The sequence below is a fragment of the Scardinius erythrophthalmus genome (assembly GCF_964197995.2).
Source record: "Scardinius erythrophthalmus genome assembly, chromosome: 25".
Lineage (NCBI taxonomy): Eukaryota > Metazoa > Chordata > Actinopteri > Cypriniformes > Leuciscidae > Scardinius > Scardinius erythrophthalmus.
In genome coordinates, this window is record NC_138245.1 from 25,329,371 (window position 1) to 25,401,459 (window position 72,089).

Consider the following 72,089-nt stretch of genomic DNA (forward strand, 5'->3'; position numbering starts at 1 on the left):
TAAAAAAATAAAAGAAATAAAGCCCAATTCCAAAAGGATATATTAGTGCTTGCTCCACACTCTAGTTGAGGTGGGACGAATAATTGATAAAACTGTCTGTTCTCTAAGCGCTCTCGTGGTACTTTGATGTCACACACCGACCGGTCTGTGCAGCGCTGCTTTAAGTCGGAAAAAAACAGTGATCAACTTGAAGTGGGCATAAGTGGGTATAACTTGAAGGGGCGTAACTTGAAGTCTTTCAGGCTGCAGACAGATTCTGCAATATTTTCAATTAAAATTCAACTCAAATTTAGGGAGTGAATTGGAATTTTAAAGGCATTCTAAATTAGATTTTCAATGGTGCACAAAATGGTGTTTAGGAATCAAAGGAGCCGCTTAGGAGCTTACATGGTGTCTAAGAACATAGGCACACGATGTACCTGCCTGAAGCATGCCAAGGTGCTCTTACTTGCTTATTCTACTGAGAATGCACATTAGATGGCTAAGCATGGCTGCTGGTCTTTGAACTATGCTTTGGAAAAAGGCCTTCTTAATTAGGCATCGTTCCATATGGGCCTCACAGGTTAAAGAGTCTGGCTTGCAGCAGCTTTGCTGCAAAAACTACATTGCTGGTATGAGAGCTTTAAATCTTCTACAAGGTTACAAAGCTCAAAGTCCACTCCTAAGGGAGATCTTTTATTTAACAGAATCCACTTTCCAAGAACTGCAACGAGTGGTTCGTTTGGACAACAGTGCGTATCTCTAAGGGCTTTGTGAAGTCATAAGGTTACTCATTTAAATAATCCCCGCCCACAGAATACACAAAAATGGGGACAAGGCCTGGTTGAGCTGATGCTATGTCAGAGACGCTGTTTTTTCCGCCCCTTTTCCAAAATTCATTTGTTTGACCTTCCTAAGGCTGATGAGAGTGGTTAAAACTGATTCGAAGTATACGTTTTATGTAGTTGCTAAGATGCAAACTAAGGGCAAAGCTTTACCTCCGCTCTCCTGCTAACTAACATTACAGTATTGATGTTTACTTTAGCTTTTGTAAGGCTGTTCACCGCCCCTTAGGAAAATTAACCATGTTTTTGTGATTGATTAGTGTTTGTATTACCATAATTTTCTGACAAATAGCATAATTAAATGGTGTATATCCATATAAAATGTATAAGGAAATGACAAAAAAAAAAAAAAAAAACAATAAAAACATAACACTCTGAAACGTCCTGTGAAATTCGTGCTTGCAGAGTGCGCGCATGAAATCGATTCTGGACGATCCTATTGTTTGTTAACATTCTTGAATTGGTTTGAAATTGACACCATCCTTCATATTTACACCTGGGCAGATGAAACTCACAGTTATGGAGGGGCGGGCGGTTTTCCAGAACAAATGCTAAGTGGTGCCAATCACAACACACTGGGCCAGTTAACCAATCACAGCACATTTCGTATTTCGGAAGAAGGGGCTTCATCGAAACAGGAACTAATGTCACATTCGAGCCAGATAGGGGAGAGAGGAGTAATGTAAAATAAGTAAAAAAATGTTTGTTGTTTTTGTTTTTTTTTGTTTTTTTTTTTAAGTTACCGCTGCTGTGAGCGGCTATAGGAGTGACGGTAAAAATGACATCTTTCTCTAGTTCTGACTGCCGTTCTCAATCTCTCTCTATTTTTTTTCCTTATTTTTGAAAAAATTGTTTTTAATGTAATCTCTCATTCACCGCTATAAAAGTTTACCCAACTATAACGACTTCCGCTTCTGAGAAACACGGGAATGTGAAAAGGGTCAATAGGACCCCTATCATAAATTGCATAAATCACTCATGCACTTCCTGTGAAAGCGCATATGAAGTGCTTTCTTTCCAGACAATGTACATGCAGAAGGTGGGTTTGCTCAAAATGCATTTGTGTGTGGGTACATGGCTCTGGGGAGGCTCTGTGTGTTTGTATGTATGTGTGTATGTGTGTGTGTGTGTGTGTATGTATGTGTTTGAGTGAGTGAATGAGCAAACACAAGCGAGAACAACACAATTAATTCAAGCTAACGGTAAACAGAACTCTCACAAAGCCACACAAACACACACGCACACACATTTCTATGTATACCCATTATTCAATTCTCATCTGTCTGAAAATATCTGGACACTCCAAACATTTTCTTTGGAAATTAAGTGTTCAGGAACAAATCGAAAAATGAGCAGAACAAAGCAAGGAGACTTTTTTTCCAACAAATAAAACTCCATATTTGTAATTGAAACATGATGTGTTTGTTACTTTAATTCCTTCACTTGATTCATTCATTCATCAATGAAGCTATAATTGCTGTAAAAAAGACTAATAAAACAAAAAGTGTAAAATTATTTTTTGAAACTGTAAATAAGAATAAAATAAGGTTATTTACAAGAAAGTACAATTTCTTTCTACTTCAAAATGTCATGTTTAATTCAATGGTACTTGGCATTTATTTATTTGTGAAATTTACTAACAATTTTTGAGTAAATTTTCTAAACAATTTACTTACAATTTTTTCTCTGGGAGTTTTCCAAACTCCCTGAAAACTGCAGTTGTCAAGCCCCTCCTGAAAAAGAGCAATCTGGATAAGACCATATTAAGCAACTAAAGGCCGATCTCAAATCTTCCTTTCATAGGCAAGATCATTGGAAAAGTTGTCTTCAATCAGCTGAATAAATTCTTATGCTCGAATGGATACTCTGACAATTTTCAATCTGGTTTCCGACCGCATCACAGCAAAGAGACAGCGCCCATAAAGATAATAGACGATATTCGTTTAAATACTGGTACAGGCAAAACATCAATTCTGGTACTACTCGTTCTCAGTGCTGCATTTGACACTGTCGATCATAACATACTTCTTGATGGGCTGGAAAACAAGGTGGGGCTTTCTGGGATAGTCCTAAAATGGTTCAGGTCATACTTAGGAGGGAGAGGTTATTATGTGAGTATAAGTCTGAATGGACATCCATGACATGCGGAGTCCCTAAAGGCTCAATCCTTGTGCCACTCCTGTTCAACCTGTATATGCTCCCAATGAGCCAAATAATGAGAAAGAACCAAATTGCTTACCACAGCTCTGCAGACGACACACAGCTCTACTTAGCCCTATCGCCTAACGATTACAGCCCCATTGACTCCCTGTGCCAATGCATTGATGAAGTCAACAGTTGGATGTGCCAACACTTTCTTCAGTTAAACAAAGACAAAACTGAAGTCATTGCGTTTGGAAACAAAGATGAAGTTCTCAAGCTGAACGCATACCTTCACTCTAGGGGTCAAACAACTAAACATCAAGTCAGGAATCTCGGTGTGACACTTGAGTCAGACCTTAGTTTCTGTAGTCATGTCAAAGCAATAACTAAGTCAGCATACTATCATCTGAAACATATTGCAAGAATTAGATGCTTTGTTTCCAGACAAGACTTCATCACCAGCAGGGTGGATTACTGTAATGGACTCCTCACTGGCCTTCCCCAAAGCACCATGAGACAGTTGCAGCTCATACAGAACGCTGAGCAGAACCAGAACATATGAACACATCACACCAGTCCTCAGGTCTTTACACTGGCTCCCAATTACATTTAGGATTGATTTTAAAGTATTATTACTGGTATATAAATCATTCAGTGACCTAGGACCTCAATATATTGCAGATATGCTCACTGAATATAAACCAGATCACTCAGATCATTAGGATCATATCAGCTAGAAATACCGAGGGTTCACTCTAAGCATGGCGAGTCCGCTTTTAGCTATTATGCCAGCCGCAGCTGGAACCAGCTTCCAGAGGAGATCAGAAGTGCTCCTACAGTAGTCACATACAAATCCAGACTCAAAACACATCTGTCTAGCTGTGCATTTACTGAATGAGCACTGTGCCACTGTTCGTCCGACTGTTTGTACTGTACTGTATTTTATTTTTCTAAACTGTTTTAATTATTCTTATTTCTTTTTATTATTTAAATGTATTCTTAAGCAATTTGAATTGCCATTGTGTATGAAATGTGCTATATAAATAAACTTGCCTTGCCTTGAATATTGTTTCTACTCAAAATTACCAATTTAAGTACAGCCGCCTGTTTATGTGCGTGTATCTGTGTGTGTGTGTGGGGTGATAATCGCTACCTATAGTGTCTTTCTATCTTTAGACATCATTACTCTCTGCTGTTTCAGGTATTTCAAACTACCATCCCAGTGACTGGAGCATCTGCCAGCATCAAGGTGTGTGCGTGCGCTGCTTTGAACAAAGTCTGTAGATGAACTGCTTTCATTTTGTGCTCAGGCAGAATGGGATGTGTTAGGTTGTTGTGAACGATGTGCAACAGCAGCGTAACAGACAAGGAATTTCCACCTCATGATTTTGGTGATGGGGTAATGTTTGTTTTTCACGCTGGTTTAAGCACACACTCACACTCAGCACTCTAAACTCAGGATTAGAAGCTTAGACCCAATCATCTCCTAATTGGATCATGGCAGCTCTGTAGAACACCTTAAGATGGGCCACTGTCCTCTCCCTCTTTCTTCTCTCTCATCCCTACTCCTAACCTGAGCAGACGGATTGATGTGGACAGAAATAAACAATACACTTTGTCTCCGAGTCATGTCAAACAGATAATGCATACAACCACATCTTACTGGGTCAAAGTCATTTTTCAAAATCAAATGAAATAGAGGAGAAGCCTGTTTTAGGACAGCTTCTATGAAATTTACAGCTATGTCATTATGTATTACTCAGTTTGTAAAGCAGGCATGCAACAGGGAAAAAATATCTTAATTTGAGACTGTAAAAATGATATACAGTAAAAAAAAAAAAAAACTCTTCATTGGTTAACTGTAAGTTCCCTTACTTTACGGTGAAAAATTATAATAGGTCTAATAATAATAATAGATGTAAAGGAACATTTCATGTAATGTGTAGAACGAGTCATCTTATAATACAGAGCAAAAGATTTAAATCTGCATGACATTTGATGTTTTTTAATTGGAATTGTATGTGTCTTAGTTTTTTCCCTAATCAGTTCACTGTAAAAAAAAATAAATAAATCTGATCAATAAGTTATGTTTTTCCAGTGCCTTAACTCATCATCAAAAAAAAAAAAAAGTTAAGCAATTTTCAACTTCTTTACGTTATAAGATTGACTAATTTTTGAAGTCAGTTTAATGCAATTTAAGTTTAAATGACTTAAACATCCAAGTTGATTGTACTTAAAAATTTAAGTCAGCATGTTATTTTTTTTTTTTAAATACAGTGTTACTGTATTTAATTGTGTTTTGGGGTATGTGGGCTGTTTTGTTTTTACAATCCTTCAGGTCTACATATAATGCAATCTGTCCTCTGGTTGACATCATCGAGTAAGCGCACTTCACATCATAAGCGTCTGTTGATGTGTGAGATGTGTGAGAAATTACAGTGGTATCTGCCATGACATACATAGGTGCTAACATTACGCTTTTCCTCAGACCCTGCACAGTTTGTTTGTTTCCAACAACTTCCTTTCGTTCCTCTGATTAAAAGGTCCATCAGTCATCATAACAAACGACTTCTCAACCAGGGAGATAATGAGTAACGATAATAAGGCTACTCCTGGGGGAGATATCAACCGCCGTTTGACAAGGTCGCGGCGACAGAGAAATGCTGATTCGCGTGGTGTTTGATTGACAGGTCTCACCCCAGTGAGCTCGGGATCGCGCAAGTCCCAATAGACACTCGCGTTAAAATTCGCCAGTGTCAGTGTCTATGCATTATGCAGTATAATGTCCGTCTGAATCCGGCAGGTGTATTTGCATACCGAAACATGAGACAATGCCATATGAAGTAGGACAAAACCTTACGTTTTAACTTGGATCCATATAATGTTTTTTAAAGAACAGTAAAATTTGATTAGAATGACAAAAACGAGGAAAGTCATAGTAACATCAAGCTAAATAGAATGTGTCGGGACATGCTTTTGTGTCTATGGCTGAGGTTTGCAGCTTCTTTATTTATTTATTTATTTGGCTCAAGCTTACTGGCAAACGCAATAGCCTTTAAAATGTCAACGCGATCAATTTCAAATTAAAGTCAGGAACAACAAAACAACGAGCCTCCGTTTGGGGAGCTTTAAGAAATACGCCAGTTTCACTTCTTTATCTTTATTCTTTCCACACACACACACACACACACGCACACAACTGTCTGGGTAGTTTTGGTGAGCCTTTCACACAAGATGTCCCAGCATGTGTGTTCATTTCATTCTTTCCTCTGTCATCTTTTAACCCAGCGGGGGAACTGTCACAGCGCTGCCGCACGCCGCCATACGCGCGCTCTCTGGCCGGTTTTGCGCGCTCAATGGGATCCGTCACGTCACTCAAGGAGTGTGAAACGCGCATCCTTCGCGCGTCACCGTTTCAACGGACATCACTGCAGGACTTCTTGTGCGCGACTCAGTTTGCTATGGTAACAGACGTGTTTTATCTGGGTGTCTGACATGAGCTAAACTTGCTTTTTACTCTTACATTCACTGCATAAAACTGTAAACTAACTTGTAAGTTCCATTTTCAGCCTCAGTATAAGGGGACATTCACATAGGAAGTGTTCTTGCAACAGCTATGCACAGAGTAGACCTTTGACAAATTGTCTGGTAAACTTTAAAAAAAAACATTCTCTAGTTTTGAGTGTCAAAAACATTGTCAACAAATGGAAAATTAAATGCTCTAATAATGTTTTTCTGACATTCTGCAGTGACCCAGATGCTTGAAAGCATCCATAGGCAATTTGTTTAATCAATTTCGCAAACTTTTCTTCCTGTTGACAGTGTTAATTTAGAAATAAAATAAATAAATTGTGTTGTTGACAACATTTCCATAAGTGCATTCTAAGTAACAACAGCACAGTCCTCAGAGGCTGAACTGCTAAATAGCCTGAAGCTTGTTAAAACTGCATCAACACGTTATCTCCTTTCTGTGCAGTTAACAATGCTCATTTATAAATAAAATATCCTTTTGTTGAGAACATGTTGGTGCTTAGTAAACATGTATTCAATATAGCACTATAGCCCTATCCTTAGACTGATAATAGACTGAATCATTTGTACATTTTAAATCGTCTCAAACCTATATTAATACACTGAAGTTATTGCTGTTGCAGTATCCATGCCCAAGATGGCTTTCAAAAAAGATCTGACATGTTTCGAATTCACTATTTAAAATAAAAAATCTTACACGACGACACATTTAGATGAACTTTTTTAAATGTTTTAAGGTAAATTAATAATGTTGAAAGAAAGGGAAAAGCGTACATGTATTTAAAAAAAAAAATAGTTAAAATTATATAATATTTTTATAGCCTAATAGTTACTTTGTTTTGTTATTTGTCTACTTAATGGGGCAACATACAGTATGTGGAATTCAAAAACCCTTGTTATTAGCGACACCGGTGGCCGTTCAGTGAACTGCATCTGGCCACTTATTGCTCGTGCTCACACTCATGCACATTTAACGTACAAGGGACTGAACATGATTCCCTGATATACCAACGCTATCTCACAACCAATTCGTACGAATTCATACAATTTGTCTGATGGGTAGGTTTAGGGGTGGGGTCAAGGGTATGTCAGTCGTACGAATGAACACGATTTGGGCAACTCGTAAAAAATATGTATGATTAAGCAAAAATCATACAAAATCGTACGGGTGAGGTTGTATGAATTGGTACGATTTAGCCACCTCGTAAAATACGTACGAATTGTCTTGATGTCAGGATATACTCAAGGCGAAGTTGTTTTTTGTTCGTGGCTTAGAAATAAAAAGAAGTTGAAAATACCATTGCAACAGTAGCCTATACTTTTAATGAACATCTCGACAACGTCCACGCTGCTGAGAACGACAATTAGATGAATATGTAAATATGTGCTGCGCGCTTTCCTCTCATTAACAAACAAACAAACAAACACACACACACACACACACACACACACACACACACACACACACACACACACACACACACACACACACACACACACACACACACACACACACACACACACACACACACACACACACACACACAAACAATGACAGCAGTGAGAAAACAGCAATTAAGAAATCATCTGATCATAACAATGAGGATATGTTTGCACAAGTACTGCAATTCACCGGCATCATGTCGACAGATGATGAGGTAGGCTAAATAAAATTACACTGTTGTGATAGTTTGATTCTAAAGTATACTTGAGACTAAAGATCTGGCTATGTTTAAATGAATCCCCTTTCTTTGTATGACACATTGACATTACAGTACACAATGGTTCTTTCATTATCATGAACATTGTATAAGCATTTATTTCATGTATCATTGAACAAAAGAGTTTTTTTTTTTGGTCTTGTTTTGTTACAAGCTGATCAAACATAGGCAATAAAAAAAGCAGTTAAATTATAAAATGCATTGCATATAGCCCACTTAAACTCGGGAAATTAGTAAATAAAAATAAATGAATAAATACCCGTGAATGGGAAAAAGATTAATACTATCACTCAATATTATTTAATAAAATGTTCATGGTATTGGGACTGAAAAGACAGGGGACATATGAGACTATATGAGAACGATTCATCAAACAACAGTGAGCAGTTAATAACTGCTCGGGATTGTGGGTAAATCAGGCCTTATCTTGAATCAGATGGTATGTTGACTGTAGAATCGTACAGTATCTGAAACTATGGCTGAGGGGGATTAATCTAATTCATTTATGAACTATATTGATTCCGTTGTCAAGATTTCTATTTGTTGTAATTCCCATAGCTAATGCATTACACTTGTCAACTCATGTAAAATCAAACGTAATGAGATTCAAGCCGACGTTTTTTTCTCAGAACACGCATGCATACGGTACATGCACCTCCAGGACACGCATTCTCACCGCAGTTCATTTGAAAACACAGCGACAACTTTCCTGGAAAACAAAATTCCATCTCCATAAACAATGAGATTATTACAACGAGATCAAAGCCATGGCAGACAGTGTCAGTGGATCAACAGCAAAGCATTTTCTCACACCGCCCTGTTATAGGCCCAATTCCGGACAGGTGGGGGATAAAAACGCCTGTGGCAATCTCATCGCTCCAAGGTCAATTTGGAATTCTGCTCAGGCCGGTTGCATGCAAGTTGCATGGCTGTTGCTGTGGGAGCTTTAGAACAATCCGTAGCAACAGCATCCATCAAGACCTTACCGAAGTAAGCCACAGATCCCAGATTGGATCTCAGATTTGTGATTAACCGACAATCTTGGCCTAGAACATTGAAAAAATGACTTAAAAACTTTATCCTGGATTATACCTCGTCTCACACACTCTCCAGGGAAAAGCCATGGTTGACAGCATCTTGAAAAAGTTGAAAAAATAGTCAAACAGGGATTTGAGATGGCATTCAAAAAGATAAATAATGAAATGAAATGTTCAGGGTTTAAAAATAAATCAACAATCAGTTGTTTATGACCCGTTTGACATTGAAATGAGTCATAATCAGCGCAAATCTGATTGAACCTATGACCGGATTTACAGTATATGCCGATGGAGGGATCATTAAATAATTATTCCAGTTCTTCTAATGAGATTTTTAATTAGTTAAAACATCAATGTGAGCATGATGGGATATTTGTGTTTGCACACAAAGCATGAGAAGTTTTGATAATCACAAAATGAGCACCATCTGCCTACACCATGTCTCTTTGAAATGATAGAGAAACACTATTGCTATTATTTTACGTTTAAATATTACAATCGTCCAACAATCAAAGCCTTTTTTTGGCTACGAATGGATACAGAACGGATTGCCAATATGCTTCTGGAACTACTGGATTGCTAAAGCGCTTTATTCTCAGTTTTAAAGCCATTGTGGAGATGAATAAAGTACTTCTTGTGCTTTAATGAGAGCAAAACTTTTGCTTTTTTGTGTCACCTGAATACTTATTATGATGCCGGCTGTGCCTTATTGCTAGCAGTGACCTATTTTTTTGTACTGAATAGGAAGGTTATGACCTTTTGGCAACTAAGTACACTTCCTGCGTTTCCATTTTGAGCAGATTAGCGCCTTGCTAGCGGAACTCTTGACCCTAATGCTTGACCTTGAGTTGAACAAAACACATTTGTCCCTCTACTGTACTGTATGTATGCATGCGTTCAGACACTTGTAAAATACTCACACAGACAAAAAAACAACAGCATGAAAAGAACAACAACATAACTGATCTGTATGAATTATGAGATGATGTTTACAAGATGCAACCTGTCATATTGACAATGGACATATGAATACAACTGTAAATCCGATAGGTTCTGTTATTACACTAAAAGTTATTCAATTAAACATAAGAGTATAAAAGGGATTTGGAGGGAACACAGGTTTGGTTTGCCACCTGTAATTTAGGAGTTTGAGTCAGAAAAATCTTCCAAAAAAATTACTATGGTACAGTCATGGTATCAGATGGTGATCCCACAGTTGATCCCAATTTGATATAAAAAAATTATACTATATTATGTCCAAAAACATTAGCCTAGAAATCTAGACGCACCCTAGCGGCAACAAATTGTATTTTGCAGCCAGTGTCGTCTAGCAACTCTCCATTGGCTTGCAAGCTGGAAAAAACAAACTCTAGTCAGGCCAATCACATTGTGTATAGAGTCGGTGGGCGGGCTTAACATAATGACGGCAGAGTTGTGACGGTTTCGTTACTTCCCTACTACTTGAAAACAAAGAAGAGCTGCTGCTGCCGAACAGCGGTCTTTCAAATTGGCTTTGGCCACGACTCTGGAAGACTTGGAGTTAAGCTTTTCTTTGAGAAAAGAACAACGAACGGCACTGAAGTCATTCTTAAAAAAGGAAGATGTGTTCTGAGTTTTGCTGACCGGATATGGCAAAAGTTTAATCTAAAACGCTCTGATTGGTTGTAGCGCTATCCTATTGCGTGCAGAGGGAATTTGAAAGACAACCGTTTATCGGATTGAGCCCTGCCAATGGTGTGTTCCCAGACCCAACATCTTGATGTGGGTCTGGCTTGTCAGGCTACAAAAACATGGTGTTACCATAGTATAGTATCATGTCAAATGGGGTAATTTTAGTTTTGTTTATATGCTTTTTTTAATATTTATTATTATTTCAAACTAGTTGAATCAAGATTTAGTATCATGGCAAATCTGAGCATTGTTTGGTGACATTGTTGAGATTTCTCCTGAAACCTTTTTTTTTAATTAGAATCTTTTCTCAGGAAACTAAACTTTAGCAAGAGACTCTGCTTTTTATCCTGTTCTCTTATAGAACTGAAATATTATAAACATTCAGGTGAAAAACTGGGAGTGGGCAGATTGATCTGAAGTATTGATACTCAATTCTCACATAAATTATGGATTTTAAAGGGACAGACCATCATTTAAGATCATAATCATAATTAAAAATCACAGTTTACTCACCCTCACATCATTCCAAAACAGCATGACAAAAATCAACATATCAAATATGATATAAGGTGAAAAATGACCTGTGTTAGTAATACTTGTGGAGTATTATCTAAAAATGCACAGAAATGCAGAACGTTTGTTCAAGAATAATTGAATTCAAAGCGTGAATGTGAATTATTAGGTGGTGATTGTTTGACTGAAGCTTAAATGATACTAATAAAGACGTTGAAATTGAAGTAATTAAACAAAAACAAAAACATAAGTCTGATAAATTACACTGCCTTTAAAAAAAGATGCCTTTCAAAGATAATATAAATGGCTATAATTACTCATTTTGCTTTTAGAAATAAAAGAAAAAAGAAGTTTGATAGAGGAATGGCATTGATAGCAGCAGTACTTGTCTTGATAATATCGATATCGAATTGAAAAGAATACAACAGGAAAAATTGTTTGGACAAGCTCCACTCAATTTTGGTGGGAATGTATTAATTTATGCAGTGACCTAAAATGTCACAGGCGCCGACATTTTACACTCTCAGCATGACACAATGTTAATCAAAACAGCAGAAGACGAGACCTTTTCTTTGTTAAAATAAGTTATAACATAATTAGAAAAAGCCAGTTGGGGGCAGGTTGGAGCGAGATTACAGATGATTTTATGGAAACACACACATACACACACCGAGAAAAAGAGAGACCTTTAAATACCCTGTTTATCCTCCATCAGTAATTTGGAGGGGAGCTCTCTGTTCCTAATTGAATTGTTCTGTTTCACAGAAAAATGGCCACGCCTGGGCAGGCTTACACAGTGCTTTTCAGATTGTGTTTGTATATGCACGCCTGTGGGACTCAATAGTGGAGCTGACCATCTGGAAAAAGAAAAGCTCTTTCAGTGGCGATATGGCTAGAGTTTATGGACTGGCAGGCTGCAAATGAACATTATCTGTGAGCACATCCCCGTCCAGAGAAGGACTTCTAATAGACAATGTGTTTACCAACATCGTTCACTTCGAGCACTCATCTGAAACAAGGACACACACTCGCACACTTCCACTGACCTTTTTTTGCACCGCTACTCCAATGGAGGTTGGTGGGATTTACAGCCGTTCACACACATTAAGCTGTTGCACTAAACAAATTAAGATTTAAATTTAAGGTAATGTGCAGTCACAAGTAAAATACACACTCGCACGCTTGCCGTCCTTCCTGCGCTTGTGTTTTAATGAGGTGATGTGATTAATGGATCCTGACTCTGTAACACACACACACAGCGGGCATCGGAGCATGGCTACCTCTGCATTATTCCATGAGCTGAATCCCAATCTTTCTTCAAGTCTATTCTGAATAGACCTCTCGTTATTTATTCAAAATAATTATGACTGTGCATTTCAAGAAGCCGTAACCTGGCAACCGTTACTTCAAGAGGAAAAAAACACCAGTACTGAGAACAAAAGAGAGAGAAAGATGGAGATTATTAGCGAGCAATGCTAACACTACTGCTCATAATGTAGTTAAGGACAGGGATTTTGAATTGTGCTATTATTTTCAGAGTGATCAGATTTTTTCGCCTCAGACACTAAAATATGTGGAAAAGGAATGGACCACAGACATGCTTTTTTGTTTTCACATATAAACATTGATCAGTGAAAATAAACAGAAGCTCAACCGAACATGCTTGACGCACGAGAACAAACGTCATTGGTTCTTGCGGAAGCTCAAACGTGCTGCGGAACAAAAGAATGAAACTCATTGGTTCTTGCGGAAGCTCAAACGTGCTGCGTAACATGAGAATGATCCTCATTGGTTCTCGCACATCAAGTGAACATGCTTGAGCTTCCATTTACCACAACTGATGTGAGTTGATGAATGATTATACGTGAATAAAAGCCTAAATTCAATCTGTTCATGATATAAAGTGATCGAGTCACTTCAGAAAATTTGGACTAAACCACTCAATTCATGTGGATTAGTTTTACGATTTCATTGTAAAGCCTCAAAGTGGTAGTTGCGTAGCTGTCAATGGAGGAGAAAGCTCTCAGATTTCATCAAAAAGATCTTCATTTGTCTTTTTTACCCAGGACACGTTAGCAACCGCGTAACAACATGCTAACAGCCATTAATCTGAATTTCTGATTGGCCAATTGGACGGTTGCTGTGTTTCAGTAGTTCATAGGAGACAAGTCAGTCACTTTCTTCCCAACAGACACCTCTCGTCCACTCTGACCGCATACACAGACTAAACCAGGACGACAGAGGCCTCGGGCCTTCTCACTATTTTTCCCTGACTGTTCTTCACTGTCCTTATACAGTAGTCACTGTTTCTCGTCACAATGTCAGTACATCCTTTAAACAACTCAAGTCTCCAAATGGACTCTTACTCCTTGTCCTTCTTTTGGTCCTCTGAAATAAACTTCCCCTTCCTCAGTTTCAAAATGTCATTTGTGCATCTCCATGTCCCAGCAAGCCTATATATATATATAGGATTTTGTAGTTGTTGTTGTTGTCATTGGCCACATTTTGCTATGGTATACCATTACCATTTCTATTCTACTACTGTATGTCTACCAGAGAACAAATGTTAGAGTTAATATGGGCATTAACATGATGACAACATTAACGACACAGATGATAACCAAATGTTTTTTTTCACAGCATTTTGATATTTGCCCATCATAATTATGGCCATTCGGTGCAAAGGGCCCCAGCATCTGGCTGTACTGTGAAAAGGGCAATGAGCTATTCCTTTACACTCGCTGCTGCATTATTACACATTAAAAACTCATGAAGCCAGGCCAATATGGCCAAGCACATAAATATATATCGCACAGATGCATTGCAAGTATTCATACACGGACACACACACATACACACAGAGCGTTCAATCGCCACCTGACGTAAACGGCTCCAGCCTCAACCGGAAAGCGATGGGAACGTTTAAAAGAGATTCAAGGGCCCACTTGGGCAGTAATGGCAGTGACATTATCGAGAAGTCATTTTAAGAGTCCAGCAAGACCACAGGAACACAGTAAAATATGAGCAATAAGCCTATTGGGATCATCTAGAAGTGATGTACACACATATCACACATACATATTTTATGTGTATGTGTGTGTGCATGTTGTTTTGTATGTGCGAATAGTGCTAGGTATTGGCACAGAGAGTAATTTGTTGGCCAGTGCTAGTAGCTGTACTCAAGGGATTGACAAAAGATACATGTATGTAGGATTGGAAATAATCCAAGATATTTGAAATGGACAAAGACATTTGCTTTACTGTTTTCCACCCCCTCTTTCCCCAATGACCATTTGGAGTTCCTAAAGGCACAAGAGGGGGTGATAGTGATCAAGGCCTGTAGGCCTCTCTCTGGTAACATTTTACATATATGCTAGGTACAATTAATTGTATAAGTTATTATCATCTCATACACTATTTTGTAACTACTTTAAGTGTAACCTATATAACTATATAAAGTGTAACATTAAACCCTTTCAATTACAAATAATGTGCTAACTAGTTTTGATTTGCTATTGACTTTGAAGTGCTACCTATTGCAATACAATATCACTCTCTATAGCAACGCTCTCCCACATATTAAGCTATTGTAACTGTGCTTATTTCCATCGTTGGTATAAGTAGCAGTGGGTGGTAATAGACAAGAAATGTACAGTTTTCTACCATCTTGCTGACAACGTTTCTTTAGTCATTCGGAAGTCTTGCAGCCTGAACCCCTGCAGGAAATCCACCCTTACATGTACATGGTTAAATTACAGTAAACACACACACACACACACACACACACACACACACACACACACACACACACAGCACGCACGCACGCACGCACGCACGCACGCACACACACACACAGACACACACACACACACACACACACACACACACACACACACACACACACACACACACACACACACACACACACACAAACACACACACACTGATGTTCATTTTTATATTTTTCATTAAGACATAGTATAGTACGTTTATTAAGCCGTTTGGGACATTTGGCCCCCACAACCTGCCCACACATGGCCACAATCATAGTCTGAACTTTAATGAAAGAACTATGTATGTGTTCAAATACATTTAACCATTAACATATTACTCGTGGCATTTCATAAGAATTAATGTGCTTGACAGTGAGTCATTCACTTCTTAATTTTCTCTCTCCTTATATTGCTGGATGACCAAATGTGTTTGGGTGACCTTTCATACGGTCCATTTACAAAGCATAAGTCCTATTTAAGGACCCCTTTCCATTTTCACATTATTCTTGTCCTTTGTACATCATCTGTTGTAATGTCAAGTATTTTACCTCTTCTTTCCACTTTATCATTTATTTGACTAACAAGACTTGAGGTTACGCTGGCTGGTTTGTTCGATGTGCCATAATTATTATGAATTTAAGATTATTTTGAATGCCCATTCCTAAATTAAAACCATTAGGCTTTAAGTAAGCCGTAAACCAGTGCCACCTTTAACATGAATGATTTAAAATGTTTTAGCAATGTAAAAAAGAAGTTCCAGTCTATCTATCTATCTATCTATCTATCTATCTATCTATCTATCTATCTATCTATCTATCTATCTATCTATCTATCTATCTATCTATCTATCTATCTATCTATCTATCTATCTATCTATCTATCTATCTATCTATCTATCTATCTATCTATCTATCTATCTACAGTATCTATATATCCATCGAACTGTCTATCCATCTATGTTTCAAACTGTCTATCCATCTATGTTTCAAACTGTCTATCCATCTATTCTCCTGTTAATCCAACTTTCCATTCATTCATCTATCCATCCTATCTATGGGCTCTGATATATTTTTCCTATTGAACTTCCTATTATACCTATCTATGGGCTCTGATATCTTGACCATTGACTGAACTGTCTATTCTTATTTCTACTCTAACAATCCATCCATCCATCCATCCATCCATCCATCTACCTTTCAAACTGTCTAGCCGTCTACCAATCGAGTGAACTGTCTATCTCTCTATCTACTGTATCCATCCATCCATCCATCCATCCATCCATCCATCCATCCATCCATCCATCCATCCATCCATCCATCCATCCATCAAACTAACATCTACCTTTCAAACTATCTATCCATACCTATCGATTGAACTGTCTATTCTTCTACCTTCTGTATCCATCCATCCATCCATCCATCCAACCACCCATCCATCAGTACTGAGTGTCCATTAGTAAGTACTAAGTACTAATGAACATATACTTAGTATGCACTTGTAATTGTTTTGTAAACACATTGACATTTTGATAGTTATTGTTTTTATTAAAGGGGTGGTTTACTGCTTTTTTTCTTTGCATGATTGTGTTTATGGGGTGCAATATAACATGTCTTCGGGGTTTTTTTTTTTTGTTTAAGTCTTATTTTTCATAAATTTCACCTTTATTGTAAGCCGCTTTCTCCTCTGTCATTTGAACGACCGGTTGACTTCCTGATTCTATGAAAACACTCCCTCGGAAACAGGCAATGGGCTCAGATTGGTTAGTTGGGCCTGTGTGTTGTAATTGGCTAAACTGCGTAGTGCATGTTGTCCGGAAACTTTACGCCCATTACCTTTACGGGCGAAAGTTGCATGTGCTCCGGTCAAATGTAAATATCAGACCCAGAAAGCGGCAATGAAGAGAGTCAAGCAACCTCCGCAAAAACGGCTCTTACAAAACGTTTCTGAATGGTACATTTTTTATTATTATTATTCTATTCTAATCTACTATTATTATATATGTATTTCGATATGCTGTTACTTGAAAATGCTACTGCTGCTTGTTAGCTTTTGAGATACGGTTTTCTCCTGATTAAACATTTAATATAACTGAATAAATGACTGAGTAATACCGTTTTTTAAAGTTATTGTTTTAACTTCAGCAGTTTGAAGTTTGCTGCTGCGATTAGGCTACATATATATTTTTTTAACTTTATACACGTTTGTCTTATACACACAAAATAGCATCGAACTAATTGGCTATAAACAAACAGCGTTGGCATTGGTTTACGTTCTTGATCAAATCGATCGTCATAAAATATACATGGAAAATACATTTACAAAATTAGTGCATAATTACAAATTCAGGTTCAAAATGTTTGTACGCGTTTGTACGTGTAAGTGGCTACTAAAGCCAGCGCTGGCATTTGTTTACGTCCTTGATAAAACTAAAACATTACGTCTGTAATTATACATGCAAATACATTTCAAATTATTAAGTCTTACTTACAGGTTGTGGCCCAACAACTGCTGTCTCTGGTTGTAAAGTTGGAACTGCTTCATGTTTTAGTAACAGTTTCTTGTTGAATCCGGCATTGAATTCGTGGAGATTCTGGATTCTGTAAAATGCGCAGCACAGAGAGCTATTACGATTGAAATTTTCAGGAACATAATCAAACATAAATTTTAGCCATTGTTGACGAACTACAGCGTCCGTATGAAGCCCGAACACAGAAGACCTGGCAGCTGGGTGAAAATAACACACTTTCGACAGCATGGCTACAGCTCTCCACTATAACTCCTCCTCTTCGACAAAGCCGCAGAAATATGGCCATGCCCCCTTTTTTGCATGGGTTAGTTACGTATAAAACCCGGGAAGTACCTCGTTGTAGTCCCATTCGAGTCGTTTTTGTAGGCATTAAACTTCCTGATTTTTAAAAGTCGATATCTCTGCTTACATTGAACTTTCAGCGCAGCAACTTTGCAGATAATGTTCATGCACCAACAGCAACATTACACACTATTTAAAATGAAAAAAGTGAAATCACAATCAACCACCCCTTTAAGTAGATGAACATGTAATATGTGTACCATGGGCACTGCGATGCAAAGTGTTAGCATTTTCACCAACCATACCGACATGACAGCAGACAGGAAGCCTGGCTGATACTGAAGCGATAACCAGTGTAGACTAGAGTGATTTGCCCAGGCATCAGTGATAAACTTTACATAAGCTGCTTTCTCTTTTGACTTGGAAGTGATTATAGCGTCATCGTGCCACTCCTGTGGTGTAAACAAAGGCAGACGATTAAAGCGCTAATGCTTTTATGAAGAAGCCAGGCTGGTGTTTTATTGTGTGATTTCCCACTCCACTCAGTTTAAACCTATGAAACCTGAAGAGATTAGGGAGGTAAAGACATATTAATACTTTGATCTTCTAAAAGATTTAATCAAAATCATTGCAACGATGGAGAGAAATATTTTTTTTTGAGGTAAGGATTGTTGGAGACCACAGATGCACAAGCCCAGGTTATGACTTCATTGCAGCCTTCTTAAAGGAACAGTTCACACCAAAATGAAAATTATCATTATTTACTCACTTAGTGAAAAATTTGCTTTGATTCTGATAAAACATGTTATCATAATCTTTCATCAGCTGTTACCTTAACATTTTTTTAATACCATTTCACGTCACAAGAGCATTTTTTGGCTTTTAGATCCGACAGTCCCATTTAGTATGAAAGCAATAATAAATATCAATGTTTACATTCGACTGAATGTGTGATCAGGTGTACAGGCGTGTTTCTGAGGGTACACAGGCTCTAATATCCAGTGTTTCTGAATGTGTGCACAGCTGGCTTTAAGCCTTGGTTTGGGCTATTCACACCCCTGTTGCGTTTGTCATTACTCCCCCAGATAAGACACTATTCAGCCCCACACTCCTCACCCACTCTGCAAATTGTTTTTATTTACTGATTGCCCTCGAAACGTTCTTAATATTGTCTTCAAATTCAACCAGAACCTTCTTCTATCCCTAGACCCCCACGATCAAATCTGCACTGATCCTCCTTATTGCTCACTGATGGTGCCAAAATATCCGAAAGTTGTATTTAAATCCTAAAACGATTTAAATCCTGAGGCGATTTTCCAAAGATAATCCTGTCAGTTGTTTGAAACAGTTTGCAGCAATGGTGTTATATTTCATTAGGCAACGCTACACCTGTCCAAAATGGCACAAGCACAATCTGCCAGATGGCAAAAAGAAAGTCCATTGTTGCATTTTTAGAAACAAGAGTGAAAATGTAGTTAAAAGGCTTGCATTTTTTAATAATTTGATTAAAAAAAATTCCATTACAAATTATATAATCAGCATTACAATTTAAGTGAAAATCTGAATAACAAGAACAATATCTCAGAATCCCTAGGACATTGTGAAGGAAAAAAAAAATAAATGGGAGGAAAAATTATATGTCAATGCTTTTGTGTTCTCTCACAAATATTTGAGTTCTGTGCAAGCACACGCAAAGTTTCTTTGGGGAACGCAAAGATTTTGCGAGGGAACACAAAGGTTTTGCTAGCGAACGTAATAGCATTGAAATATGTTTTTTCCACCCATCTCATATTTTTACCATCACCATGTCCCTTTAGGGGCTCCGTAGCAGGCTTGTGCACAATTCAGAATTGAATTGAGAATGACTCCTTAATTCCAATTAAATTCTTGAATTTGAATTGAATTTGAATTGATGTCAAAAACAGGATCTAGAATTACAATTCGAATTTGAATTAAAGGAAGCAGAATTGCAATTCAATAAAAATTCAAAGAAATTCATATACATATTTGTATATTTAGATATGATTGCATTATAATATGTGGGGTGGCAGTGGCTCAGTGGTTCATGTAGGTTGTCTACAAACCGAAAGGTTGGTGGTTCAATCCCCGGTTCCACTTGACCAAGTGTCGAGGTTTTCCATGAGCAAGACACCTAACCCCAGACGAGCTGGTTGGCGCCTTGCATGGCTGACGCCGTTGGTGTATGAATGAATGAATGTGAGGCTATGGCGCTTTGGCGGCCATAGGTCTGTGAAAGCGCTATATAAATGCAGTCCATTTACCATTTAGTCACAGAACAAATAATTAAGTTTGATTTATTGTAATTGTAATTTTTTGGAACATGATGGAACATGACTCCATTTCCCAGAATGCTTTACTTTAACCAAGTATTTAAAATGGTTGCTAAACAATTTGAGGTGGACATTTGTTTGAAAGCACAATTTGATGGCCAACACTTACAACTTCACTCTGCACCTGTTGAGAGAATCTTTAGTGTTGCAGGAAAGATATTCAGACCAGAACTGTGCAGACTCAATGAAAAGGAGTTGAGGAGCTATTGAGAATTAGATGCAACAGTGTTGCTCAGTAATTTTTTGCATTGGAATAAATGATAACTTCATTTACAACAACTTTGTGTTTGTGTGATTACTTTGAAATGAAAATTACATTGGAACAAAACTAATTAAACAACACTGAGGGGGTAATTTATTTCAAGAATTTGATCAATATATATTTTAGAACAAAATGTACGCAGGGTTGAGGAGTAAATAGTTATGTGAAATGAAATTTCTGTTATTAAATTAAAAAATTAAAGTAATTGTATTTAGTTGTATTACTGAGGTAAAATGTTTAATTCAACTAGTTACTAATCAACTTAAAACGAAATTGCTTTGCTTTGATAAAGTTATCCAAATAAAGTAATCCAAACCACATTTATAATGGGTAACTAATAACAGTAAGCAATAACATTTACAAAGTAACCTTCCTAACACTGAATGCATGCGAGACTCAACACATTCTTTCTGTTGTGTGACTGTGTGGAATTTCTTTGAATTGCCATGAATTTAATTCCACTTTCTGTCATTCCAATTCAAATTCAATTCAATGTCCTGTGGGGCGGAGTAAATTCAATTCAAATTCCAATTCATGAATTGAATGGAGGCCAATTCTGAAATTCTGAATTTTGCACAAGCCTGCTCCGTAGATCTATACCTCAAATTTATTTATTTTATTTTATTACATTTTTTGCATTAGTGATCTAAAATAGAGCAAAATCTTACATATTTCTAAATGAACTTGTTTAAAATTATTCAAAATAAATACAAAGTTTTGTCACTCTAGATAGCGCAGGCTAATAGGTCCTTCACTCAACCTGCTTGAAACACACATTATTCTCTATAGGGCACAGCTGATTGGTTCCTGCTCAGCATTTGCAGCTGCTAGAGTTCTTACCAGATCAAGAAAATATGATCATTTAATACCAATTCTATCATCTCTACACTGGTTACCTATTAAGTTCCGTGTCGATTACAAAGTATTGCAACTGACCTATAAGGCCCTAAATGGTTTAGCTCCTGTGTATTTAACCGATCTTCTATCGCCCTACTATCCATCACATTCTTTAAAGGAAGAATTCACTTAAAAATGAAAATTCTGTCATCATTCACGCAGCCTCAAGATGTTTCAAAACTGTATGAATTTCTTTCTTCTGCTGAACACAAAGAAAGATATTTTGAAAAATGTCGGTAACCAGACAGTTGATGGACCCCATTGACTTCCATAGTGGGAAAAATCAACTGTTTGGTTACCAGCATTCTTCAAAATATCTTCTTTTGTGTTCAGCAGAAGAACGAAATTCATACAGGTTTAAAACAACGTGAGGGTGAGTAAATGATAACAGAATTTGCAATTTTAAGTGAACTATTCTTTTAAGGTCACAAAACTCTGGAATAGACTTTCTGAATGTTCGGGGCTCAGACTCACTCTCCCAGTTTAAATCTAGATTAAGGACGCATCTCTTTAGCCAAGTATTAACATAATTGGAAGTGGCAAGTCCCGTACTTGCTCTGAAGCAGCAGCAGCGTAGCAGATCTATTAAGCCAAGACCAAATATATCAACATTGTCATACACATTGCCATGCCAAACATTCTAAATAGTCAAGACAGAAATAAAACCATTTCAAGCTTTAAATTGGACTTTAAATCCCAGAATTTCCATGCAAACTTTATATGCATCAAATTGTGCTGTTAAATACATATATTGGTATTTCATTTCTTGATGCACAATTTTAGTTATTGATTGAAACTACAATAACGCACACTACAGAAGGTATAATAAGATAACTGTACAAATTTCCAAATGATTCCTCGCTCTGTGTTATTTTAGGTCAAGACGAAATTCTAAAAATTGTTTTGCAATCTAAAATCCTTGATTTTATTATAAAATGCCTAAAAGGCACAGAAAATAAATGCTTTTGAAATGTTACTTGAACCTTGAGAGTTGCCTTGAACTTTCTCTTCCACAGCAGCAAACAGAAGTATGTGTTTTATGGCTTCGGTTTGTAGAATTCGCTCTCAACAGATCTTGATAAAGAGTCAAATGACAGTCCGCGGGGGTCAACGGATAATCATTCGTCCTCATCTATATAAACTGCCCTCTGAATGAAATAAAAATACACAGTGCTTAACAACAGGTTTTTGAAGAAAATGATTTAAATATGATTACAATAATTTGAGGCACGAGACAAATCCGGCTCCGGAGCACATGCTTCGTTTTACAGGAAACACAAATGGCTTTGTTTCATAGCTCATTTGAAAAAGCAGTGAATGAGGCTCGATTGAAACATATTGCCTCAGGAGCTAATTAAAAGAGACGGGCGATGCTGTGTCTTGGTTATAGATGCCTGTTGACAGATGTGGTGGTTTTTCCGTATCACTCACTTCTCTTTCCATCTCTCTCTCTTTCTTTCTTTCTCAGTGTTATAAAGCACACAAATAGCACCTAAGGCAGCGGTTTCCAATTTGCTTACCAAACGAATCTCATTTGCGATAGGTGGAGTGTTGCCTAACATATTTGGAAGTGCCAGAGAGCTGAAGATGTTATATTAGCATAACAAATAGCCGACATCCCTCCAGATACGACGGCAGCCGATCAGAGCCGAGCGATGTGAACAAGAGCGACGGTTCGTTCATTAAACTCGTTCATTTGGCACCAAGCAATCCCTGAACGCGGGCAAAAGACTGGCGTGTCTGTTTTTAGATCCCTGACCTGCTTCTGAGGAAATAGAGCTGTAATCTGTCAGACAGGAGCTCGGTCTACCCGCAGATTAATTGAATTCTCTTAAATACATGGTAACCCAGTCAGGTCAATTAAATCATTCAGTGTAATCACAAAACTGTTGTTCACTAATAGGAAAAAGTGGGTGTATGTGTGTGAGAAGGATACACTGAGAGAGAGAGAGAGAGAGAGAGAGAGAGAGAGAGAGAGAGAGAGAGAGAGAACGTCCTTACATTTTCGCTCTCACATGTTGATAATTTCGGATCTGTGGTCACTATGACATCCAAAATGAGGCTGTTTATTATAAGTCGCTAAGTGCATTTACTTAATGAAGAGGATCCAGAAAGGGACACATCGATCCATTAGCATCAGCATATGAATCAGTCCTTCACTGGTCCTTGATGGAGTTCACCTGTGGAAGAAGCATGCAGAGGACACAAGACACGTGACATTTGGTGTCATGAACCTCCAACCTAATGCAACATGTCTATTGCCTACACAATATCAGCCCGATTTTGGCACAATCTGTCTGACGTATGCTGTCGTGGTGATTTGTAAACGACAATGGTCTTAGGGACGCAAGAATCAATCGTATCATCTCATACAGTGTGCTATAGTGGATGACAAACAATGGTGCGTCTGCGACACTTCACAATGCAACAATAGAAAGACTTGCATGTTTAATCTAGTGCTCTTCGCGTGTCGGTCAAAAATTAATTTCAATGAAATGAATGTACTATATTAGTTCGATAACATTTTTTATTTAATATTTTGTATTTTTAGGGGATTTTATAGTACACAATTATATTTACGTTACGTCTATTTATAATCCATTTATTCACTTTTTGGACATAGAACTTAAACATAGAACTTCTTCTTTTCAAAGATGACACTAGGCAGATTATTGCTGAAGTGTAAACAGTTTTAAAAAGTGAACTTAAAGGGATAGTTCACTTTGAAATTAAATTTTGGTATGTTTTAGCTTACTTCAAGGGCATCCAAGATGTAGGTGTCTTTTTTTCCGCAGTAGTTTCAATTTTGATATTTTTAGGTCAAACCGTTCTTGTCTGACAGTCATATCATGCAGGTCTATGGTCACCACCTCAAAGAGCAAGCACAGAGTCCAAATTGAAACAATTCCCCATCGTAAGTACACATTGATGGCCTAAGACACGAAACGAGCGGTTTGTGTGAGAAAACGAACAGTATTTATATCGTTTTTACCTCTTGTAACACAGCCACGTCCAAGTGATCTGAGGGCGCGGGCGCTTCCTGCTGTGTGACGTGTGCGCAGACTGGTGCATAGATATATATACACTAGATGTCACATTAAAGACATTCATTCCAATGAACTGCCGTAGCCAAGGCGACATCTAGTGTATATATATCTATGCACCAGTCTGCGCACACGTCACACAGAAGGAAGTGCTCACGCCCTCAGATCACTTGGACGTGGCTGTGTTACAAGAGGTAAAAACGATATAAATACTGTTCGTTTTCTCACACAAACCGCTCGTTTCGTGTCTTAGGCCATCAATGTGTACTTACGATGGGGAATTGTTTAATTTGGATGATGGGGAATTATTTTAATTTGGACTCTGTGCATGCTCTTTGAGGGGGTGATAGACCTGCATGATATGACTGAAAGACAAGAACGGTTTGACCTAAAAATATCAAAATTGAAACTACTGCGGAAAAAAAGACACCTACATCTTGGATGCCCTTGAGGTAAGCTAAAACATACCAAAATTGTATTTCAAAGTGAACTATCCCTTTAAAGTTACAGAAGTTTTTGTTTTGTTATGAAAAATGTGCAAAAAAACTATTTTCATTTTTTTTTAATGAAATATATATTTCCAAAACATTTTTTACTCTAAAACTGTGAGCAAATCAAAGCCATAAATCTAAACAAGTTGTGTGCAAAATTTGAGCTATATATATATATATATATATATATATATATATATGAACTTTCAGTAAGATTTTGTTTGGACGGCAATTGTACCAAAAGTTTTCACTAGATGAAATTCGTCTCCCATTCATTTCCAATGCGGCCATTTTTAGACCGCATTGAGCACAAGTGTGACTATTTTTTTCAGGACCATTTAACCTGTTCGAATCATGTCCATTATTTGTGTGTGTGTGTGTGTGTGTGTGTGTGTGTGTGTGTGTGTGTGTGTGTGTGTGTGTGTGTGTGTTCACATAGCAAGTGCCAAAACCTTTACAAAGTTTTGTACCATTCCAATGAAGAAAAAAAAAATATTCGGTCAAGATTGACCGAAGAGCAACAGAGGGTTAAAAAAAAAACCAGTAGTCCGCAACAGGCTTCGTCACATCTGTGGAGTTGACCAATAGGAGCACAGAAGCTCTTCCGTACACAGCTTTCAAATATGGCGAAACAAAAGAAAGACAATGATATTGGTGCTGGTAGGTGGAATTATGCAATGGAGGAAAAGTTTTGTGGAACTATGGCAAGAATACTTCAGCCTTTCCTCGAAGGACGTATACCACGACAGAGTGAAAAAAGACAAATGCTGGCAAACGATAGCAGTGGCGCTTCAGCATTAAGCTAACATGGCGCTTCAGACGCTGTTTGTTTCCGGAAGTCGGTCGCTAGTTCCACCTTCTCGATGACGTCACACACATCGTAAAAAGCGGCAAGCGATGATTGGCTGGGAAGCAAAGTGTAGTGTGACATGTTTCTTGTCCACGACACAACAAGAATTTAGGAGTCAAAATCACATAATCTGACCAAAACAGACAAAAATATTGTGTAATCTGAACACGGCATAAAGGTGCCTAATTTGATTAGAAAACAACGATGGAGGAGAGGATTGTCCTTTTTAGAGCTTGACAGCTGTGGTCAGTATGGACAGATGTTATGGATGAAGATTCTTTGTGTTTGACAGAGAAAAAAAATAACAGCATATGTTGTTATTGTTAACTAAAACTATTAAAAAAAAAACATTTAAGTTAATTGAAAAAGTCGAAATAAAAATATAAATTTATATTTTTAAGGAAATGAGACATGGTGACTTGGCAACTGACATAAAATAAGTACTAAAATTAGTCAAACTAAAACTGAAGTTAAAATAAATCTAAATAGATTTTTTATATATAAAAGAAAATAACAATTATTAAAACATAAATTAAAATTACAAAAATCACAAGAGGGTTAGTAAATTAATTTAAATGAATTTTCTTTTTCTTTTTTTTTTGGGGGGGGGGGCTGTTTCTTATAATAACCTTAAAAAGAGTTTCTTTCTTTCTTTCTTTCTTTCTTTCTTTCTTTCTTTCTTTCTTTCTTTCTTTCTTTCTTTCTTTCTTTCTTTCTTTCTTTCTTTCTTTCTTTCTTTCAGCGGTGTCCAAAAAAACTCCATAATTGGATAGCCAAATGTTACACTGGTTGATTAATGAAATAAATAAGATAAATAATTCACATCTATTAATTAAGCTGATAAAAATGAGACAAAAACAGGACCATACAATATTAATTAAAAGTTTTTTTAATTGCTGTGAAAACATCCATTTCTGTTTTTTAAATTAATGCATAATGAAAAAACTTGATCTTTCTGACTTTTTGCAATAGCCATTTTTTATTCTGTTATTTTCAATGTATTTTCTCTGTAACAAATAATTAAAAACCAGAACAAAACATTAATAATACATAAATAGCCTTATAACATCCCAATAGAAATGAATAAATAAGTGATACTGCTTTAAAGGTGCAAAACAACAGGAAAAGTTAAGTCCAAAGATGAGAGATCTCAATAATGTCACATGCCAAACATTCTCAATCGATCTCAAACATTTCTTATCCAATACTTCCAGACCAGATTATGCAATGTTATTTTATAGCTCGACAACAGACTGTATCACTGAGCATTTGTAAAGGTTAATAAAGGTTCTCTATTGGCATTTATGGTTCCATAAAGAACCTTTAACATACAAGGAACCGCTTTATTGCACAAAAGATTCTTTATAGTGGAAAAAGGTACTTTAGCGTATTCAAATGTTCTCAACAATAAGAAAAATGGCTCTTTTAAGAACTGATCACTGAAAGGTTCTTTAGGGAACCCAGAATGGTTCTTCTCTGGCACCACTGTGAAAGCCCACTTTTGGAACTTTTATTTTTAAGAGTGTAAGATACTTTCAAAAAAACATCTACGCCCAAGTTGATACAGTACATGAAACATATATCTAAGAACTTATTCTCCTCAAAACCTCCTGAGCTTTGAAAGAACAGCTAAAATCTTCTGAACATCCAACAGTAGAATAAAAGTCACAGTGAAAAGAAGAAACTTGACTTTAGTTTATGAGACTAAGCTTATATAGTATTCCAGGTATGGGTTGTCCTTTCCCTGTTCATAAATCCCCCTCAAAACGTTTCTCGTTCTCCACCTTCGATTCCCTCTCTCCCCGTCTCTCCTGCCTCTGTTGTCCATTCCTGCAACGTTTTAATCCCTATTGCTCGGGCCTGTCGCACAGACAGTGCAGCATCTTGATACCGAGTGTCCTTCACTGTCACCTATCGTCTCCATTCAAGAGGGACTTCTTATATCACCTGGACCCTTCGGCTGCCAGATTTATTGCCTTGGAGTGGGTTTAGGTGCTTGCGCCTTTCACTGATGATGTATTCACACTGATACACTGACAATCCGGGCACCTGAGAGCAGAGATGAGCTCCGGCCATCAATAAAGCCCATGAGGATTGGCAGAGGGGGGCGTTTGGAAATGCTTTTTTTGTTGTGAGGAGGAGCCTGGGGGGTAAATTATTATGGTGGGCCAAGCTGGGAAAAATGAGTGTTATTTAAGAGCGACCTTGAGCTTTTTTGGAGACGCTATAGGCCATGGAAAGCGCACAGAGGATGCGTGTTATAAATTATGGGGTGCGGCAGGAGGTTGTTGGCAGCGTTGCAGTGGGTTTACCGTAACGCACGGCCCATGCAGGCATGCAAATGAACATATTGTGATGTAAAACCAATAGCGTTCGAAATAAATGATGATAGGCCTGAATATTTATCGGCAGATCGGAATCAAACAGCAGGCCCATGGGAGTGAAAGAGTGTGTGAGCATACATGCATGTCAATGGGTATATAAGCTGTGTGGTGTGTGTGTGTGTGTAATTAAGGGCCAGCTGGTTGAGGGTATGGGGTCTGAATGATGACTGTCTATGACAGAACCTCCTTGAGGGACTGGGGCATAAATAAAGGGACTACAAAAACTGCCTTAGACTGGCTTAAGTTTTTAAGGTTTTTTTCACAACAGGGTGATTTAAGTGGCATTGTAGCCAACTTAAAAGCATCCCTAGTTGAAACACATTGGCAATTAGGTGTGCCAATGACGGTCTTAATCTCCCTGATGACTGCCTCAGAGGTTCAATGTGTATATTTTCAGGAGAAGAGAAAACTAGAATCGTCACGCCTGCCAAAATCTTACAGTCAGCTAGCAAGTCAAGCTGGCAAAGTTGAAGGGAGATCAGCTGGTCAACCATCTAAACCAGCTCAGTCAGTTTAGATCAACCACTTCAGGCAAGTTTCAGATATTCCCTTCTGCGAAATCCAGATTAAAGTGGTAGACAGTTTCTAATTCAAAAAGTCCTATTCATCCCCATCCCCCCATATTCCTATTGAGTTAATTTTCCAGCTAAAATATCTCAAGCCTTCATTTGTATTTTTGTCTTACTGCAAAAAATAAATAAATAAATAATAATAATTCTGCCAATGCAGTAAGATAAAATACATTTATATCACTGGTTATACCCAGTAGATCACATTTATCAACTAGCATGTTCCAAAAATCAGCTCGACCGCCTTATTATCAGGGTTTCCCTTCAGGGCTGAATTCACATAAAAGCTGCATAAATCATCCGTTATCTATAAAACCCGCTCATTTGTCTGCGTTATGGACGTAAAGCCTTGAATTAGGGAAATGATTGCACATCTCGATACATTGCCATATTCTTAGGGTGATGTGCTGTTTACTGCTGAAGAGACAGAAAGCAGTGTGTCAGCCTCTGCGCCTTTGCGATAATATCCCTCCATCATTGTGTTTGAGATGTTTGTCTTGGCACGGTTCATCTGTGTGCCCACATACTGCCTTGGTATGCTAAACACGTGCACATACACATTACGTTGTGTCTAATAAAGATTACGTTTGATAAATACCAAGCATGTCAAAACCTATGAAACATGATGCATGATAGAGGGAGATTAAACAAGTCAGGCAAGTGCTTCATACTTCTACATCTCTGCTCTTCCTTATCTTGCTAAATACGGAAAACATAAGTGGTTAGCTTTTAAGAAAATGGGGATTCAAGAATAAATTACAGTTGTTGATAACGCTTTTATTTGCATACACTGTCTGTATTGTTTAGCACACAATCCACTAAAGAAATTATGCAAATCGAGTAACGACACAAATGCTTTCACCATCATTTGATGAATTTCGGCTGCCAGTATGAATAGAAAATGTACATCATTTTTTTTTTTTTTTTTACTGGCATGAAACAACAACAACAACAATAAAAATCACCCAATAATCTAAATGCATGTTATTTAGCTTATTTTGAACGATTCATCCAACAATGTTTTTTGGACACTGTCATTTTTAATCAAAACGTCATTATCTTCCAGTCAAACGACAGACTTCTCTCTGCTAATGTATGGTGGACTTCTGCAATCATTTAGTCCACTTATAAAGCACAATAACTAGTGAGCCTCATTCACATAGAAAATAATTTGCGCTAAAAAGAATGAAGATTTAACTTGAATAGAAATAATCTTTATTTTCAGTGAATTTAGTCAAGGATTAAACCAAATTGTGAGTGGCTAGTAGGGCTGCACGATAAATTGAAATAAAAACGAAATTGTGATATTGAAAGTGCAATTATCGCAAAGGTTGAATTAAATAAACATATGTCCTGGATGTTTCAGAGTGAAGCGTGGCACTGCGTTCTTACACATGAGCAGCTCATTATTCACTGATGTTTGTCTATTATTATTGTTTTATAGCCATATTGACATATAATCACACATTTTTGGACAGATAGTGTAGCCGTACAAACAACCAGCATACCTGGATTTTTTTTTAAATGGCATTTTAAAATCCTAAAAAGTCTCCTTTTTTAATCTTTTCCCAAAACATTCAGCCTAGTCAAAAAGACACAGGTTTTGTGTGTGAAATACTGTAAGAAAAAGTGTTAAATTCTTTAGTGAATTCAGTCCACAGTGTACCACGGTTTTATCTTGTACTGGGTTTCCTACCAGACCTCTCTTTGGGGTGACCTAGTCTACTTGATTTTAGGGAAAATAATGATTTCATGTATAACTGAAATAAAAAATCCTTCAACAGAGATATCTTTCCTCTCTGAGAGGAAATAACTAATAACTACTGTAATATCGCTCCATGCTCACTGGAGAGAGAAACCCCAGTCCAAGCAATCATGGAGCGAGAGAGAACACTCCCAAAGCACATCTTGACCAATCAGATTAAAGGACCTGAATTGTTGAATAAAGGCTCATTCACACTGCACTGACAGACGCAGAACAACGCGACTTCTCAGGCATTCCACAACCCGACAACCATCCAATCACAGCGGAGGAGGGGCGGGACTAATACCACACCGACCAACCGCCACATTCTGTTTGTACAACGTCAACAGATGACAACAACAAGCATAATAACGGAACAAAATCATTTAAAACAAGAGCTAGAGAAAATACGTTATCGACATTTTAATATAGAATCAACACGGAAACAAAATATGTGTAAAATGAGATACTAGTAACACTTTCGCGGATCATAACAAGCAAAGTGTCTCAACTGAAAAAAAACGCTGCGCTCGTGCGCTGCCAAAATGCTCTCGAGCGCACATAGCTAGGCGTTTTCAGCTGGCTAAAAACGCTTTGGTGGATACACGGCCTTAAAGGGTTTTCCTGAGAAAAAAGGCTGAGGAGCACTGCTCTTGAAGACATGACCGAAATAATGGTTTTAAAGACTTCAGTACAATCTCAAATATGTCCGCGGCGCGATGCCTCTGAAGTTTCTTTTGACTGGATTTCCCTTAAAAGCAGAACGCAACACTGAGCAGGACAGGCACAAAATGATCGATCAATGCCGAGGAGGAAACAATAATTGGCCATGGCACTCATTATTACAGTTTCTTTGTTCTCTTTCAAGCCTCATTCCTCCCCTTTGTCATCTCCGTCTCTGTGTCTGTCTCTACCTACTTCCTCGCTCCTAAGTTGTCTTTTCTTGTCCATTCCTCTACGATAACTACATGTCCTTCCATTCTCTTGCTCTGGCTATTGTGATCAATAGAGGTCATTGTAAGCAAGTGTGTAAGTGTGATTGAAATGCCTGCTCATATCAATGTGTGGGTGGAACAGAAGTGTTGACCCACAACCTGCCCTTCCTCCCTCCCGTTTTCATAAAACTTTTTTGTCAAAATGAGCCAATTTGTTCACATAGAGACATGATGAAAAAGGAATTGGTGCTGCCCCAGGGCCAAACTCTGAAAGCCAAACAAAGGCTGCACAGTTCAGTCATAAACCGTCTGATACTTGTGCTTATCGCTTCTAGATTATTCATTTAGCTGCCCTCGCTTTTGATCGCAGAAGGACACAGTTTTTATTCAGCTGTATTCACCAAATGTAATAAAGTAACATACAACACGGTCATAGTCGTTGCGCTTTCCAGAGTGTGTTGGTGGAAGTGTGACAAGGATCCCCAGGGAAAACTTTTATTGCTCAGAAGTTGCTCTTTCATAGCTTGGGGGACTTAATGGAGTTCGCAGTCATTGTTCATTTATGTATCAACTTTGTCGCAGATGGTTGTCTTAAAATAATTTAGGAGAAATGAGGAGAACTTAGACAAAATGAGTCAATTGTTCACATGCAGTAAGAGTATAAATTAACATTCGAAAGCTTTTCTCAGATCATTTGGTCTTGGAAGAATTGTATGAGAAAATTTTGAGTTCATATTGAAAATTCTGACCTTTGATTCCAGACCTTGGATCTTGGCAAAGGTGATGTTGAGATCTTTTCTGGAACTATACAGAACACACTTGTGAGATTAATAGGAAAAACACAACATAAAAGTACAACACAAAAGAGCGAGTCACTAATCTGTGACTAAATCGTTCAGTTTTGTGAACTGAATCATCTGTTTTATTGAAGTGTTGTTTTTGCTTACTAAAACATTAATAATTGAAATAAAAATTAGATTGAAAACTTAAACTTAAAAAACTTGTTGAAAAAGAAATGTTGCCTTAGCAAGTAAATTAAATAAATAAGTTAAAGCTAGATAGAATTTTAGATTTAGAATTTTTGATTTGTTCCTTATAAACGCCCATTTAGCTTCAAAACACTTAGTGCAAAAGTGATACATAATACCACTTTTATTATACTTTTATGGTATTTCTTTGCCATTTTGGAGATTGAAAGCCTTAGTCCTCAAACACTTTCATTACACTGAAATGATAAGGATAGGACAGGATATTTTTATAACATTTATCTTTTGTGTTCAATGGAATAATTAAAGGTTTTAAACAACATGAGGGTGAGTAAGATACAACTTTATTTTTAGGGGTGAACTGTCAGTTTAAGCCAAATTAATAGTTGACTCTGTCCACTCTCCATTTGATTCAACTGGAGAAACTACTGAGATATTAGAAAGATCTTCTTGCGATTTGTCATTCCTGTGGGATATTGTGTCCTCTATAGATGAACATTTGACTAAAATCATTTTCACGCTCGCTGTTGATGCAGCTATGTTGTGCCACTCTCTATAATAATTACGACATGATAAGCTTTAAGGAGTTTATGCTAATCTTCTTAATGTAATTATCTTTAGTAATGCTATTTACCGAGTTAAATCACAGTTTAACTTGACGTATCCTAGAAAGGAACGTATTTTGAGCATATCAAGGCTTCTGTCCACTGTTTGGCCATCTCAGATGAGTTCTTGTTTCTCCTCATGAATACTCGCAACCTGATTGACGGCCATTCTGTAGTTCCATTTTGAACTGTGTGTGATATTTGATGGAGTGGATGTGACAGGTGGTGGCGAGCTCTGGATGACAGCTGCCGCTCTGAAGGGAGTCTCTTACACAGATCAGAGAGTGTGTGAGCATGTCCGAGAATCTGTGTGCTAGTCGGCGGGACACAATCAAAGGGCTTGGTCACCGTCCATGTGTTGTTTAACACACACACACATACACACCTGCCGATCTGCCAAATGAATTTAAAATGTTAGTGGTACTTGCTCAATTGCACTTTAATGCTTAGGCACTTTAATCGGTCAATCTGCCACATGGGTTTTCAAAGAACTCAATATGTGTAATTATGTATTTCAACAGAAAATCAAAATCGATCCTATTTACTTTTTAAATTTGTTTAATTATTGTGTAAAAACATTCATCAAAATGCACTTTCTCTCCCTCTGAAAACCTTTTTAGCTGACATTACATCAGTTAATGTTAACCATTAGCCAAAAAGCTATTTATGCATTGTTTCAGGCTGCTGTTGTAGGCAATGAAGGCCTTGTGAAATCTTGCAAGTAATTATCACAGCAATTTAATACTGGCTAATGTTCCTGTAATAAAGTTTAAAGCAAAAAGCATTACAGTTACGTTGAGACACTCTCAAGGGTGAATGTGACGTCGTGGTCACAGATCTTTCTTGTAAAAAAAAAAAAAAAAAGTCTCATTACAGAAGAAAAACATGCAGATTTATAGTCAAGTGAAATTAGATAATCAAATGCTCTCTTAAAATATCTACATTTGTTCTCTTGAAGCTTTAAATTTTTGAATAATTGTAGTCAGTTGATTCATTTGGATGCTTCATTTAAAATAACTGGTTCAATAAATGTAGCATTTTGAATCTTTTAGTAATATTTTATTTAAACAAATACAAAATTCATGACAAATCTAAATTATTGTCGCTGTCGGGTGGAAACCTTGTATCTCCACATTTCGTCTTTTTTCTTCTTCAGTTTTTGGAGAACTTCAAAAATGTGAATCTGTGAAAATAATGACGGCATGCACAGAAATATTATGCATTTAGTCAATAGACATGCGCGTTTGAATGCGTATGTGAAGTTCTGTAAACAGTTTGGACCATCTCTGCTTGTTTGCAATGCAAGGGTAAAAAAAGAACTGGGCTGCGTTCAGCCCTGACAAAACGTTGCACAACGTTTTTTAAACAGAAACGGTGATGCGTTGAACACACTGTTCTGATGACGCAAGAGTTGCAACTATGGCAGCTGAGAAGGCCATTCTTTGTGTTCTTTGTGAAGAATTTTCTGAGCCTGATGAAGTCGGTATAAATATGTGTTTAATACTACAAAATATGCCCGATGTTACAGTTACTGCACTTGCCGCCCAGAACAAAAGAGAACATCCCAATCGAGTGAAGGGATTGCTGAAACTGAAATGGAAGCACACATCTTACCTAATTCAGACTAAAACACATCTATTTAGCCTCACATACTGACTTTATTTGTAGTTCATACTGTTTTAATACCCTGTATTTTCTTTCTAATTTTTAGGAAAAGCACTTAATTACCATTGTTTATTTCTATACCAAATGTCATACACTTGCAATGAAGCTAAAAATAGAAACAACTACATCATTATGTTGATATCCTATATTTTTACAATAAAACAACAAACATGTCTTCTAATATCCTCAGTTGTTGCGTATACCGAGCTGCATCGAACACATTTGTAAATTACTTTCCTTGAACCCATTGTGCGAGTTCACTTTAATACCGCATGCTTTATATACATGTTGCTGCTGATTGGACTGCAGTTCTGACACACCCACCAAACAAGTGAAAACGTATCTCAAACCCCGTTGCACACCGGTGCACGCCGTTTCCAGGAAACATGACGTTCAACCTGGAAACCGTAGCAAAACGTTGCGCACCGTTTTGAACTTGAACGTGCCCCTGGTTCTTTGAATTAGTACAGCATATTCTTTAATCAGAAACAACATATAAAGGCTAATTTTGAATGTATTTAAGGAACGGAGAAGAGTCTAGCATTTGCCATTGAGTCGTAGCAAATAAATAGCCAGTACATAACACTTGGTCTTTAATAACATGAGCTTTTGGCCAAATGATAGAAAAAATAAAAATTTGAACTGTAAGTTGATGAAAACATAATGTGATGCACTTACTTACAGTGTGCCTCAGAGGCGCCATTCTAATGAAGGACAAAACACATATGTCTGATATTCTCAGAAATTCGCTGGTCAAAAACCTCAACTACATCTGAGCTTAAATTTGGTAAAATGTTAATAATGACACATGCAAGTGCCACATTATCAACTTTGATAATACAGTGTTTAATTATTAAAAAAACAATGCCACGGGTCTAGTTGCAGAAGAGATGAAACAGGATCTAAATGCAGCAGTCTTTATTGCAAACAAAATTAAACCAGCAGAAATACTCAGGATTGTTCAGAAATTCAAAAACACAAACAGAACAACCAAGCATATGGTGACATCGACAGACATCTAGACAGGACTAAACACAGGGCTTAAATACACCACAAACAGAGAAACTGATGAGACTAATTAACAAGACACACCTGAACTAAGGACTCTAATCAAATCTGTAACCAAGGCACAAACAGGCAGGGAACTGAGGAAGACTGACCTAATTAACACACAGACAGCAAAACACTAGAACAGAACTACACATGAATCAAAACACATGAGCACGTGATTACAGTATATATATATATATATATATATATATATATATATATATATATATATATATATATATATATATATATATATATATATATACACAAACAGAGAAACTAATGAGACTAATTAACAATTAGCTGTTGTAATTTATTTTCAATTAGAACAACAGGATCTGAGAGCCGATTGGAGGAGAGGAGTTTCTCCATTCAGAGTCTAGGGAAAAAAAAATCTTTAGCCAAGCTCTCAGAATGTGTCAGTGCATATAAAGAGTTATTGAAAAGAACAGAAATATGTATATATATATCAACTATACTAGTTGAGTACCTTGTGAGTTTAGTTCTAACACTGGAAACAATAGTATATGGTAATAATATTTTGCATATTTCTGTTCTTTTCAATAACTCTTTATATGCACTGACACATTCTGAGAGCTTGGCTAAAGAAGTTTTTTTCCCTACTAGACTCTGAATGGAAAAACTCCTCTCATCCAATCGGCTCTCAGATCCTGCTGTTCTAATTGAAAATAAATTGATCTCTTGGGAGCGACGTGCAAATTTGATGGGCTGGAAAGTCCAGCTACCAACATCACGGATGTTTAATCTTGTCAAGTCCTGGATCGGCAACAAGATTAATTAACCTAATTATAGTTGAGTAAAAGCATACGGGAGAACCCACTGCTCATCGCTCTGTCCTGAATATCAAACATGATTGTTCCCATTGATTTAAGATGTAAATGTTTAGGAGAATGTTCCAGGCTTTTTTACACCCACTCTTTGTTTTTATGCCTATGAAAACTGTGAAAAAGGTTGGACTAGTGTAAATAGCACGTTAAGGTGTTAGATGTAGTTGTGGAGCACATGCCAATGTCATTATGACACAACCCATTTACATGCATACTGTGATTTATTTAGAGGTGACACTGAATCATACTAAAATATCTCTGTATGACAGATATTTGGAAGGGACGGTTTTAAAAATAAGATGTCTTGGTGTTGTCGTTCTACATTTAAATTTATTTATTTAGCAGATGCTTTTAAAATTTAGAGTTGGAATAACTTTCCCGGGCCACAAATTTGAATGGTACCTTAAATGTTTTTGAAAGTATCTTATGCTCAGCAAGGCATATATATATATATATATATATATATATATATATATATATATATATATATATATATATATATATATATATATATATATACCCCCTACTATATAGATTACTATTATAGATTTGACTACTATATAGATTTAGTAGTCCCTATTATATAGATATAATTTATTCCTGTGATGGCAAAGCTGAATTTTCTACATCATTACAAAAATCATTCTGATATGCTGATTTGATGATCTTTTATAAAAACTTTGATTTGATACATATTTTTTTCAGGATACTTCAATGAATAGAAAGTTCCAAAGAACAACATTTATTTGAAATAGAATTGAACTTGCTGAGATAATGCAAATATCTTATCACTTAATGCAACTTCACATTCCAAGCTGACTAAACTTAACATACTTTTTAACAGTGTAAGTGAGCAGTAACACAGGTGGAGAAATTTATTACATTTTGCTAAAAGATTACAAAGGCGAATCTTTGGAATAACAACAGGAGGTCAAAAATACCAAGATAAAACAAGAAGACCCACCTCAGGAAGAAATTCGAAATTCGCAATTTTTCAAAATGGCCGGTCAGTTTGGCAGCCAGGTGTTTTTTAATCTAATCCACATAGACGTAATTTTGATTTCATGAAAAACATCTTTGTAACGTTCACTTCTGTTCCAGAGATGTTCTAACAGTGAGTAATCTGCAGCCAAAACTTCTTTTATCCTCTCACTGCCATATTACAATGGTAAATTATTCAACAGCTTGTTTAGCTCCCACATAATTTATGACCTCTCACACTTTTCCTCTTTCCAAAAAAGACACATATATCCATAGACACTGGCTCTCTTTATAGGTCTCCCTGTTCTGCTGTTTCCTCATTGCACCAGTGATAGGATAATGTTCTCATTGTCAATCAGCATTAGAATACACAAGAGCTCCATCTGCTTAACCTACACTACATGGGCATTTCTGCTTCAAGAACAGTCCATTAAATGAGTTTTGCATTTTAAGAGTGGATTCCACAGCAATATTGCACATAGCTATTAAACAGCGAAATGGTGCAGAGTACAAAAGAGCATCAATGTTGTCTGACAGCTCATGCCACTTGTGTTTCGCAGTGATTGGAATTTAAGCGTAAAAGATACTATGGAGCATCAATATTAGTATTTCTCAGAGATTTCCCATTCATACAGCAGTTATCCTGGGCCCTGCAAATGTAAGTAGACTTGGGATGGGCTTTTTTTGACTTGGCACTTTAAGAAACCACCTTGCCTTGACAACTGCAAAGACATGTACTGAAAACCATAGCTAAAACACCCCTAGAATCAAGTGTTGCACAGAATCTAAATTCACTTCACGAAAAGTACAAATGCTGGACAGGCTGTTTAGAGCTAATTTTCTCAATCTTTACTGCCATTCAATGTGGTGATTTTTACCATATGGTTGCCAGCCATCAACATACAAAACCTCCAATTACAGTCAGTACGTCTTGTCCTGCTAGTCTTTAAGGTATTAGCGAGTCCCAGTTTTATGACAATGGTGTTCAGTTACAGTTCTCCTCGTGTAGTTTGAGAAAGTCAGATGAAAGCCTTTTATCTGAGCATGCACACAGTGAAGTGATTGTTCTTTAGTTGTGAGCTATTACCTATGAATTTTGCAGAGGTTTTTGTTGTTATTGAAAGGTTTGTTTTTTCTTTCTTCAGTTTCATCTGAAATTATGAATCTAACGGATAAGGCCACCGTTGCATCATCGTGTACATCCTCACACATACACTGACTGGAATAAATAATTCAGTATTTGTCTTGAGGTTCATCCCGTTTTTCCAATTCAAGATGAATAAGTGTATGTTCGTGATGTCAAGTGGTTGCAAAACCATAACAGAAATACACATTCTACTGTATGCTTTACCACAGCCCACATGTTGCAGTATACTAAAATAATTACAACATATAAAGAAATGTGAAGGTCTTAATGCACAAAACACACTATATATCACCCAAGCAAAACCCAGAGCCAAACTGGTTATCATCACTTACTTCATCTTCTCGTACTCCTACATGATCGCCAGTGTGGCTCTAATAGCCGTGCCGCAGTCACATGAATGTTCTTTGACAAACTGTGCGACTGGGGTGTAGATAGGTTAAATGACTTGCCATGGGGGTTGAGGAGGAAACCATCACTTCACCGCGGTAATGAAGGTAAAAGATGGTATGTCCTGCCACCTTAAGGGCCAAGACATTAGTTCCCACTCACTGCAGCTTTACAGACACACACTAAGTAATTGATAGCCCCGAGAACCTTGGCCGCATTACCATAAAGGTTTCATAAAAAGGCAGAATATTAGTGTTTGGTTATGAAATTCAAATGAGCCAATGCAATATAGATGGCAGATATTGATAATATGAGATAATTGACCAGCGCTGGATATCAGAGGAATAAGCTGAGACTCATATTGAGGTTCAGTAAATTATGCATCCTTGCTCAAAATGAGAGGACATGACGGATGAGTCTAGAGAAGAAGGTCTGTGCTGGAGTTCAGATAAAGGTGCACTGCATAATTCTTCCCTTGTTAAAAAAGTTTTAGACATTAACAAATAAACAGTACTTTTGTAAAATATGTTTAAAATGATGTACTCTCACATAATTATCTTCCTGTTATCAGATACTTTTGCTCATAAAAATCAATGAATCATGGTTAACTGTGAATAGAACATTTTTAAAATGCTACTAGAAGACCATTGGCATATGGTCCATTTAATAATCTGATTTCAAGATAGCTATAATAAAAAAAAAAAACACAGGGTGAAATTGAGATGAAAGCCTTCAACTTTAAACATTACAGTCTTCGTTTTTAACATACAAATGCCTCAAACAATGAAGACAGTCTTTATTGAGTTGAGGCATAGTTCAAAAATGTATTTTGAAAACTCACTCACATCTTATTCTGAAACCATGTGACTTTTTCTCTTTTCTCTGTTAAATACAAAATAAATTATAGAGAACGTCCATGTTGTTGTTGTTGTTTTTTTCCATGCAATTGGAATCATTAAATCTACAGACATTTAATTAGATGCAACAAATAATGCATAGGCCTATACAATGCAAATTATTGTAATCTATTGTAACTGACTGTTATAGCCATTTACTGGCCATTTTACAGTTGGTGTTGTTATTTTTTTTTTTTTACCATATAAAACAGCAAAGTTTGTACAGTGTGCATCACCTCTCCATTGCAGCAGTCCAGGGACCCAAGTCAGCTCTTTAAAATGCCAAAACTTCATTCTGCCATCTCTTTTTAACAAACAATCTGTTAACCGCCTGCTTTCTGTTTAGGACAGAGCAACTTAAATTGCGACAATCTAGAATGAGCTTAATTTACATAAAAACAGTTTGCTAAAAAATTACAATGACTTAATTCATTCACGGCACTGTGCATTTAGTGCCAGATTAAACTGGATTGTTGGACATTAGTATTAGAATAAGACGCAGGTTTTTGCACTGAAATTAAAAGCGTTTCGTAGATTTGCCTCTCATGGTTCATAAATCAATTGTGTTTCACTCTGAATGTTCTATGCAACCTTGTGCTATAATCGCCAAAGCTAATAATGAATTGATCCAGAAAGGGAGACTTAGCATAATGGCCAAATTAATAATTCATATGCACAGACTGTTGGAATTAGAGATCAGAGCCTGCTGAGAGAGTTTGTCCAGATTCAACGCTTTAGCAAAACTCCACTCAAATAGATTTTAGCAGGCCCATTGATTTAATATCAGTTTTGCCGGCAGGAAATTTACATTCCACCGGCAAAAATATAGGTCTTGGGGTGAATAAAACCAAATTAAATTCACTGTTGGAGCCTGGAAGTTATGTGCTGTAATGTAAAGCCAGTGTTGTGTTATCTCTTTGCTGATTGGCTGACGGGTCTTGAGCAAACATTTCATTATAGGACCTGCTTTGACTCACTCATCTGATAACCCAAAGGAAGAAACAGAAAAAGAAATATCACAAAGGAGTTCAATTGTCCCTTCAATAGCAATAGCAATGAGATCAAATGGAAAGCAAATGGAGACTTTTCTTCAAGTCTCCGGTCCAATTATTTCTCCTGACCTAAAAGACTAGTCACACGTGAATCTCATAAAGAATATCAAATTTGTCAAGAAGTTTGAGATTCCAAAGTGAATTCCAGAATTTCTCATCAAAATCATACAAGACCAAATGATCTGAGCAGAATTAATATTCAATTTATATCTATATTATCTGTTTGACAACAGTAGATCTATTTTTATCCTAAGAAATATGGGGAGGAACATTAAGTTGATACGTCATTATTTACGTCAGAGAACTTCGAAATTCCCTATTTGTATATTCAATGAAAGTCAATGAGATCCAATGTTTAAAACTCCACTGACTTTCGAAATATATCCTTGCTTTATTCCACAGATAAAAGTCAAACAAGTTTGGGTGAAATGAGGGTCAGTAAATGATGGTAGAACTTTAATATTTGGATGAACTATCAATTTAAGTACCATTAAGACCCCTGAGCTCTGAAAGAGAAATAGGGCTACGAGATCCTGGGAATGATCTCTGGTGGCTGTTAGTCTTCGAAGACAATGGCCATTTAAACTTTCTCTATCACTTCCCAGTTGTGTGAATCATGGGTGTCAAACTATAACTGCATTTCTCTTATTCTGAACTCACAGAAAGCTCACACAATCCAGCGTGGCCTTCAGGGCAAGCCGAACGAGGGGAGAAGACGGCGACAGAAAGAGGAAAGAACATAAATGAGGAAGAGAGAGATGAATAGAAGTCCATCCAATGGGCCGCCCTGCAGTGCTCCTCTCTCTCACACATTCAGTCAGGAGGGGCACTTCAAACAGGTCGATATTAAGATAAATAAGGGAATCTAATTATTTACACAAGAAAACCGTCGGAGATCCATTCAAACACGGAGAGCTGCCCCATATTCGCTATTCTTTGAAAATCTTCAATCGTCTTCGGTGACATTATTTTGACTCACTCAATTGATGCTTAAATAAGATATTTTGTGGCAATAAACACAGATAAACTTTCTCATTTGAACATTTTCTCTCACCAACTTTGTCAAAGAGAACGTCTGCTGTTGGCTTAATGGGCGCTGATTTTGTTCTTTTACCACTTTAATAACAAGCCATGGCAAATAACTGGTTTGCAGTTTCAGTACTAAAGGGCTTATATTAAACTTCAATACGGACGGGCAGCAGGTGCAGGCAGGCCTTTGAGGCTGGGCCTTGAATTCAATTGCTCTTGTACTTGTGATAAGGTTACCTTCGGGGAAGATTTGGATGCAGATCTACCTGGAAGATTCTGCAGTGCAGAAAAAGCTGCCCTTGAACAGGGACACAGGGATATTCAACAGCAAAATCTCTGTTTTTTATCCCTTTTGATCACAGGAGGCACACAGATTCAGCTTTGAAATATTTCTGTACGTATGTGAAAAAAATACTTATGCAAATTTACTTTCAATCGTAACTTTTGTTTGCTGAAATTTACCACTACTTTTGTAGTATTAATTATGTATGATTCTTTTTCTGTTGATATTGTCACCTTCTGACACATGAAGCATTCTTTAAACTATTTTTAAAATAAACATACTCTTAAAGGGATAGTTCACCCAAAATTCTGTCATCACTTACTCACCCTCAAGTTGTGCCAAACCTGTATGAGTTTCTTTCTTCTGCTGAACAAAAAAGAAGATATTTGAAGAATGTCAGTAGCCAAACAGATGGCCCCACTGACTTAGTATGGAAAAAAAACAACCTACTATGGAAGTAAATTTCATCATTCAATATCATAATCATTACCTATGTCTTTTAAATTACAGATCACATACCACATTATATAACTGAAGATAAAAATGCTCAAATTAAATAATTCAATTTCTTTGTGTTTTCAGTTATCTTGTTCAACATCCCGTTGCCCTCAAAATACATTATGTTAAGGAAGTAAAATGGGTTTGTGAACACCATTTTAGGTTGACTTTAATCAAAAGCTCTTGTGTCACTTGAAATATATGCCAAAATCCACAGCCGTAGCATCATCATTTCAATTAAATTAGATACTCCCCTGGTTGATTTTCATCATTTTACCCCCAGATGATAGTAGATGCATATTTTGCACAGCTCGATGGCTCCTACTAGACCATCCCAGACATATAACACTCCTTAATATTATTATAGCTTTTACAGCTTAATTAAGGTTGCAATAAAAACATTAATTTTCTTTTTTCTGTATTTTAATAGCGTCATAATTGCAAAGCCTCTTTTTTCACTTTAAAGAGATGCTACACCACTACTTACACTCCAAAAGGCTGAGGGAAATTCTTGTCTTTTATACCAGATAATAGTTATAATATATCTCGATGTGTTTGTGTGAGAGAGAGGACAGCGGCAACAATTATAGCAGTGGATGTAACCGCACGAACCATAGGTACACTGTACACAGAGCTGGCTGCTGGGTTTCTGTAGTCATGTCAGTACATAATGATGACCTGTGTAAATGGGAAAATATACTGTGTACCGGTCAAAAAGAGCCCCCTGGAAATGATATAATCACAGTTATCATGAGGTGACTAGATGTCCCATGTTTTTTTCTAGCGACATAACCGTACTGTATTTGACACCCTTTTCAAATGCCCTGACTTACTTGACATTTTTCTAGTGCTTTAGAACGTCTGATTTTCACAAAATATCTAGAAAAGTCTGAAAATCTTTTTTCTGGAAGACAGACCAAAGTTTTGGCATACAGTACATTACGGTAGCATTAAAAGTACTCATTAAGCAAATCACTTTGACCAAAACTGACATACGAGGAAGGGGGAAAAGCTAATTATATTAGCAATGCCATAAAATTAAATATTTAACATAGCAAAAATGTACAGATAATATAGCCATATTTTATTGTACTACTGCATGATCTCTCTCTCTCTCTCTCTCTCTCTCTCTCAAATTTACATAGAGTCACATACTTGAATATATCCCTGCATATTTGCTTACACATGAAATAGCACATTGGATAATCGCTTAATCAAATTTATTCATTAAAAAGGAAATTTATCATTTTCTACCCCATTTTTTTCCCAGAGATCTATTGGAACAAACCCAGAGTAATTATGTGATGGCGCAGTTGGGTCTTTTGTGAAGATGCATTACAGATGCATAGAATATCAACTGCTCCATTGAAACTCGCTAAACATTGATTACAGCTTTAATTCGCATGCCTCTCCAATGATTCATGAAATTGTCATGCCCAAAGTGGAATTGATTACCAACAGTGTACTGTTGCTATAAAATACCCTTGACCATAGCTGACCGACAACAGGCTCTCATTGAAAATGATGTATCTGTAATGTATCTCAATGAGTATGTGAATCATTGAATCAGAAAGGTAAATTATTACCCAGGCATCAGATAATGGCCCAAACACAGTTGGCCCCTGGGGCCTCATGCTGGTCCAATTCAGTATTCAGTTACTTCATATTAATACAGGCTTCGTTGTTCAGTGCTCAGGCCTCCCAGTTAAGACTTGCTCGTAGTAAACAAATGAACAGGATATTGTGAAAAAGCAATAGCATTTAAATGAAAGTAATAATGTTTACGGACACTGGGCTGCAGGTCTGTGAAAGGGTTTTACCGTTGAAAGCTTATCTAAGTTCAAGTGGACAACAGACTTTCTATAAATTTATATATATCTAAAATCTCTTCAGTGTCAAACAAATTCATCAGCTCAGAATATCATATTGATTGGCGATTAAGTGGCACACTTTGAGATGAAATACAGCAGTCAATCTAGTCTGTGCAGCAGTCAATCCATAATGCTTTATCTTGTGTGGTACATTTTCACTGATTGAATTAGTTGGCAATTCACTGTGACCTTAAGTCTTCGAGAAAAGCTTCATGTTGTTATAAAAATATAATGTTCCAGCAAACACCTGTGGAAAACCTCTGGTGAACATTGCATAATTGTTACAAATAAAACATGTTTGCTGCAAATTAATTTTTTTTTTTTTTTTTATGCAATCAAATACTTACAGGTGGCAGATACAAAAAAAAAAAAAAAACACCAAGGCCAACAAAACATAAAAAACAACAGCCAACATGGTGTGTGTGTGTGTGTGTGTGTGTGTGTGTGTGTGTGTGTGTGTGTGTGTGTGTGTGTGTGTGTGTGTGTGTGTGTGTGTGTGTGTGTGTGCGCGTGTGCAAGTGTAACTGGGTGTGTGAGTGGAAGTATCTTAACAGAAGAACATCTTGCAGATATACAACAGACATAATACAAATTAGTAAATAAATAATAATAAATATAAAAAATATATTGATGACAATAATAATAATGATGATGATGATGATGATGATAATAGTGAAAATAATAACTGGAGGATGAGGAAGATATGATAATATAGTCTTATATAATAATACAATAATAGTAAGAATAGTAATAGTAGTAGCAATAATAATAACAACTAGATTTTTCATCAGGAATGAGGGGGAGGTTGGAGGATAAGGAAGAGGACAAATAATAATAATAATAATAATAATAATAATAATAACAACAATAACAATAATAAGGCTATTACTAATATGGTATTAAAAGGCTGCCTTTGAATCCTCCTTGGCCTTGACATAAGTTAGACCCCCACCCACGCCACACTACAATGGGCCACCAAGAAGAGGCGCTGCAAAGTTTTTCGAGTGTATTGTCAGATATACTGCTAATTATTTTCTGCTTGTGGGCAGAACTGAGAAACTGCGGAAGGAAGGAAGGAAGGAAGGAAGGAAGGAAGGAAGGAAGGAAGGAAGGAAGGAAGGAAGGAAGGAAGGAAGGAAGGAAGGAAGGAAGGAAGGAAGGAAGGAAGATGGAAGTATGGGCGACAGTTGGCAGTGCAGAAAAAAAACAAGTGTGGAGGGAAGTGTGAGAAGAATTGCAGAAAGAGTGAAGGCAGAAGTGTAGAAGGAAGAAATTATGGAAGGAAATGCAGAAGTAAGTGAGGAAGTAAAGAAGGAAGGGCAGAAGAAAGAGCAGAAGATTATAAAGGATGGGAGAAAGTGTAGAAGGAAGTAACTTACTTCCACACTTAGCTAATTTGAATCGCATTCAATTACCATCACTAGTCCTATTAAAATCCATTTTGTAGTTGTTTATTGTCCCCCAGGTCAGCTTGGCAGTTTCTTGGAGGAGCTTGATGTGCTACTCTCATCCTTCCTGGACGATGGTACCCCACTCATAGTTCTTGGAGACTTGGAAAAACCTCAGGCTGCTGATTTCTACACTCTGCTTGCCTCATTCGATCACAAACGAGTATCTACTGTGGCTACTTACAAATCAGGTAACCAATTGGACCCTATTTACAAGCGCTACTGCTCCACTGACCATACATTGGTCACTCTGCTGCACACCTCAGATCACTTTCTCCTCATTCTCAACCTCAACCTGCCTCAGAACACAACACACACTCCTCCACAGGTCACCTTTCGGCGAAACCTATGCTCACTCTCACCCTCTCGCCTATCCTCTTTGGTCTCATCCACACTTCCTCCACCTGATCAGCTCTCAACACTAGATACTAACAGTGCAACGATACTCTTTTTTCCCACTTTAACGTCCTGCTTGGACAACTTCTGCCCCCTTTCCTCCAGCCAGCCTGCGCCACACCCTCTGCCCCCTGGTTATCTGATGTTCTCCACGAACATTGTTCTAAACTCAGGGGTGCAGAGAGGAAGTGGCGCAAATCGGATGATCTTACTGACCTTGGTCTTTATCAATCCCTCCTCTCTTCCTTCTCTGCTAATATCTCTACCGCTAAAATTACTTATTATCACAACAAAATTAACAATTCTTCTGACTCTCGCATGCTTTTCAAAACCTTCTCCTCTCTTCTCAACCCTCCCCCTTCATCAACCCTAACAGCAGATGATTTAGCCAGATTTTTCATAATTAAAACAACCACCATCAGCGGCCAATTTACCAGACCACAAACTGACACGCACATCTTACCTGCTAACACACACATTCTACCCTCCTTCTCTCTGCTTTCAGAGGCAGAAGTCTCCAAACTCCTCCATTCCAATCGCCCTACTACCTGTCCGCTTGATCCTAATCCCACTAATCTACTTCAAGCCATTTCTTCCTCAGTTGTACCCGCACTCACGCACATCATCAACACCTCTCTTCACACTGGTACCTTTCCCTCAGCATTTAAGTAGGCTCGGATAACCCCACTGCTTAAGAAACCCACTCTACATCAAGCACAATTGGAAATTTACAGATCGGTATCCCTTTTTCCATTCGTCGTGAAAACACTTGAACGAGTTGTTTTCAACCAGATATCTTCCTTTCTTACACAGAACAATCTCCTGGACAACAACCAGTCTGGTTTCAAAAGCGGACACTCAACTGAGACTGCCCTGCTCTCAGTAATTGAAGCTCTGAGACTGGCAAGAGCAGCTTCCAAATCCTCAGTTCTCATCCTGCTGGATCTGTCTGCTGCCTTTGACACAGTTAACCACCAGATCCTTCTGTCAATCCAACAGACGAAGGGCATCTCGGGAAACGCATTCCAATGGTTCAAGTCTTACCTCTCAGGTAGGTCCTTTAGGGTGTCTTGGAGGGGTGAAGTGTCTAAGACCCAACATCTAGCTACTGGAGTGCCTCAGGGCTCAGTGCTTGGACCACTTCTCTTCTCCATCTACATGTCATCACTTGGATCTGTGATTCAGAAACATGGCTTTTCCTATCACTGCTACACTGATGACACACAACTCTACCTCTCATTCTAGCCTGATGATCCAACGGTAGCTGCTCACATCTCAGACATTTCTGGCTGGATGAAGGACCACCACCTTCAACTAAACCTTGCAAAGGCAGAGCTGCTTGTGGACCCGGCCAACCAAACACTACGCCACAACTTCTCCATTTAGCTTGGTTCGTCACCCATAACTCCTTCAAGGTCAGCCAGGAACCTTGGAGTTGTGATTGATGATCAACTGAACTTCACAGACCACATTGCTAGAACTGCCCAGCCCTGCAGATTTGCCTTATACAACATTAGAAGGATCAGGCCCTTTCTATCAGAGCATGCTACACAACTCCTTGTCCAAGTGCTTGTTCTATCCAGACTGGACTACTGTAATGCTCTCCTGGCTGGTTTTCCAGCTTGCACTGTCAAACCTCTGCAACTGATCCAGAATGCTGCAGCAAGAGTGTCTTTAATGAGCCGAAGAGAGCACACGTCACTCCTCTCCTCACTAAATTGCGCTGGTTGCCAGTTGCCGCTCGCATCAAATTCAAGTCACTGACGTTTGCCTACAGAACAACCACTGGCCTTGCTCCCTTTTACTTAAACTCATTACTTCAGATCTATGTGCCATCCAGAAACTTGCACTCTGCAAGTGAACGTTGTCTTGTGGTGCCATCTCAAAGAGGCACAAAATCTCTTTCTCTGTCCTTTACCTGTTCCCTGCAGGTGGAATGATCTGCCAAACTCAACCAGAACTGCTGAGTTCGTAGCCATTTTCAAGAAACGGCTGAAGACAGATCTTTTTCGGCAGCACTTGATCCATTAATACTAACACTTTCTCTTCTATTCTATATCTATTTACAAAAAAACAAAACACGCAAAAAAAAAAAAAAAAAACGTACTGCGTTAGATTAAACTGGGAAGGGTCACTTGCATATCACTTGCATATTTATGTCCTATTGTTAGTTTAACTGCTTCTATTGTTCTCATTTGTAAGTCACTTTGGATAAAAGCGTCTGCTAAATGAATAAATGTAAAATGTAAATGCAAGTAAGTACAGAAGGAAGTGTGGTCAAAAGGAAGATAAGAAGGAAGTATTGCAGATGGATGAATCCAGCTGGTGGTGTTAGCTCACCAAACAAACATCTTCAAATTCCCCAAGGATGTATCTAGCTGCGTGCAGTGACCTCATAACCTGTTATGAGTAAATATGCGCTTTGCAAATGCTAAAGGTGGTGGTTCAGTCCCAGGAGACACTGAGCCAACAACACTACAGGTACGTAAGGAATTATGATACTATCCTGAGTGTCAATAATCTGTTTGTACTGAAAAAAAAAACAAAAAAAAAAAACGTGTTGATGCACCAACAACAGATTGAGTTGACATGAAGGCTCTACTTAGAAAAGAAGGAACAACAACTGTGCGATGACCTTCAAATAATCCTACTGAGTAGACAAGACATGTATCACATCACATAAATCCAGATTGAATATTCTTATGCCATGACAATACAATTACACATACTAAATACTATAAACTCAATGCATAAACCTGATTGGAATACCCACTACCGTTAAAAAGTCTGAGGTCAGTACAATAATTATTATTTTTTGTGTTCAACAGAATAAAGAAACTAATACAGGTTTTGAACAACATGAGAGTGAGTAAATGATGACAAAAAAAAAAAAATCCAATTTTTGGGTGAACTATCCCTTTAAAAGCCTATGGGATACTCACATTCTGACTGCACTTCTGACTTAACACAGCAACACTGGCTCAGCCAATGGCACGAGTTTGGAAGGGACTATCTTGACCAACCAATGGCATGGAAACCTGTAACTGTAAAACTATTTGGATGCATTTTTAAAGCTACATTCTGATTTAATGATTTAGTTTGTCATTTGCGGAGAAAGTACATCCCTTCAGCTGTGAGACTTATTTGATTCAGTTGCTTATCGATAAAACTCATCTAGTCAGGCAGACATACTGTCAAATTTATGACAGATCCAGTTAGCATTAAGCAGAGATAACATTAAATCAAATTTTTCTAAGGCCCACACATGCAAGGTTTATGTAGGCTATTCCTCATAGTGAGCATGTCATTATGATTGACACATTACTCTTCAAATTATAAACTTACTACTGATAAGAGTCACACATATAACTTTCCACCAGCTAATGTGCTAAAAGAGTTTTTCTTCACATCACTTCAAAAAGATGTGTACCCATCTTTTTACAGATTTCAGGCTTTTTGCTCACTTTATTCATAATTTGTTACGGAAGCCAAATTTTAATTAGTATCCTCAGTTTGTTGTTTGAAATCCCAGACACTGTAAACAATTGCTGTCATGAATCCATGATATTGAATTCAGGCAATGGCAATTGGTATTATATATAAATGTGTCATTTTAATTATGCTCTAAGAAATAAAGTGTTATAAAAATCATAAACAGTGGCAGCTGACAGTGTCAGCTGGGATAGGGGTAAGTACACAAAATTTGCTCTCTGTAGGATTTTTTAATGTTTTTGAAAGACGTCTCTTACGCTGACCATGGATACATTTATGTGATAAAATAGAAAACAGATATTTTAAAGTGTAATAATATTTCACAATATTACTGTTTTTACTGTATTTATTTTAATATATTTTAAATGTAATTCATTCCTGTGATGACACTGTTTGGTCAATTTAATGCATTCTTGTTGAATAAAATTACTATTTTAATAAATATTAATTACAGTAGTGTATTTTAAAATAGAAAAAATAATTACACACTGCAGCTTTCGTGTGTGGTAAGTTTGATTGTCTTAATGAATAATACAAATTACTTTTTATGTACTTTATGTGATAAAATGATATACAGTATGTAAGTGAGTTAATTTACACATTATCAGATGAATCTCTCTATATTTTTTATTCGCATAAATTATATATCAAAGAACCATGGCATGCTGTTATTTTCTGATTTCATCACTGCACTGCTAGTACTGGGAGAAAAAAAGAAAAGAAAAAAAATCACCGTAATAGAAGAAAGAGAAATAGAAAGAGAGAGCGCAATGGACAAAATGTAATCTGTAATATCATTAGGGTTTGATATTTTCTCCCACTTTTGCTTGTCCACAAAGCAACCCAAGAGAAGGACAGAAATGAAAGTCAATAATGGACAGAGGAAACGCAGGAGTGAAGGCTGGAGAGGTATCAGGACAGCTGTGGCACGAAATCATGCAGGGGTTCGCAGCCGCTGAACAACGGACAAAAGCATTGGGCTTTGAAGTCGGGCCAGTCACGCTTTGAAGTTCTCTCAGCACAACTGATTCATCATGAAAAAAAATAATACAAATACTCCAAACATAAATACTGAGGGAATAACACAGCAGATCCAGAATCTTCTAAAGGACAAAAAAGTAAAAAAATCAAACAATGCACTAAACCTTTTTGTTTTTTTCTCAATAATATTCCCTCCATAGAAAGCACTGGAATCTCTAATACACGTGAGTGATTGGTATTCATTTGTGTGGATATAACTACACACTACACAGGACATAGACCTTGAATTAGAGAATGTAAGACCTTCTCTCTTTCTTCCTTTCCTCTCCATCTCTCTCTCTCTCTCACACACACACACATACACACACACACACACACACACACACATAAACAGATGGATGGGCAGTGATCAATCTGCCGTGCACAGCAGTCAGCTGTCCACCTGCATTGTGCAGACAGTGGAGAGCAGACTGGCTTTAGCTTTGCAAATGGCACAGAACAATAACGGATCAGCTGGAAGTGGATCCAAAGGAGAAAAGAACACCTTTACTCTTTATTAAGCTGTGCACTGGAAATATGAACTGTATGTTTGTAGTGCCAGTAACTCAACCACAAACAGCGTTTGTTCTCCGGTTGTTTATGAAAAATAAATCAAGAACTATGTAACAAGAAAAGCTTCAACATAAATATGATTGCATAGTTTTTAATAATATACTCCACTACCAATAGTAGAGGAACATATATTTTGTATTCAGCCGTGCAAAAGCATGAAAATTACGCTTACATAGTCATAATTTTAGTTTAATTTTTAGTCATTTCTTTATGTGCTTTTGTCTTTTTTTTTTTTTTTTTCACTTTCATTTATTTTTGTTTCAGTTTTAGTTTTGTCCAGCTAACAATTTTATTGCCAATGCAACATTTCTAATTTTGGTTTATATTCATATTTTACTTTAGCTTTATTTGAATTAACAGGGATGTTTAATAGTTTTATTCAATAACCCTGTTTCAAATCACTATATTTAAACCTTTCTCTCGCTTTGTCCACCATCTTCTTCTTTTTTTCACTGAGCTCATAACAATGCAAGCTGGGATTGCATTATTTTTGAGCAATGCAAGCATTGCTGAATTTCGCCAAAATTAGATGATGCATAAGCTGCCTATACTTTAAAAAGAGCATCTTTGTAATGCCTGTAAACGCAGCCTCCTTTAGGCAGCTCACTAAGTTTTGGAACAGAGCAATTATGAACTTATTATGCCTCGAACAGTGTTATTTCCTTATTGGATTGCTCTCTTTGTATAAAACATTTACCTGGAGATTGCGTTCTGCTGTACTTGTTGCACAAACACAGCCAGCGGGAGATACGATTTAATTAATAGCTTTTTTTGGCATATAAGCTACTGATTTATATGCAGGTAAGAGCAGAATAATAGTACATTAATGTCGTGAGCATAGTAGTTTTATTATGTTCCTCTTTTAATCTTTCTTACACGGCCTTTACCACAGCTTTTACTATCAAGTAAACTAATACACCTGAAGGAAAGAGATAGAGTCAACATCGGTATAGGAAACCACAGTCTGTTCCAGCAGTGAGCATGATGATTTACTCATCTAAGGCTTGTTTACCGCTGCAGCTGATGGAAGCTAAAATAAAACAAATAAAGTACAACCCTACACTCCACATAGGGGATAGAGAGACAGAAAGAGAGAAAGATCGTGCAAGAAAGCCGCCGGGAGTTCGTTCTGTTTACCTGCTCAAGCCATTTTAAATCAAGCCCCTCAAAATCACTGTGAAACCATCTCTACTGAAATCCTGCTGCAAGAAAATGACCTAAAACCAAATAATAAATTGAAAACTAGCTTATGATTTAAAAATAAATACAACAAGCATCATATATGCATGGATTTTTCTTACTAACCCACAGAAAAAAAATCCAGTTCTTTCGGACTAGTGATTTATTTTATCGGTTTCAACACAAGAATGCAATTTTGGCCCAGGGACAGTAAAGTAATAACTGTTCAAATGATGCTGTTGAATGTCTCTGTTGCAGACAGCGAATTATAGCTGTGGCTTTAAGTGATAGCCAGAAGTAAGCAGGCGTGAAAGAAGATGAAAGATAATTCAAAAGTGAGTAAAAATATGTATTTTTTGATAGACAGGATGGGTAATTTAGTTGGTTGAATTTTGAAACGCTACAAAGAAACCATGATTACATGTAAAAAATGTCAATTTGAAAACTGACATGATGCTATAGGCTACTGAGGGGAATGAATTATACAGTAGGTGTAGCCCATGCACAACTGGGAGTCAGTAGTGGTTTTGGCAAGCAGGGTGGGGCCGAGAGCTGTGGGAGCGGAACGAGTTCCACGGAGGAGCTCCGGAAGGATAAAAGGAGGGGTGACGACTTCTTCCCCAAGCCTTTTACAATTATTTTATTTTTTTTTAATTCATGACTGAATTCAAGATGAACTGGATACAGAAGCACAAAAATGGGAATTTAGAGGCTTAAATGTTAAAGTAACCATGAACGCAAAATTGACAAATATTATATTTGATGGAATATTGCAGTATTTCTTATAATTGATTTATGACCCATAATTTTTTTATTATAAAGTTTTAGGGGCGGTTTACAAAACTATTTTTTAAAATGTGTTTTGGCCGTTCTTTTACACGAAAAAACAAGTGTTGGGGTTCTAAAAACGCAAACCTTTGAAAGCGGGTTTCAAAGTGCACGTTTTTGAAAACAACACCGTTATTGTCTCCATGTAAACTACAAAAATGCGAATTTGTGAAAACTGTTGTCATGCAAATGACGATTGTGTGTTCAGTCTATAGGCACGCACGTAGTGTTTCTTTACAAAGTGACATCGCCAACTACTGGTCTAGGGTTTTTAGTCATTTTTGCAGATCCGTGTTAACGGGGATCGTTTTGACATCTGTGTGCAAAACTGTTTTAGAAATGCAAAGGTACACAGGTAAATAGTACACAGTATTATTATATTATATTATATTATATTATATTATATTATATTATATTATATTATATTATATTATATTACTTATATACACAATATTACCAGAATCATTAAATAAAATTTAAAAATTAGTCAAATTTGATTTTGCAAAAAAACATTTATATAAATAAAAACATTTACTCTGAACTTTGCTCCTCTTTATCGGTATATGGGTCACAAATCAATTAATTGCTTTCCCAACATCACGCTAAGGAAAGTTCTGAATAAGAATTCAGGAATGTTTATGGTTCAATGCAATTCCAATAGCAGCTAAGAAGCCCTGGAAAATCGTTTCAGAGCGATAAGCATTTCGAGATGCATTTTGGGATATGCAGAAGGGTAAATATCGACAGTGTGATGGCAAGAAAGCACAGATGACTTGACATTTAGACATGTATACGGTATAGATTCAGAGTTCAATATTACAGCTCAGGACCACTCTCCAACGCAACAGCCCACCTGTCAGATCAATACTTATTTCAGAGGAAGAAACAACTGCCAACAAAAGAGATTTATCACACTTTCGATATGGAACGCACAAACAGTAAACTTTTTATATCCCTCAATATGCTGAAATCAGATTGTCTTGATATTGGTAGGAGCTGCAGTAAATAGTTCTCAAACACTGTCTTAAAAATCGCTAGAGAAATACTAAAATGGTAAATAAAGATAGGCTGTCACGGCGTCTGTAATTCTAGTACAAACATCAATATTTTATTTCTATAGATCCCTTTTTGTATAGGAATTGACTGAGGCAGTCAGGCAGAATGAAATTGAAGACTCAAATAAACAACTCTGTAATGGGGAAAGTGACAGAAATACCCCACCGCAACCCACAGTGTACACAAATATACTTTAAATAGGCTTAACAACGTTCATAACACAACAAACTACATCACGTGAACCTCAACTTGACATAGCTGGTTTCTGATTAAGTTTGCCTGTCATATTTAGTTAGTTATTTAGAAACTTCATGTGAACAATCACAAACGGGCAGGACTGGGATATCTGTATCTTCCTGAATAAATCCTACCAGAGACTGAACCTGAAATAGCCCAAAATCTTAAAGGGACAGTTGGATTCACCCGCCAAAAATAAACTTCTTTTATTATTTATATAAAATTTCTATATGACTTTCTTCTGTGAATGGAGCTCAACGTGAAAAGTTTAGCAGAATGGGAAACTGAATGGTATAATGTGTCTTTCATCCCATACACAACAGTGCACAATACAATACAATATACAGATCATCAGGGGCGGACTTTACCATTAGGCAAAGGTCGGCAATTGCCTTGGGCCCCAAGCTACCTAGGGGCCCCCAAAATGCCCCATTAATTTATGCTTAAGTTTTTTTTTTACATTTTTTTTTTTTTTAATTTTCGCAAATTATATATTTCTAAATCTCCATTTGCGAAAAATGGCATCAAATCATTAGTCGCAGAAAGGAGGGGGCCCCCCACCTCACTACATTGGACTATTCCATTATCTCACGCATCTGCGAAAGTGACAAGGCTGTATTGCGACAAAAAACTGACAGAGAAAAAGAAGTGATTGACAGAGTGTACAGAGTAGCCTAGTAGAGTAAAAATGAAGCGAAGCTACACAAGCGGTGCTGAAAAAAGGAGGAAAAATTGCAGAATAAGGTAACAAACTTTTTTGTGATGCCCGCTGACAATGACAACAACGATACAGGAAATACACAAACAGAGCAAGATGAGTCTAAACGTGAAAATGAAAAGTTTCGAAGTTACCCAAGCGTCTCAAATAAAAGAAAAAAAGACTCAGATACTGTAAGTAGGCTATTTGGGAAAGCTGCCAAAGATGACAAACTTTTTTATGGCTAGGAACAACAAACGTCCAACGCACAGAAAGATCGTGATGCAAAGAGGACATGGAGACCGACAGACAAAACAGAGCAGTTTAAATTACTCAGGTCTCAGATTCTGTTAATTCTATTACGAAATAATAAATACCGTTTGGAGCTTGTAATGTGACGTGACCGATCCCTAGAGGCACGTGAACTGATCATCTTCGGTAATAACTTACCAAAATGTATTCCTTTATTCATAATATCGACCAATCAGTGTTTTTCAACCGCGGAAAGAGGTAAAACAGCTGGAGAACAATCGTCACATAACATTTAGCCTAACGTTCCTCAGGAAAGCCATTTAGTTACCATAATATAGGCTATAGCATGTTAGTTGACTAGAAAAATAAGATTTAAAGAGTATTTAGCTAAATAGGGCCTATGTGTAGGCCTACTATATTATTTATTTAGTATATTGTTTACTTATAATTTAATTATAATAAAAAAGCATTGTTTAATTTTAGTTATTTTTAACCTTAAATAATACCAGCTGATATGGCTCTCTGTATGTTCACAGCATTATGTGAGTTTTTTTTTTCTTGAGAAAAATTAACGCCTATCTTGTGTACCTAATATGTATCCAAATGAGTCAATATTGAATCAAATCACAAGAATTGAATCGAAATGGTGAAATTTGTCCAGAGAGCACAGAGCTTAACACAGAGCTTACCAGAAATTGTACCATGTAAACATTGTAACGTTTCTGTTTAGGAGTGAATACGTGTATGCAAGGTTTAAAGGGGAAGTTTTATTTCTCCTCTCCAACCTTTACCTGCCTATTCACCATTCAGTCTGTAAAAAAGAGATTTCGCTCTCTTTTAAAGGTGCAGTGTGTGATTTTTAGACGTCACAATAAGTCGATCTTCATAGAAGGGGGTTCCCGCGGTTATGTAGATATAAATGACTCATTCTAAGGTAATAAGAACATAACGGTTCATTAAGTAAGGTCTTTATACACCACTGAAAACATAGTTATGGATCTTATATTGCATTTCTGTCAATAGATCCTCAGAAATATGACACATTGCACCTTTAAAGATCGGATGGGGGGCCCATACATACCTTCGCCTTGGGCCCCCAATTTGCTAAATCCGCCACTGAAGATCATACACACAACAGGTCACTACAAGGTTTTTTTTTTTTTTTTGGCAAAGATTCATTACATTGATCAAAAGTGATAGTAAAGACATTTAAATGTAACAACAACAAAAAAAAGACTTTCTAAAACTTTCTAATCATCATCATCATCATCATCATCATCATAAAAAATAAATAAAAAAATATCATGGTTTCCACAAAAAATATTAAGCACCACAACTGTTTTTGACATTGATTATGATAAGAAATGTTTATTGAACATAAAATCATAATATTAGAATTATTTCTGAAAGATCATGTGACACTGAATACTGGACTAATGATGGTGAAAATTCAGCTTTGCCAACACAGGAGTAAATTGCATTCTAAAATATATTCAAATAGAAAACAGTTATTTTACATTATAGCAATATTTCACAATATTTCTATTTTTACTGAATTTTTGACTAAATAAATGTGGCCTTGGTGAGCAAGAGACTTAAAAATATTACCATTAACCTCAGACTTTTGAATAGAATAGAACAGAACAGAATAGAATAGAATAGAATGCTTTCATTGTATGAAACATTCTTCAAGATATCTCCACTGAAAAACGAAACTCATTGGAACAACATCGCAGTGAGCAAATTATGCCAAAATGTTCATTTGTTTTTAACGAACTATCTCTTAAATATAACACATTTGGTATTTGTTTGGTTCTACATATTTTTGTACACATTATGGTGCTGACTGGCAGGTTGTTTGGATAATCAGTCTTTGTTTTATTAAAAATTAGCGTTCCTCACCCACACCATCCATTGCCCCCCCAACCCTATCGGAGTTGCACGCTTATGCTGTCAATAAACGTGGGCCGAGAGATAGTCATTTCCGGAGATGCTCTCCACCATGTGTTGATGGCTTGGCTGCTAATTCTCACATGTTAATGTGTGTTTTCACATACCACACAATGCCAGCTTTTCAAGACATTGTGTTTGAAGAAGGAGTGAAATTTCTCACAGGCTCTTTGCCAGGTACACTTCCTGCTAAGCGTTTGAATAAAACCACTTTAGGCACCAAACCAGCTGGAGAGTATTCTTATCAGAGAGAGGAAGACTGAAAATCTCCACCAGATGAAGTTTCACAATCTAATTCATATTCCATGGCCTGCAGTCATAATAAAACGCCTCAGATGTGGTGCTGGAAAGTGGCGATGAAAACTTAGAGGAACTTTGTGTGTGATCGATCAAGGCTAATCTTGTTGTACAAAAACTGCAATATATTTCTTATTATTGCATGTGCTGAACAGATTGAATGTTATTAGAAAAACACTTTAGTTTTGATTCAGTAAAGCCGTTTTAAAGTAGGCGAGTGAATTTAGATGGAGCGCTGCTTCAGAAGTTCAGGAATCTGGATTGAAAAAAACGGAGGAACTGATGGCCGAGTCATTATGCTACGAAAGGAGAGAAAGTATCGGTTTTGTTCAGTTACAATGAAGCTTTCGAGCTTCAAAAAGGATGCGAGAGCACCATTAAAGAATCAACAAGTATTGTAGATCAATTAGCTTATGCAATCTATTCCAAGTTTGCAAAAGTCAAACTGTAAGAAACAGACTGAATTTTTTATTATTATAGCTGGCTTTGTGAACGAATCAATGAACTCTCAATATTATGAAATATTCGTTCAATTCAAAATTACTATTTTCTATTTCAACGTACATTTGTAAATTGTAAATTTGGAGTGCTGTCAGTACAGAGAACAACGACACAAATCGGTGTTGCCTACACCGTGTTATCCTCTTTTTAAAATTTGCACCCTGTTGACTTCAATGGGGCAAGTTTTAAACCTGCTTTTAGCCTCTTAACATCCTTGATGTGTCATTACAAGTGCACAGCTAATGTGAGTGATTCCTTCAGAGTGAACACGGTGAATCTGACTGCAGTAGATGTGAAAGATATTAATAAAAATGATGTTATTTCAGCCAGCGCACATACCTGTAATCAATTGTCGAGTTCACGCGTGTGATCATAGGTAACTAAACCCAGAGAATGTCTAATATGGCGAGAAGTTTCACTCTCAGTACACCTCCGGCTTCTGAACTGGTTGCAGTTCCACTCTGGCTCCATATGAGGGCGCTCACAGGAGGAGTGCAGAATGAATGGAGGTCTATGGTGCTATACCAATAAAAATCCACTTTTCTCAGGATATAATTTTTTGTCTAGTAATTTGAATGTTGTATTCGAAAGGAGATGCAAATAAATTACACATTGCTGGGTGTTAGATTTTTTTGAGTCACTTATTTGCTTTAAAAAGTATTTTAAAGTGTCAATGACGTCATATACATGTACGACCAGAGATACTGCTTCACGGCAATCCTTCAGTCACTTTGGTGCGTTCGCGCTGTGCACTTTCTTTTCACTCGAGGCATCGACAACACAGCTGACACAGGTAAACACACGTGCTAGAAGAGTTTTTGTTTTGTTTGTTTCTGGTCCCGCTGCGGATGACACGATGCCATCAAGCGGTATCTCTGGTCGTAATCAGTCCTTCACTGACCAATCAGCGTTCATTAGCAGAATGCTAGCGTGTTATGGGCAACAACAACTCAACCTGTAAGAAATCGAAAGGATATAAGTACTCGTTCTTTCAACTTTCAACCTAAAACCCATGTTGAACTTGGAAAACCTACAATCAGATTTGAGATTTATCAACGGCAATCGGGTAAAAGAGACACATTTAGCTGTCTAGCCCCATAAACTCCCATTCATTTTGCACTCATGGCGATCGCCCCCAGTGGAACTCTGGTGGTACTACAACCAAAACATTCATACAAATATTAATTTCTTTCAAAATAAAAAACTAAACTGGTATACACTACCATCATAAAAGTAGTTCATACATGTTCATGGGAAAATACATTAAAACATTCTTCAGACTTTCTCATTTTGTGCCCTACAGAAGAAAGAAAGTCAGACATAAGAGTGAGTAAATTATGATTTTTTTTTAACTGCGAATTAAACCGTTAAACCATTTCAAAAATCAATATCTAATATGGAAACTGTTTATTATAGTCTCATCCACTTCAGTTCACGTGGAGTGAGACTTTTAGCGAGTACTGCTGTGTGACTTTAGGTATTACACATTGTGCTGGCTTACAGTATAATGTATTTGCTAAAACTGAGCTTGGGGAGAGGGTTGTTAATACCTCCTGATGTCGTTCTCGGGCCAACCGATTCAAAACCTCCTTCTGCTGCCCAAACCTCTCATTCCGCACCTCATTTTTTATGTTTCCGAGAGTGTATTTATTTTAGCTGCGATTCCTCATAAGCTGAGGTTTGCTCAGGGGACAGGGACGGTTAGAGAGGTAGAGTGAGCTCATAACTCATTTTAATGGCTGTCTTCATAAGCCTCCAGCATCTTTCAAAGAACTGATAAAACCAGAAGCGGGAGGAGGAGGGGAGGGGAAAGAGAAAGACGTTGTAAGTGCGAGAGAATGAAAGAGATGAGGGGAGTGAGACACCTCCTGTCAGGGAAGACAAAAAAGTTAGCAGCAGGGAGTGTAGAATATGCCAACAGTGGTTGAGAAAACACAGTAAACACTTCAGATGTTGTGAAGGTGAGGTCTCTGTACGCCAATCGCAGTTGCTCGGGGTTGTGCGCAGGTGAGTGTTTAGCGCCAAGGACGGAAGCCAAAAACAAGAACATCGCTTGGAGGAGGAGACCAGGAACTAAACACTCACGGCTGCAGATCACATGACATGAATGCAAACGCTCAGAACTCTTCAGACAGGACAAGCCTTTGTTCAGAATAGAATACTCATTACTTGGGGATATGCTCAATGTAGAAGTGTAGAAGTTTTATATATATATATATATATATATATATATATATATATATATATATATATATATATATATATATATATATATATATTATTTAACTGTTTTTAGGATACATTAAAGGCAATGGAGCAGGTCTTTTTTTTGTTTTTTGACAGAAATTATTAAAATGTATTTTACAACACACACAAATAAAAAGTTTCTGCTGAATGCATACATTTAAATATAAAGACATACAGTAGTTGTGAAATTAACATTTTAAGCATTTCTGGCATCCATTTTGCAACTGTAAGGCTACGTTCGACTATGATGATGATGATTTTTTTTCTCATTACATATAATTTGTCTCATATTTCACTGTTGTGTAATTAAAATGATTGTATCTCAAGTCATACTAAAATATTTTGCATTTATATATATATATATATACAGTATATATATATATATATATATATATATATACTGTATATATATATTTATCAAATAAAGTTTAGTAATTTTACATATAAATTTTGTTGTGTTTTTCAAAGTTGTATTCTTTTTTAGAAATATGTATTTATAGTTGTATTAATTTTATTTCATTTATTTATTAATTTTACTGTATATACTAATTGTATCAATGTATAGCAGCTGAACTACAATAAGTTGCTATATAAGTTGGTTGTAGTGGAAATGGTGCTACAACTGATCGATGTAAATATTGATAGAAATTATTTTCACGCAAATATATATATAAAAAATGTTTATTTTACTCTTTTTTTTTGCGAGAATCAGTTTTAAATAAAATAATTAATATTTTTATATTCAAAGTCGTCTGGGTCTAGGACAAGGATAAAATATTATCATGTAATAAAAATCATATAGCAAAAATAAATAAATAAATAAATAAAAATGAAGGCAACTTAAAGGCATCTGCATCTGATTCTAACATTTAAAAAAAAAAATACTATGATTTATTTATTAGTTGTGCTGGTTAATATTTTTGTTGAAGCCATAACATAAAGTAATATAAAAATATAAACAAATAAATAAAAGCCTGGTACATAAAAGTGACCTTAGTTGAATAAATACCCACAAACTGTATACTGCAAAAATAGTAAGACAACCAAAGTTAGTATATTTTTAAAAGCAACGATTCACTGAGGAAGCATGGAAAGGTGAGTTGGCACTACTCCGAAACACAGACTGTCATTTCCTGTTCTGACCCGGACCGCTCAACCACACAGAGTACGCTACTCCACCCACAGCACACCTCCCACAATGCACTGCACTAGCAGCCTTCAGTGCGAGCTATTGACGGCACCCACACTCTCTTATACGTCGCCCAGACCTTTTACCTAACCCTTAGCTTTTTCAATTCAATAAATCACTTCAGGAGAGCCGAGCTTCATGTGCTGCCTCCATTCTGTTGTACAAAAGGCAAATGTAGGAGTTTAGACAAAAACAACAACAACAACAACAACAACAAAACCTTTGGATTTTTGTTTTTGTGACATAATGAAAAACTAAACTTACTATGTTATTTTTGTATTGTGTATATTATTATAGTTTATTTTATTAATTAGATTTTTTTATATATATGTTTAATATTTGTTTATATTTGTGTTGCAGCAATACATAACATTCGTTTTTGTTCTTTTTAAATATTTAGGTTTCATTTATTTTTATTTCAGTTTAAGTTTTTACTTTTTTCACTTTTCACTTATAGGTTCTATTTTATTTTATTTCAGTATTATTTCAATTAACAAAATGTTTTAATAGCTTCACATAATTAACATAGTCAATAACCCCAATTCTTTCGCAATTATATCTAATGATTTAAACTACCAGCAACAGTTTGTAGTGCTATAATTTACATTTGTCATTCCTAAGGAATCCTTTAGGTTCTCCACACTTCATTACCTGTTGTTGATCTTACATATTTCTATGTGTCCTTCCAAATACATGCTAAATATATAAGGATGAAGCCCTTAAATTAGGAATGAGAAAAAGAAAGAGGAAGAAAAACACTTCATCAAAGCCACCCACTTTAAACGATATTTGAAGATGTGTAAAATGAACACCAAAACGGCTCTTTCCAGGATGATTGCCTTCTTCCTTTTAATCTCGCTTCAATGCCTTTTATGTTTGTTTTGGGTTTTTTCGCCTTGACACCCAGTGTTTTCTCTCCACTAAACCTCCTGACACTTTAAAGAATAAGACTGTGTAAACCGTGATGAAAACCGTGTTACCGTTTGTGCTTGTGAACGTAACATTTCACATTATCCTCCTGCTCTCATTCCCTATATCGTTAGCATTCAGCTTGAGCATAAGTCACGAACATTATGCTGATGTGTGAAGAACTTCAAAGTTAACCAAGTAAACAAAAGCGCCGGCCACGCTTCCCATTAACATCTGTTTAAAATGGAGATGTGGCGTTGGCGCTGAGGAAGGGGCGAGGACTCCTTGAGCATTATGCAGATCCTGGAAGGCAAATTACCATACAGAGCTTCAGAACCCGCCATGATGGATTGAAGCGTACAAGCCGTAGAATCGCTTCCACTCAAAGACTCTGTGAACTGGCTACTGAGACTCACAAGCAGAAAATGCAAGCATGAAAACATCTCATTTGTCTCCCGCCAAACATTTACTGTACAGTTGTGGTGTGCTTGTTCTCATAAATGCCCACTGAGCTCCACAAAGTCTCAGACACAAATATGCAAGGTCTTCTGCAAACCATAACACAAGCTCCGCCCATGAGCAGTGACATCACGCATGATCATCATTTTTTCTTTAAGACTGTTCATAGTCAACGCATTCTCATCCTTGGGCGTCATATACTGACGCTTTTGGCATTTTGTCGACATCGAACGCACATGGGGCCCTTTAGCGTCAATATGACATGCACAGAGCTTTGTTCGGTTATGGGTAGGTTTAGGTCTGGTGTAGGGTTAGGGTTAGACCGCTAGGAGGCGCCTTCTGGCCCATTTCTATCTGCGTCTCATATTGACTCTAAAGGGTGCCATGTGCGTCCGATGTAGACGAAATGTCAAAAGCGTCAATATATGACGCCCTAGGATGAGAACGGGCTGTCATAGCTTACATAAAAAATATAGATTGGCCTAATTTGATACCGAAAAGTAAGACTGACTGACTGCCCCTGACTTACTGCTAGTGGGTCTTTTGTCTGTCTTAACATAATGGCTATGTTTATGCAACCTGCCTTAGAAATATAACCAGAAGTACAGATGTGCTCAGAGGGCACATCAACGGAACACTCATGAGTTGGGGAGTAACAGAATACATATTTTTTAAATGCTAATTATTTAAGATACAAAAATGTATTCCATTTAAATTCAAGTAGAAATAAATACAAACGTCTATGGTATATGCAGAATTTATGCAAAAGTTTGGGGTTGGGTCCGTTTTTAAAGAAGTCTTTAAATTCTCATCAAGGTTGCATTTAATTTGATCGAAAATATTATTAAATAATATATTTAATTTGTATTTATTTTTTAATGTCTATTATTTAGTATTATCAATGTTGAAAACAGTTGTGCTGCGTAATATATTTGTGGAAAATTATAAAAAAAAAATTGAAAGCATAAAAAATAAACTTTTATAACATTATAAATGTCTTTACTGTAACTTATGATCAAATTAATGCATTCTTGCTGAATAAAAGTATTAAACTCTTAAAAAAAAAAAAACGTACTGATCCCAAACATTTGAACGGTAGTTTATATATATATATATATATATATATATATATATATATATATATATATATATATATACACTGTATATATATATATACTGTATATATATATACTGTATATATATATATATATATATATATATATATATATATATATAAACTACCATTATTTTTTTTATTTTTTTATAATATATCATTATTTATATTATACAAGTATGCAACATTTATATAATACAAATTATAATGTAAAAATATTTGCAGTGAGATAATTCGTTGTAGGATATTTCTCATATGCCCTCTCGCGTACATTGTTTTATCGATAAGCAACCTGCTCGCTCACAAGTCACACATGGAGGAGGATTCAGAGAGCCACGGGCGCAATGCATTTTTCCTCATGGAAATACAGAGAACATTTTACTTACAAATTCATCAAAGGTCGCAACATATCAGTACGATGCGAGATGTGTTTGCCAGCAACCAAACTTGTATCCGCTTCAAAAGATTCAACCTCTAACCTGAAGAAGCATCTTGAGGTAAGTTTCTCTCAATATCTGAAGGGATAGTTCACCCAAAAATCTAAATTCTGTCATCGTTTACTCACCCTCATGTTGTTCCAAACTCATCCGGCTATGTATTTCTCCCAATCGATAACTTTGAGTGAGGAACACCAAAATAGAAGTCATTATTAAAAGACACTTGGTAGCAAGTAAACTATACCGCATTAAGTCCACTTTTTTCAGTTATATCTGTAAAATAATCAATACTAATTACTTTTGGATGTTTTTTTTTTTTTTTGTACAACTGATCATGGACGCCATTATTTAAATGAGTTTTCCTACAACTATACCAATCATTTCAGATAAATGTGATCCACAAAGCAAACTATACTTCCGTCCAATCTTTCTTTTCCAGGCAGTAATTCATGGCAAGAATAAGATGCAGATAATATATAAGATGGTGTATAGACTTGTCAAAAGTGAGGCTACATGAGACCAAGCTCCACAAACTGTGCAAAAAGTGGATTTTCTCCCTTGCTGGAACGCCAACATTTCATCCATCCCTCTTCAAATCTCACCTGAATTATCAGATTCCTACGGCTAATTCTGCTAATCACAAAGCTTTGGCAACGTGATGAAAAACCTGTTAGACATAAAATGGCAAGATTCCTTTATGTGTGTAAGTGAGTGATTTTTGGCCAGATTTTGCACTAGGCCTTACTTTCGCTGTGGAGATAGGAAGGCGAGCAGCTCGTATCCAAGAGCGTCTCCTGCCAAGCTGCCGACAGACAGGCCAGAACAGCCCGAGGAGAGAGTCCGCCATGCATGATCAAATGCGTCACTAATTCCTCTGACCGGGTCCAGGGCTTCTCTCTCTGATGCGAGCCCATGTTTTCTCAGGCCATTCTGACTTTGGTACAAACACTGGATGAAGCGAACTAAAGGCGAAAATGTAAATGACTGCAGGGGAAAATCTTCTATGATAATAACCGGCTTAAAAAAAACACCATGGAAGCTGTGTATAAGAATGGACATCACATATGCACATTGGTCATTCCTACTATACAGTCATTCCACATTATACATCTTAGTATATCAGATAAATATTAAATTCACCATTTTTAAAAAGAAAAGTCATATTAGTTAAGAATGTAACAAATTGTAACAGTTTGTTACATTCTTAACTAATATGGTCAATGGCCTATATATATATATATATATATATATATATATACATACATATTTTCTGCAATTGCAAAGCTGAATTTTCAGCAGCTATTGCAGTCTTTTACAGAATAAATAGATTTTATTTTTTAATTTAAAAAAAATAACAATAAATTAATAAATAATTAATTAATTTGTTGTCTTTACAAAGCAAAATGAAACATTAAAATAGTCCCAAAAAAAAAAAAAAAATTGCAAAACTGCATGGAGTCTCTAGATCCCATTCTGAAAACCCAAACAAAAGCCAGGTCTATAATATTCTCAGCCTCACGCGCACGGACCACAGGCTGAATGTCTGGTGTGTAGCCTATATGGCACACAAAATGGGAAACACTTCAGGAGTTTTGAAGTCATCATCTGATAGGTTGAATTCTCCAGGATGTCTGTCAAGCGTGTTTGTTGCGTTCTTTAAAGGTTTGCCAGGAAACAAATCCATCGTGATGCCAAATCCCCTCATGGAAGAAGAAAGCCATCATGTTTACAACTCTGACAAAGAGTGCTTAACTTATCGGGATCAACTAAACGCTGGATTTTGCAAAAGCACCATTGTTGCAGTTAACTCGCACAACGTTCTTGAATTAATTGCACGTCGGTCTGTTATTGTAGGGACGTCGACTTTACATTTTCACGGGCCTAAACAGGACGCTGAAAAAAACGAACCGTGATTGGTTTCTTTCCATGTCATTTCCATGTAATTTTCTGTCAGTTACTGGAGTCCAGACCTTCTGCTGTCTATTCCGAAGGTCTAGCTATGAGAGACCAGGTCTATACTGACATCATCCTCCAGGAAGTGACATCATATATGAGAATAATAATATATTAGCTTATATTAATTCTGTGATGTCTTACATTTCATTTCCATAGAAATCAATAAAAGAATGAAAATTGAAATGATGATTAAAAAAGTTGACACTACTCGTGTAAGCTAATGATGAACGGCTAAATTTAGCTCTTTGTTTTCCACCTTGTTCATTTTTCACCATTATGTAAGCAATCAAGTCAGTAATCAATACACTGCCTGAGACTGACCGCAGCATATTTCTCAAAGCCTGTCATAGAAAAACTTCTCTATAACAGCACAAGCATGTAAAATACCCCATAACAGAAACAAGCCACATCATATCTTAATTTAAAAGCAGACATAGAAAGCCCTTGGCAGTCAAAATGCACAGTTTTTGGCTGACCATTTGCTGTCTAAAAAGATACATGTCTCCTTCTAGTCAGCTGACATGAACTTAAGAGGATGAGAGATAAGAGGAGACATCAAAGAAACAGAAGGAGGCGGTAAATGGCACGTTTCCTTGAGAACGTTGCTCTCTCTCTCTGCACAGGTCATTGTTTCGGCTTCTGCAGTAATTATGTTGACATTTACATCAAGGCTCAGACGAACCCGGCCAAGTGCTCATGCACTTCACAAAAATGCCTATTCAAACTGTGCTGGTCTTGTCTATGGGACTTGTGCTTTATTGACTGAGTCACTGCTTCCCTCCATCTCACGCTTGCCTGCTGCTCTCACACACAACCATTAAAACTAACACACAAACTCCTCATTATAGGGATAGTTCACCCACAATTAAAATTGTCTTTATGTACCCTCATGTCACTCCAAACCTATTCGTTGTTATGTTTTCTGAGCAACAATTGATGAATTGTAGCAGCAAAAATTAGTTAAAGGCACCATAAAAGTAGAAGTCAAGTCAAGTCAAGTCAAGTTTATTTATATAGCGCTTTTCACAACACAGGTTGTATCAAAGCAGCTTCACAGTAATAAATTAGAACAATACATCAATGTTTGTTTCTAGTGGAACGTCTACGTTCGGTAATGCTGATCAATAGTATCGTTGATTGATTAATTCAATTAAATATCCCCAAATATCCCCAACTGAGCAAGCCAAAGGCAACAGTGGCAAGGAACCGAAAAACTCCATCAGGTGACCTAATGGAGAAAAAAAAACCTTGGGAGAACCCGGGCTCAGTCGGGGGCCAGTTCTCCTCTGGCGTTTATGAACTAGAGGTCGGATTTAACTGTAGGATTAAAAGTATTATATGAATGCCTGGCTGAAGAGATGCGTCTTTAATCTAGTTTTAAACTGGGAGAGTGAGTCTGAGCAACGAACAGTATCCGGAAGACTATTCCAGAGTTTTGGTGCTAAATGTGAAAATGCTCTCCCTCCTTTGGTGGATCTGGATATCCTAGGTATGACCAAAAGCCTCGAATTTAGTGATCTTAAAGAGCGCGATGGATTATAGGGCGATAGAAGATCGGTTAAATAGACTGGAGCTAAGCCGTTTAGGGCTTTATAAGTCAGTAGCAATACCTTGTAATTAATACGGGACTTTATAGGTAACCAATGTAGGGATGATAAAATCGGTGTTATATGATCATATTTTCTTGATCTAGTTAGAACTCTAGCGGCGGCATTTTGGACTAACTGTAGCTTGTTTATTAAGGATGCAGGACAACCGGCTAATAACGCATTACAGTAATCTAGTCTCGAGGTCATGAATGCATGAACTAACTTTTCTGCGTCAGAAACTGATAGCATATTACGTAGCTTAGCAATGTTTCTAAGGTGGAAAAAGGCTGTTCTTGTAACATATGAAATATGATTTTCAAAAGACAGGTTGCAGTCTAATATAACACCCAGGTCTTTTACTGTAGAGGATGAAGTAACAGGACATCCTACTATGTTAAAGTTGTATTGTGAGAGGTTTTGTGGGTGGTTTTTTGAACCGATAAGTAGTACCTCTGTCTTGTCTGGATTTAATAAAAGAAAATTATGCGTCATCCAATCTTTTATATCTTTAACACACTCTGTCAATTTGGATAATTTAGCGTTTTCATCTGGCCGTGATGAAATATAGATTTGAGTGTCATCAGCATAACAATGGAAACTAATTCCATGTTTCCTTATAATATTTCCAAGTGGCAGCATATATATTGAGAATAATAGAGGGCCTAACACAGATCCCTGCGGCACTCCATAGTTTACTGGAGTTATGATAGATTTTTCTCCATTTAAATAAACAAAATGGTAGCGGTCAGATAAATACGATCTAAACCAGCTTAATGCTTGTCCTTGAACACCAGTATAATTTTGTAGTCGATCTAAGAGTATTGTATGATCTATAGTATCGAACGCAGCACTAAGATCAAGTAAAACTAATATTGAGATACAGCCTTGGTCAGAAGCTAAAAGTAAATCATTTGTGATTTTAACGAGCGCAGTTTCAGTGCTATGATGCGGCCTGAATCCAGACTGAAACTTTTCATAGGTGTCATTTTCTTGTAAGAAAGAGCCCAGTTGAGCGGACACAACTTTTTCTAGTATTTTAGACATAAAAGGAGAACAAGTAAGTTGTGCACTGTATCAAAAGTCAAAAGACATAGCTTTGTGTGAGGAACAGCTCCTGTGAAAGTCAGGAAGAAGAGTGGCAGACAAAAAGCATCTTGGAGAAAATCAAAAGCAGTGCAAAATATGAAAAGACAATGCAGAAAAGCTGAGCGTATGTGGCGGAAGACAAAACTTGTAGTCCATTATAACATCTATAAAGACAGCCTCCATGCTTTCAATGTGGAACTAGGCAAAGCTAGACAGACTTTCTTCTCAAATATTATAAACAGAAACATAAACAACACACGCACTCTTTTTGCTACTGTTCCCAGTGAAATGCTCTCAGACAGCAAGTGCAGTGAGTTTGCTTCCTTCTTCTCTGAGAAAATCAATAATATCAGAAAGGCGATCAGCATATCCTCGTGTGGCACTGAGGTCAGACAGATCAGACCACATCCGCAGAAAGTTACTATGTCTGATTTTGAAGAAATTAATGGTACAATTTTGGAAGACACAGTACAGCACCTTAAAACAAACCTTGATACAATCCCCACTTCCTTTCTCAAAAGTGTATTAAACTGCTTGGAAGCAGATCTCCTAGAAGTGGTAAATTCCTCACTTCTCTATGGGACTTTTCCAAAGTCCCTTAAAACTGCAGTTGTCAAGCCCCTCCTGAAAAAGAGCAATATGGATAACAACATATTGAGTAATTACAGACCAATCTCAAATCTTCCTTTCATAGGCAAGATCATTGATAAAGTTGTCTTCAATCAGCTGAACAAATTCTTAATCTCAAATGGATACTCTGACAATTTTCAATCTGGTTTCCGACCGCATCACAGCACAGAGACAGCGCCCATAAAGATAATAGACGATATTCGTTTAAATACTGGTACAGGCAAAACATCAATTCTGGTACTACTCGTTCTCAGTGCTGCATTTGACACTGTCGATCATAACATACTTCTTGACGGGCTGGAAAACAAGGTGGGGCTTTCTGGGATAGTCCTAAAATGGTTCAGGTCATACTTAGGAGGGAGAGGTTATTATGTGAGTATAAGTCTGAATGGACATACATGACATGCGGAGTCCCTAAAGGCTCAATTCTTGCGCCACTCCTGTTCAACCTGTATATGCTCCCAATGAGCCAAATAATGAGAAAGAACCAAATTGCTTACCACAGCTCTGCAGACGACACACAGATCTACTTAGCCCTATCGCCTAACGATTACAGCCCAATTGAAGTCAACAGTTGGATGTGCCAACACTTTCTTCAGTTAAACAAAGACAAAACTGAAGTCATTGCGTTTGGAAACAAAGATGAAGTTCTCAAGGTGAGCGCATACCTTCACTCTAGGGGTCAAACAACTAAACATCAAGTCAGGAATCTCGGTGTGATTCTGGAGTCAGACGTTAGTTTCAGTAGTCATGTCAAAGCAATAACTAAGTCAGCATACTATCATCTGAAAAATATTGCAAGAATTAGATGCTTTGTTTCCAAACAAGACTTAGAAAAACGTTTTCATGCTTTCATCACCAGCAGGGTGGATTATTGTAATGGACTGCTCACTGGCCTTCCCAAAAACTCCATGAGACAGTTGCAGCTCATACAGAACGCTGAGCAGAACCAGAACATATGAACACATCACACCAGTCCTCAGGTCTTTACACTGGCTCCCAATTACATTTAGGATTGATTTTAAAGTATTATTACTGGTATCACTGGTGGTAGCGCAAGACTGAAAATGAGAGCGGATCGGGCTTTCTCTGTTATTGCCCCTAAATTGTGGAATAGCCTCCCACTGTGTATTAGAACTGCTCAAACACTCTCTGATTTTAAATCTAAGCTAAAAATGTATCCGTTTTCTTTGGCTTTTAATGTATTATAGAGATTAATAGAATCTTTTTTATTGTTTTTGTTTGTACTTTGTGTGAATGGTGTTATAATTTGTAGTAGTGTAAAGCACTTTGGTCAACTCTAAGTTGTTTTAAACTGTGCTATAGAAATAAACTTGACATTGACATTACTCAATGGCCTAGGACCTCAATCCATTGCAGATTTTCTCACTGAATATAAACCCAACAGATCACTCAGATCATTAGGATCATATCAGCTAGAAATACCAAGGGTTCACTCTAAGCATGGCGAGTCCACTTTTAGCTATTATGCCAGCCGCAGCTGGAACCAGCTTCCAGAGGAGATCAGAAGTGCTCCTACAGTAGTCACATACAAATCCAGACTCAAAACACATCTGTCTAGCTGTGCATTTACTGAATGAGTGCTGTGACACTGTACGTCCGACTGATTACACTGTATTTTATTTCTGCATCCTCCTTTTGATTCTAAACTCAAATGGCACTGAGAATTGGGTAAGAGAG